A 65,493-nucleotide genomic window follows, 5' to 3' on the forward strand; every position below is an offset into this window, starting at 1 on the left:
GGAGACGTAAGAATTTGTTTATTTCAGCCAACCTGTTTGTCTTTGGAGCTCCAGCTGTGAGCGGCAGAGGCCCCAAAACTCCCCGACACAAACGCACACGTTAGGGTTTCCAGTGCAGGATCGGAGGATTAGTGTGTTATCCATGGGTGCTGCTGGAAGAAGGTGAGAGATAGAGACAGGGACGGCGAGAGCGAGAGAAACAAGGGGGGAGGGAAAGGTAGATTGGTGAAAGTGCAGTGGGAGGCAAACGGGTAAAGATCTGGTTCAGCCTGAGTGCTTCGCTCATGCTGCGGAAATGCTGAGGAGGTCAGTCACCAGCCACCCCCCCCCCACACGCACCCCCCCACCCCCACACGCACCCCCCCCCTCCCCCCCCATCGCTCTCTGTCATTCAAGCCTCCTCTCCTCTCCTCTTATCTGTGCGCCAGTATTTCCTTCCCTCCTCAACCATGTGCCATTTTGACAAACAGATTTATTGGTTACGTCATATTTCTTCCCTGTTTTAATCAAATGCCGCGGCGGCGGAGCTGACTCGTGCTCAGATTAATATCGCCATTGATCAGATTGGATGGAGGTGTCCTCGCGCCCACCGCGCACACCCTCCCATCCTCGCATCGCCCCCCCCCCCCCCCCCCCCCCCCCCACCCTCCAGCATGCACACACCTAAACACACTCGCTCACTCTTCCATTGCTGGGAAAAGGGCTTTGCACTCAGAGGATTCCAGTAATATGTCCCCCCCCCCCCCCCCCCCGAGCGGCTGTGATTTGACTCACACGTGCACTTTTTTTTTTTTCTTTTTTTTCCACATTTATGCGTGTGTTTTCCTGCGCAGTGTTTTGACATGAGTTGAAGCACTTCTGGATGCGTGCATATGTTTCACCTTTTGGGTGTTTTTTTTTTTTTTTTTTGTGAATGGTGTCAGTAGTTCTAATTTTTCATGCCACTTTTGGAAAGATTCTGTAAAACATCCCGCAAATGCGGTGCCATGTTGAGGTCTTAGCTTGGGGAATTTCTGGTCATTTTGTGTGGCTGTGAGCCACACACACACACACAGGGGCGCACACACACACACACACACACATGCGCGACAACACTCGGGACATTTGGGACATTGGGAAGGGGAGAGCAGGTGCAGTGGCAAGCTGGTGACAATGCTGCACAAGGAAGTCATTTTAACAAACACACCGTGGCGGCCAGGCCTGGTGGCAGCCATCAGCACTGCTCCTTCCCCTGCCAGCCCCCCTGTCTCACACACACACACACACACACACACACACACACACACACACACACACACACACACACACCCCACCCACCCCTCCACTGTCATCTCCTGGCCTGCCAGTCACGTAGCCGCAGCCCGCGACTCCCCCCCCTCCTGTGTCGATCATGCGTGACATGGAGGTCAGTAGCGAGCGGCGGCAAGGCGAAGAGCCTCTGCGGACCCCTCCTTCCATCGCCCCCCCGGGGTGTGACCGGCCGGCAGTCTGCCGCACGCGCTGGGAAATTACCACACATCTTTTGTTGCTAAGTGCACGGGTGAGTGATGAACAGAAGCGGCCTTTGGCAGATGCTAACTGCAGGGGTGTAGAAGGAGGTGTGTGTGTGTGTGTGTGGGGGGGGGGGTGTTCGGTGGCAGGTTTGGGGGGGGTGACAGAGGGGTGGGAGAGAAAAATGTAAAGAGAGGAAGAGAGAGAGAGAGAGAGAGAGAGAGAGCTAGGAGGGAAGTGGCGGCTGGTGGTGAAAGGATAGAGGGAGGGGGGATGGGGTGGATGGGGTGATGAGGAGGATGGAGGGAGGCGGCGGAGAAGCGTGGGGAGCCGCAGCCTTCTGATTAAGGGCGAAAGACTGCCGGCTGAGGTGGTGGGGGCGGAGGAGGAGGAGGAGAAAGAGGAGGAGGAGGAGGAGGAGGAATACAGAGAACAGAGTGAGCGAGAGAGAGAGAGGGAGAGAGAGAGAGGAAGAGGAGATAGAGGGAGAGAAAAAAAAAGGAGACGGAGAGGAAGAGGTGGGGGAGGGGCAGGAGGGACAATTTAACGAAGCTCAAAGGCTCTGCCATCTCGGAAAAGCAGGAGAGAAGACAGACATGGAGGAGATGGGCCCGGGCTCAGGCTGGTGTTAACAGCCTGTTAGTTCTGCCCTTGCTTTTCTTCCTCTCCTGCCTCTTTGTTTGTGATTTGGTGTTTAGAAAATGTGAGCCGGGATTACTCCGGGCTTTTGAAAGAAACTTTGAAATCTGTTTTCAGAATGGGAGACTCCTGGGTTTTTCTGTGAGACCAATGGAGCTGCAAAACTTGTTGATTATCCACTTTTTCCTTTCTAATCATGTTAAAAATCGTTTTATCATTGTAACTGTTAGTATTTTTTTTTCATTAATTATCCTTTTATGTATTATGAATGCTAATAACTTTATTACACCATTTTCTTGTCAACAGGTGTAATTTTTCCATATTCAGCATTATAACTTGCCTTTGTTTACATAAAATTAATTTCTAAGAAGCTGTTCACATTTAGATAGGCAATAAAATCGTACAAACATACAAGTTTTAAAACAGATCAAAATGCTTATAAGGTCCTGATGGTCATGTGATTGCACTCTCCAAACTGCATCAGTGTACGATTAAAAGTGAAGAGGAAAAAAAACTCCCAAGTTAAGCATGAGGCAGGAAAACACCCAGACCGGACCAGGATGTACCGAATAATCAAGGTGCAGCCTCTTTTTTTTTTTATAAGTGTAACAAATTCATGCTGAACTTAGAACAAGTGCCATTTAGCATTATTGAGGAGAGGATGTAAAACCCACGAACGGTGGATGAGCGAGAGTGACGGAGGGAGGGAGGGAGGGAGCGATGGAGAGCACCTGTGTCATTGTTATGCCTGTTGCCTGGTAACAGCATTCCTCGCTGTGCTGCAGACGGAAGCCATGCATGAAGAAACCCGTCTTCTCCAACGGGGAGAAGAAAAAGTGGAGAAAGAAGTCCGTATTTCACTGAGGTTTTTTTGAAGGTGGCATTTCTGTTTGGGATCTTTCATTTCTGCGTGGATTTTTCCACGCAAACATGTGTTAACAATGAAATTAAGTCAGTGGCAGCCGGGGCGCAGCGCGGCCACGGAATCTCATTTTGCAGAGCCGTCTCAAATGACTGCTTTTACCTGTTTGAGAGTACATTTAAGCACAAAATTGGCCAGTTTTTTTGATCGGTTAATTGTGTGCACTCGTGCGCCTTAAGATAAAATACAGTTTTGCAGAGTAGTTTAACGTAACATCACATCTGTGCTGCAGCAAAGTCAAAGCGGTGATTCCAGACAAGGTGGCTTGCTTTTACCCCTAAAAGCAAAACATCTCCTGTTTTGTAGCTATTGGTTTGGAAGCAACACTGTGGAAATTTGTAGTGTAGTTTCCTGATGTGATTCCAAAAAAAAAAAAAAAAAAAAAAGTTTCCACTCTGGTACAGTCTGCTTTCAACTGACACAGTGGAGCCAACACATGGAAATAAAATGCATGCAGGGTGTGTGTCATGATGTATTTTCTCCAGCATGGTCTCCTCGGTCGCGCTGTGCAGTAGGTTAAATGCAACGTAACCCTGATGGTAAAAAAAAAAAAAAAAAAAAGCATTTCCTTTTCTGTACTGGCACTTCAGTTTTTTTCTTTAGCAGGAAAGTCATGTGGGAATATGATGGTGGGCTTTTCTCCAATGACTGGTCAAAATTCTGTAAAATCTAAAAAAGGAGTCCCAATGGAATGGAGTGAAAACACCAGTTCCTGCATCGTGCACGCCTTCAGACCACATCAGGGTTCAAAAGGCAGCGTACACATCTCTACAGCGGAGCATGAGGGTGATTACATCATGTTTTTTTCTTTTTTCTAATTTCTAAAACTATTGAAAATATAATCATTAGCTTCCTCGCTAAGAGTGAAATGGGAGATCAATACCCTGAGCTCAGCATGGAGCCGGACCTGGGAGACAGTTAACGCTGGATAAACAGAAACAGCAGGAAACTTGTCCAGCTTTGTCCAAACTGCACAAGAAAAAAGCCTGCTCACACCAAATCTCTGTAATTAACGTGCTGAATCTGTATTGATTGTATTGCATAGACGCTGAAGTATAAAATATCAAGTCATTTAAATTTTGCAGATTTCTGTTAGATGTAATTTCCTAAAGCCTGGATTGTAGTGGAAGTGACACAAAATGTCGTGTGCTGTTTCAAAAAATCTTCTCCTTTTAATTGTCTCACTCATGTGGTTTATAATTTATCCAAATCAGATCATGAAATTAGTGAAATATCGCCTTGTGTTATCTTATATTCATATATTTAAACTTCAGCTTGAACACATGTCATTATATTTGGTCGACAACATGATAATTTGAGCAAAATTGTGGCTTTGACCTTCAAGATTTTTTTAAAAAAATAGGGACAACTTCAACAGATTGTGTGTTTCTCTGTCTTTTTTTTTTTTTTTGGCATGGTTAACTAATATTCACAGTATGTTAAGGGGGTAAAACAAAGCATGCTAAAACAACTGTTTCTCTAGGAAATAACCTTTGGTGCAGTTTAATGCACACCAGGCTGTGGCGACTGGTATTTTTATGCATAGGCTATATTAATGTGTTCATCGTCGGCTTTGTATTAACCAGACTAACTCTGAGAAACACTCTACACACTACACACAGCTGCACTGATGCTCATCTTGTCATCAATTCAAGAGTGAGTGTGTTCCTGAAAATCTCAATCAAAGGTCAGGCTGGCGAGGCCGCGCAGGTCTTTCAGAAACAATCCTTCATTCTGAAACTTGGATATCTCGCCAGTACGATACACACATTTCATTTTAGGATGGCTGCACATCAAAATTGGATTGGAAAGTTTTCCTCAGGCAATCATTTAAGAAAACTATCATAAAATTTATGTCTGATAATGATTTTGACTCGTCGATGTTTCACCGATAAAAGTGACAGAACGATTATATGCTTATAAAGATGATATCTGGTTATTACAAGATGTTTCTTAATGACAACTTTTCTGCTGCAACTAAATCTCTTCAAGAAAAGTTATCCTAAGAGTTTCTTTTAATGGTGTAAATGGCACAATGCATGGTTTTACTATTACAGAGAAGAAATGTTTTACAGCCGATTTGTTGTATTTCAATCCTATTAAAATAGAAATCAAACTATTGCTTCAAACATACATTATGATTTATGTTGTAAAACTTGCAGTTGTTTTGAATTGTGTGTTTCTCTGCACATGGACACACATTCTGTAACTGATCGGTGTATCCAGTCCTGACATGTTACCTGAACGTCCGTTCACTTCCTCACCACTGAAGCAACACGTGTTGGCAGGAAGGGAAAGAAGCCTGAAACAAAAGTTGGCTGTGCAGTCCAGCTCTGCAAAACATCTTCTAAAAGTGGAACAGCAGCAAAAAATGATCAAGGTCCCACCGGTATGATGTGCTTCTCGTTTATTTTATTGATTAGAGCACAGCAGAAATCAATCATAAATTCTGTCATTTAATGTTGCCGACTGTAGTGGAGCCAGAGTGGGGGCAAGAGGGCGGTCACCCCGGGGCCCACAAGGTCATAGGGCCCCGTTTCATGTGATGCGTTCACATTTACTCGTAAATAAATTCTTATAATAAAATGTGCAGTGTGTGCGAGAAGGTATACGCATCTGATTGTGGGCTCCAATTTGCCAATTCTTACATTACGACTATCCATGAATGCATCAGAGCTGTAAGCCAGCGCTGATTGGCTGTGCGGCATGAACAAGTTTTTTTTTTTGCACTTGATCTGAACTCTTTGGAGGGAAATTAAACAGTATGCTAAACACTATGCTAGCCGCTAGCAGTACTACCCAAAACCTAACATCGGAGCCACTGGTGAGTCAGAGAAACCTTCAAAAATATCTTGATCAGAATACTGTGGTCTTAAACACCTGGCTATTTGAGTGTGCCTTGTGTTGCTCTCAATTATAAAAGACCGCTGAGTCTATGCTGAGTCTATTTTTTTTCTAATATACGTGAATTCCAAAAGATATAGATAGCTGTGTTTATATCTATCTGAATATATTTTGTAATTTTAGACCAGCTGTGTTCATTTTATATTCTAGCTGTATCAAAGATGGTACAGCTTTAGCCAGTGAGTTTTTAATCTGAGTTTTCAGCACCATGGACAGCGGACGCTCTGAGATTGACCCTGTCAGGCTGCATTTGTGTGTGTGTGTGTGTGTGTGTGTGTGTGTGTGTGTGTGTGTGTGTGTGTGTGTGTAGCCGACAATACAGGTAGCCGAACCCTGTTTTCTTAATCTTACAGAATTAATTTAAACTATTTTGGTTCATTATGAACCAAGCTAAACAAATAAAAACCAGCCTTGAACCCCCATCGCACAACACTCTTCATTAGACACTATAACTGCTGTGCCATAAATGATGTGTTCACAATGTGGTCATGTCAAAATTATTTTTAGTAGATTTAAACTTTTTTTAAGGCAGTGGCATCAAAAACTATATGAAGCCTTTTGATTTCGTGCATTAATTTGATATGAAATGAATCCAGTGATTCATTAGTTTTGTGTGAAGTTTGTCTTCTATTTGTTGTTTTCTTTTATTCAAGAGTTTAATCTAATTTTGCCACAAATCAGAATCAGAATTGTCTTTATTGTCATCGCAACAAGTTACCGAAGTTACAAGTGCAACGAAATTGCATGGGTTTTTATTCAAATCACGGTTCCGAAGGGAGTCGTGATTAAATGCTGAAAATGTTGTGGTTTGCATGTTTGACCACTAGTTATTACATCAAGAGAACAGGATGCTGTAAACACCGAAACTCCTTAAAACTGTCTTTCTTTGCCGTATGCGTCCAGTCAATATATCAATGTTGCACAGAAATACTTTTTGCAGAGGTAGGAGTGTGCATGTGCAGTCATGCATTTTTAGAAATGTTTTGTTTTCTATGATTACGCAGAGACAGACATCAGCGCTTTTGGAAAATGTTGCGCTCTGGAGGCTGTTTTCAGAAACGCCCAACCTTTAACCTTTAATCTGGAAAATACACTTGATGTAATCCCAGTTAAACTGTAACAGAATCGCTGGAAAAACACAAAAGAATTCAAACTCAGTTGTGTTCGTCACAGGTGTTGCTCTTGCTCTGATCATCCAGTTATATTCAAGCTAAAGGTTGGTAAAATGTTCCAGTTTGTCAGGGACTTTACCATCCGTCCATCTTTCATCCAGTTGAGGATTGTGTGGGAGTTCAGAAGTCGGTTAGAGTCATTTACATTACTGTATTCAAAAAACACAACTTCACATTTCAACGAAGGAGTAAATTATAAACCTGCAGTGTAAAACCATTTCTGCGATCTATAATCTTGCATCGAGCTCTTCTAAATCCTGCTGTATGGCGGCTCACAGCCTTGTAATTTGGCTGTTTTTGTGGAGTGGAGGGTACATTGTGTCCATCCTCGCGGCTCGGCTCCTCGGGGGGCCTTGCAGTGTAAGCCCCGCTCGCAAACTATGAAAGCCGGCCCTTGCTGCAGCTTCCTTTGCTTCCATGAAACATCCCCATCTTTGATGGCTGTTTGTACCAGAAATCTCTCCCTAACCCCGCCATCCGCCCCTCTCCCACCAGCCCCTGTCTAAAGTAATGTGCAGCAGGGAAGAAATCTTTTCTCTCGGTCAATAGCAGAAAGACCATTTTGATTTTTTTTCCAGGATAAAGATGGGAGGGCAAAGCTCGCCCTGCTTTCCAAGTTTTTTTTTTCTTTTTTAAGATAGTTAATTTCCAATCCATTTTTCTGTGCTTTCAGCATTTTTATTCTTTAAAACAGTATTAACATATTATGCTTTATTACAATTTTTCTTTTCATTTTTTTTCAGTGCCATTGGGTTTGTGTCATGGCATAATCATTTTCATTTAATATTTGTTTAGTCTTTTGTCTTTATTGCAGGTATTTCTGATATGAAGAGATTCTTTACAATTTGTTTAACTGTTCTGAAGTCGCTCTGTTTCGTTAAGTCATATTAACTGTACAAGATGAAACGTTTTTTGGTTTGTTTTGTTACTGCTATTAAATCGCACATTCTAGTTAAGCTATTTATTTCAATCAATTAAAAAAAAAAAAAAAGTGTTTGAGAAATGCAGCAGAACATGCCGTGAAAATATTTTCTCTGCACCGCCGGTGCGGTGAAATGAAGCCTCTTCGCCTCCTGTCACCCCACCTGCTGAAAGGAATTGAATGGAACGTGCTGCAGAGGAGGTGGCGGGCGACACACACAATCCTCAGCGTGAGAGTGCTGTCTGCGGGGATCAGGGTTCACGTTACCCTCTCAGGGGTCAGCTTTTCACCAGCTGCTCGACACCGCAGTGCCGCGCCGCCGTCTAATGGTGCATGCTGAGACAAAGCCACAGGTGATGTGTTGAGGGAAATTCGGTCTGCTGTGCAGATTTTTTTTAGTTAGTAGAAAATTTCAAGAGAATGTATCTCCCCTCCATCTAAAAAGAAAAAAAAAAAAAGAAAAGAAAATGCAAGTTACTATCCGGTTATGTAACCGTGCGTTCATTGCTCTCCTGCATCGATGCTCCCCCTGGTAGAAATGAGCTGCTGGCTGTTTCCATTGGCTGGAAAACGGTGACTTAATCAAGCAATGACAGTAGAAACAAAATGATTTTCAACTAATCTTCTGGCCAATCATGAGCCAAGGTAACGGCTTGGATGCCGGCAAATGAGCCACTGTCTTGAAAGCGCTCGGGCTAATGACATGATTATTTGCTCATCAGGGTGATCCGAGTGTGTGTACGTGTGAGACTGTGAACATGTGTGGATGTGTGCGTGAAAAGTGTGCACCGTTGGCGGTTGGCGTTTGGCGGCGGCGGATGGTGGGTGGTGCTGGTCACATCTCAGCATGATAATAAAAGCCAGAGCTGTTGTCACAAAACTCAGCCCCTACGCCCCGCTTTTAAGTGCTGCCTCTATTCTCAGAGAGCGGCAGACACATTACAGCGAGGGGAGCGAGGAAAGAGGAAGAAAAGGCTCGGGGAAAGAGAGAGAGGGAGCGAGAGAGAGAGAAGCGAGGGGAGTTTCGAGGCCTGTGGCTGAAGGATTGATTTTAAATGTTCTGCAAAGGCAGTGTTTACTATCGTCTCTGGCTAGCCCCCTGACAGCGCCGGTATCAAAACAAGATTTGTCCCCCCTTCCCCCACTCAGCAAAAAGAGGGGGAGGAAGCAGGAAAGGCAACGGTTCCTTAAAATGACAATTCTTCTCACAGCTCTGCCCTAAAAACCAGCACAAGTGACATCCATGAAACTTCTTTAATTTTTTTCACATCTGATACAGCTGGAAAAACATCTAAATATTATTCTAATAAATCCCATAATCATGCATCTTCTGTGTTTCTCTGCATATATTAAGGTGACTAATTGTTCATCGTACATCCCCTTAGTTGTTTCAACCAGTCTCAGTGAGTTTCGGAGATAACCAGCATGCTGTGGTTTCCTGCAGGCCTCTGATTTGCTCTATCTTCTGAAAAAGATGCTGAGAGTTGTTATCCTGTGTTCAAACTACAGGCAGAGGTGTCCAAAATACACTTGTTTAGCACATATGTGGCCAATTTCTGTTTCCTTTTCATGACAGCACGAATCTAACATTTTCACACCACTTTCAAAGGTGCACTCTTAATTAGTAAAATATAGAATATCAGATGTTTGCCAGAGTTACATCAGTGATCATGGACTACGTACCAAAACAATGGACTTGGCTAATCCAGATTCTGTTTTATATTCAGTGATGCCAGTAATGCATTAATCAGAAAAGGTGTTACCCTAATATGACCCCTTTTAGCCCCTTGTGTCACAGCACCACCACTCTGCAGCGACTCATTGCACAAACATTTGAAAATATATGAAACTGGCTGATTTGCATGGCGTCCATGTTTACTTGTGTACACACTATGTGTGACGTTGCGCCTTCTTCTGCACATGTGGGTCACTTCAGGTCCATAAAGAATTGACACTGTCGTCTGAAGACTGCTGCGTTTAGTATACAATTTGAAAAAACATGCAAAAAAAAAAAAAAGAAAAAATCTCTGCAATAAATTGGCATTGAGCATCAATATATATTGAGCATTTTTGTCACTGTCCTATCACAACAGCATACTGTATATACGGTTTCAATGTTTTCTCACTTTAACACGCCTGAATGTAATGAATGTATCTTTATAAAGTCCTGCAGGAAATCTGACTGTGATCCGATCAGGTGTGCTGATGCGAGGACAGACCGTGCAGAAACCGTGCAGGAATGCGGAGCTCCAGAGCCAGGAGTCCTCACCGCTGCTTTATGCCGTAAAACTCATGCGGTTAACTGAAAACACTCACACCTATTGCTCCACGCCAAGTTCTACATTTTTGTTGAATTCTGGTCATACTGACCATTTTATTTTGTCTCAGTTACCTAATCAAATCGACATGCATCTTTCTCTGAAATCAGAAGTAATAAAGCACAAAGAACATAATTTATGTTTAGTATTTTGTATTTTTTATTGATCTTTTGTCTTATTTGCTTCCATTCTTCCTCCTTGTCTGTTGCATTGTGACAATAACAGCCTGACTTACTCCAAAATCAGGACCTCTTGATGTGCGACGGTTTCTTAAAATCATCAGATTCCTATATATCTGAAAAGTCAGCAGAAAAAAAAACAAAAAAAAACTGAATGTTGTGAACGCCGGCTGGAAATCAAGCACAGCACTTAACTGCAGTTGAAGGAGAAAATTCCGTTTCACACCACGCGACCGCGCTCATAATTATCTGATTGTTGCCGACCATTAGGAATTTGATTTATTGTTCTTTGGCAGCCGGGATGGAGGTTTCTCACCCCCGCCTCGGACGTGCGTGAAATGCACAAGTCTGGAGGGCTGAGGAGAATGTGGGGAAGCGAGAGCCATATGTCTGCGCTGTCAGAGAGCCACTTGTTAGAGGAAGTTTAGCCTCCCTGTGCCTCCAGCCACAGCCTTAATTATTAACAACATGTCTCCCCTCTGAAGAGCTGTGTGAGGGTGGCTCGCTGAAAAGGTGCTTTGGAGTGTGGGCTGGATGCCGACTGTCTTCTGGATACCCAGATATTCAGGTTTTTTTTTTTTTTTTTTCTTTTTAGTGGGGAGGAAGTTGCTGGTTTGTAGATGCTCGTCCTCCTCTCTCCTCACATGCTACACTTGCTAATTGAAGCTCACTTGTAAACACATAAGCGAAAACCAGAGTGAATCAAATGCGACTACATTCAATTTAAGGCAATTATCATCAAATCTGTCTGTTTGCGTGAAAGATTTGAAAGCCGGAGTTTGGCTCCATGACACTTCTCCATGTAAAAGGGCGCTACAACACCTGCGTTGATCATTTCTTGGATTCAAGGGTGACAGGAAGCTCTGATATTCGGCTCTGAACTATATGTAATTTGATCAATTCTAAATGTTGCATAAATAATTCAATTGCTCTTCTTATTACAGATTAATATCACCTCTTTAATTAAGACCAAAACAAATAAGCAGTGCCGTCAACCTGCAGTCTGATTTAAAACATATTAGGTCATATTTTAATGTAGTTTAAATGTAGTATAAACAGCTGATCCATTGATTGAATGAGACAGCACGGACCCAGAGGGTTTCCTTAACCCCGGGCTCCGACCATGTGGAACTGGCTCCCAGTTCTGCCTCACTTCTCTCCTTTCTTTCATGCAGTGTTTCATAACTACGAGTCATTGGCCATTGTTTCTCTTGTAGTCTAGGATGTACTCTCTTTCCGTCCCCTCACCCCAACCAGAATAACAGAAAGCCGCCACCTCTGAGTTCTACAAGTTTCTTATTGTCTCTTATGCCTGCTCATGTGAATCTGTTGGGTTTTCTCTGTAAAAGTGTCTAGAGATGACTGTGTTGTAAATGGCACTTTATAGATAAAGCTGAATTGAATTGAACTAAATTTAAATCACAGTGGAAAACTTACATTTCACTGGTGCTTCAAGATTTTATTTTTTTTTTAATGAAAACGTGGGTTTTTACTGTGAGATCTTCTTTCTAAGTTATCTCAGGGTGAACGACCTGACCCCACCTAGTTAGAAGCTCCCAGTACCAAAGCCATGTGCAGTTTTTCAGGAAAAGACATCTGGAGCTTTTTTCTCAAAAGCAGGCACATTTCCTCAAGAGACTGTAAAGCTCAGCTCTGAGTGAGGGCAAGACCGAGAGGCCGTCCTGGGTGGAGATTAAACCACGAGCTGTCCTACCCGTGACTCCTGTCAGCCACTTTGACAGATGTGCATCAGGAGAGGTTTGTGCTTTCACGTTTCTTTGCGGTCCTTATTCTGGACAAGATCAAACCACAAAGTTCACACTGATCCATATGCATGGAAAACATCTGTAGATCTGTTTTGGTGCTTCTAATGTCTTTAGAATTCCTATAAGGACAAAGCAGATAAACCATGCTGCGAAATGACTGATGAACCGATTGGTGACAAATACATTTGACTAAATACTATAATCTCAACATAAAGTCAATTTTAATGCTAACTTCTGGTGCAAAGTACAGTGAACTCTCAAAAATATTTTGCCCAGAGCTGTTGCTTTATGTGTGTTTTTATGATCTGTCCCTGACAGCATGGTTTTGAAGTTACTGTTGATAGAAATGAGATAGCTGCCCTTCATGGCAGAAGTTGCCTATCTAAGCCACTGCTATGTCTGCCCTCTTTGGGAGAAAAACATGTCAGGGTTTATGTAATATTTTTCAATTGTGTTTTCTTTTTATCCAATATATTAATGAGTTTGATGACAATTACTCTGCAAAATAGCACATCATGAGTTTACTTTACTATGAGCCTTTACAAAAAATGCTCATGCACATAAGATTCACTTTTGGTTGGTGTTTGTTTGTGATCATGTTACAATTATACCACGAGTGACAAGAAATGCAAACGGCACCACTGAGACCATGAGGGTCTGTTCAAATGAGGATGTTCTGGTGGAAATGCTATTTTCTTTTATTATTATTGTGAGACCGAAGACAGGGTACATCAGAGAAAACATCTTGGAATAAAGTCAGCGAATAGAAGTCATGGGAAGCCAGCTGAGGAAATGCCTCTCGCTGCAATAACCGCTGAAAAACAAAGCAAAATTGATTACATCTTGTAATTTATTTTGAGCTTTGTACAGAGGAATGTACTAACATATATTTTGCGCGGTCTTGAACGTATGTCTGATATTATATTTTCATGATGTCCAGTGTACTACATTGATGAGGATGACAACTGACACACACAAAATCAGTTTCTACAGGTGTGTGTATGCAATATGATCTTCATCAGCACAACCCTCGGTAGAGTCTTTAGTATTTATTCTAAAACAGTATAAATCCAACTTTAAACATGAAAGGTTCTTAGAAAAATTCTTCCATTATTTAAATGTCTTTATAATTGCTGGAGGATCGACTTCAGGATCGTCAGATTATCGTACGCCTCAAGATAATTTGTACTCAACTCCCTAAATTCCCCAATAAACTGTTGCGTGTGTGGCATCATGGGAAGCAATGCGTCTCCAAACAGTGTCTTGACAGCATTTAATCAATATGTGTCTGTTTTCATTTCAGCTGCATTGTAATTATCCGACAATCAGTCAACGGTAATTATCAATTACAAGATTAAAATGGCTTTATAATTAGGGAATCAGATCAGGTTTACCCCCAGCATCAAAACTGGAATTAGGTCAAGATTTGTTAGGTTATCTGCAGGAGCAATGCCCCGAGAAATCCGTATGTTTGTGTCACCTGAAGGACGATCTACATGTTTTAAACTGAATTATAGTAACTCCACCCAAGCTGTTAACAATATCTGCTTTTTTGGTAAAACTGTGGCATCTTCAGAGTGTGTATCTCCATTCATGTAGACAGATCTGAATGAGGATTTTTCATTCCGTTGACAGGTCGTCTCTCAGTTACCAGTCAGTCTCTGTCCTCCTGACGTAATCATTAAAATATAAACACAGTGCCATCTGGAATGCGTTACAGCTTGGACCTGCTGCATCTAAAACCGATTTTCCTTCTGATTCTTGCTCTTCTGTTCACAGCTTCACATTAGAGGAATGTTACTACCTGACCTTTTCACGACGCTCTTGTTATCTGTCTTTGGGCCTATAACTGGCTGCAGGCTGTCATGGCTAAAAATCACCAAACATCTTGCTTGTCAGCATCAGCGCTGACCATCCCCCATCCCTGGGATGGCAATTTAGGAAACCACAGATGCAAATATTCTGAATGCAAAATCATGAACTCAATCTTCCTGTCTCACAGGATTTCTGGCAGAACCTGATTCCTCCTCAGAGGATTGGACCAGTGGCTCTGCATGTTTAATCTACATACGGAAAACAACATTTTTAGCACATGATCTAATAGAGATCTTATTTTAACAATCCACTTGTTACAGTCTTAATGGCGATCATCAATAGCTCAACAGATTTTCAGGTCTTTTCGTCAACAAGTCCCTTTAATCAATCAATCAATCAATCAATTTATTTTTGTATAGCCCAGTATCACAACAACAGTTGCCTCAGAGGGCTTCAAGATGTTACATTTGTCGGTAAAAGTAAAAACAGTGAATAAGCATAATGGTAATATGTCAATATTTACAGTAACGAGACAGAACGAAGCAACCACCGCCTTCGACCCTCACATCCGGCAAGAAAAAACTCCAAAAACCCAGCGGGAAAAGAAGAAATCTTGGGGAGAACCACAGTATGGAGGGATCCCACTCCCAGGGACGGACAGCTTTGGCAACAGCTAGCATGAGACAATAAGAAGTAAAGCCTAGGACAATGTTGAGGACAGTCCGTTGGACGGTCCAGCACAAGAACCACGGATCCCAGCAGTAGAACCGAAGCCAGTCCACGGGCAGGACCGACAGGAGTGTCCTCCCGGTCCGGACGGAGCTTGTTCATAGGCCTTCGTAATAGTGGAGTCAGCAACTGAAACTGGAGAAGACTCCCCCTCGAAGGGGGGGACAGCAGGTGAAAAGCAATGAACAGACTAAAGGGAAGAACATTCAGACATTAGAGGACAGGGCTCAGTGCACCGTACTTCCCACAGCATTCTAGCTCCTGGGGCAGCTTTGTGGATACTTAACTGTTTAAACTAGTTGTAGGAGCTTAAATACAATTTTGGTTTATTTAACGTGGAAATTGTGATTTCATGTTTGAATGTTTATTTTTGTTTGTGATGATAAAGGACTATTTACATGGTTAAAATATTTACATGTGATTATTTACAGTTCATGATGTGGTAATTATATTTGAAAATATGTTTATAAATAAGTTAGGGTTAAAATGCCAAATGGATAAAGTTAGTTAGAAATTGTGGAGGTGTTCTTATAATTTGCATATTTAATCGCTTGTGAAAAAACTTAAGTTTCGTTTTGGAGTGTGGCTGTCTGGGATCTGACAGGCAGACAGGCTAGTGGAGTGGAGCCACACAGTTTTTTGACCTCTCTCTCTCTCTCTCTTTCTCTCATTTTCTCTTTGTTGATTTTTATTTATATCTTTGGATATTACCTTTGTTATTTGCTTGTTTTTGTGGATATTATATTTTTGTAACGTGACTTTAAAGTTCAACTAAACGTTTTAAAAGGAAACGAGGATCGTGTGGAGTTTTTTTTTTTTTTTTTTTTTTTTTTTTTTTTTCGGTTTTTCAAGTGTGGACTTAAGGAGGGAATAGGAGCGTCGGACTTAGGCTTCATGAACCAGGAAACTACATTAGTCAAAAAACTTGCTCTTCGTGGACGGACTTATTGTGGAACTGCCTGTCTGAGAACGGATTTTGTGGAGACTTTCGGAAGGAATAATTGGATAACGAGCTGCGCAGTTCTGCCCTGCATGATCGTTAATTGATGAGGATGGCGCTGCTGCTGAAGTCCGTGAGTAAAAAAAAAAATGGATCGTTGCTCTGATGAATGACGAAGTGGGAAGCTGTGATGCTTTTGATATTATTGTGGATTAAAGTGGAACTTTGACTTGTTATGGATGAACAAGAGAGTGGAAAACGGACAGTAAAAATGACTGAGAAAGCAGCAGAGGATTACAAGGCCAGACAAATGCAGACTCGCAGGTCTAAGCTGGCTCAGTTAACAAGCTTGAAGAAGCAGATTGAGCAATTAATGGAAGATGATGCAAATGTGGATGCTGTGAAAGATAAACTTCGTGTTGACTTTAGTGGTTTGCAGGAAGAATTTAAGGAGATAAATGCTGGTCTGCAGAAAATCATGGATGAGGAGGAATATGTGGAAGACCAAAAGAGCTGGTTTGGTCCGAAGCATGACCTCATGGATGGCTTCTTTTGGAGTTGTGAAAAGTGGATGAAAGAAGTTCAGAAACGTGTGGAGCAGGCTGAGAAGTTTGATGCACAGGTAGCTCCTGCAGACAGTAGATCAACCTCATCAAAGGCAACTGTGAAAAGTAAAAGCAGATCTTCATCACGTTGTGGAAGCTCAGTCTCATCATCTTCGACAGTGAGATTAAAGGCAGAAATGGAGCGAGCCTCATTAAAGGCGAAGGCTGCAGCTTTAAAGGAGAAGTTGGCAATAGAAAAGGAAGAAGCAGAGTGGCTTGCAGAGAAAAGATTCAGGGAGGTTCAACTGCAAGCTGAAGAAAAACAGCGAGAAGCAGAGTTTGAAGCTCAGCATAAGAGGGTTGAAGCTGCTTTGAAGGCAAGGAAGGAGATGCATGCAATGCAGACAGCGCTTGCTGAGTCTGATGCCAAAATGGAAATTTTGCAGAAATATGGAACCATTCAAGAGGATAGCGGCATCATTCACGCTGATCAAAAAGGCAGTAAAGCAGATATCACACCTGCTGTACAGCTACCATTCCAGGACAACTTTAAGGAATCTGGCTTTACATACAATTCTGCACCAGCACCCATTCAAATGACAACATCTGCATCAAAGACTGAAAATAAAGAGCATCGAGGGCCAGAGCTTGATGAGCTTTGTCAGGCTATCTCTCACCAAGCCAATGTCACAGAATATCTTGTGAAGAACCACAAAGCATCACTGCTGCCAGATCTCACCATACCAGTATTCAAGGGAGATCCATTGGAATACAGATCTTTTATTGGAGCCATTCAACATGGAATTGAAAGTCGCACTGATAACAATCGTGATCGGCTTCAGTTTTTGCTACAGTACACAAGTGGACAACCACATGAGTTGGTTAAGAGCTGTATCCACATGGAATCTTCAGCAGGATATACAAAAGCAAAACAGATGTTGAAGGAGTTTTTTGGTGATGACTTTAAGATTTCAGAAGCCTACATTACAGAGGCGTTGGATTGGCCTACAATTAAGCCTGAAGATGGTGTTGCTCTTCAGTCCTTTGCATTGTTCCTCACTGGCTGTGCTAACACAATGACAGATATTAGCTACATGGAAGACTTGGACAACACAGCTAATATAAAGGCATTAGCAAACAAACTGCCATACAAACTAAAGGAATCCTGGAGAAAGTCTGCCTGTGATCTGCAAGAAAGGACAAAGAAAAGAGTTAAGTTTAAGGACTTTGTTGACTTTTTGAATCAGCAAGTTAAGTATATTTTGCACCCCTTGTATGGAAACATAACAGACACCATTTTGACTAAGAAAGATCCTGCAAAATCCAAACCACAACAACAATTCATGGAGAAGTTCAAAGCGAAGAAGGTGTTCACAACAGCTGTTGTGCCCCCTAAGACAGAGAACGACAAACATTCAGCATCAAAAACACATCCCTCATCAGTGGATGCTACCGGCAAACCTTGTGTTTATTGCAGTGGAGAGAATCACAGCCTCACAGTCTGTGAAAAACTCAAGAGCAAGCTACACAAAGACAAGATTGATTTCTTGAGGAGCAAAGGTTTGTGTTTTGCATGTTTGAAACATGGTCATATGAGTAACAGCTGCAAACAAAAGCTTCAGTGTCAAGAATGCTCCAAACTACATCCCACAGTGCTACACATTACGAACAAGGACTCAAACGAAGAATCAGTAAAGAAAAGTTGTGGACAGCAATCTGTATCAAGTGCGCTTGTACAAACAGCTGGAACTTCTGGTGTCACTGGGGCCGGAAGAGAAGATTGTGTTCTTTCGATCATTCCAGTGCGTGTCAAAGCACAAAAGGGAACCAAGACAGTGATGACGTACGCGTTTTTGGATTCAGGTAGCTCGGCTTCCTTTGCTACAGAATCACTGATGAACCAGCTGAACATGAATGGACGCAATATCAACATCTCATTGCGAACCATGGGGCATGATTCAGTTGTGAACACGCGCATTGTGACAGGTCTGGAGATCAGCAGCTTGGATGGTGATCAGTTTGTGGAACTTTCAGAAGTGTATGCACAGAAAGACATTCCTGTAACTAAGAACAATATTCCCCGACAAGAGGATATTGATGGTTGGCCTCACCTACAGGAGGTGAGAATTCCCACTATCCAAGCAGAGGTCGGATTGCTCATTGGAGCAAATGTTCCCAAGGCTATGGAACCGCTGCAAGTGGTTAACAGTGTGGACAATGGACCGTACGCCGTAAGAACAATCTTGGGCTGGACAGTGAATGGACCACTAAGAGGTGGAAGCGAAATAGTGGAAACGAACACACCTTCAGGGATCACTGCAAACCGCATCTCAGTGGCTAAGCTAGAAGATCTCTGGCATCTTCAGTTCAAGCAGGACTTTCCTGATGCTGGACAAAATGAAGACCTTGAGATGTCCAAGGATGACCATCAGTTTATCGACATGGTGTCTCAATCTGCGAAACTCGAAGATGGTCATTACAGTGTTTGTCTTCCAGTAAGGAAGAAATCTTTGCACATGCCAAACAACAGAGCAGTTGCAGAGCAACGTGCATTGAACCTACGCCGAAGATTCTCAAGAGACGCCAAGTTTCACGGAGAATACGTTGCGTTCATGGATGATCTTCTCAAGAAGGGCTATGCAGTGAAGCTTGAGGGAGCTGCATGCGAACACACTGAAGGGAGAACATGGTATTTGCCTCACCACGGGGTCAGACATCCAACCAAGCAGAAATTACGAGTTGTTTTTGACTGCGGAGCAAGCTTTCAGGGAACGGCATTGAACCAACAGCTTCTTCAGGGGCCAGACCTGACAAGTTCGTTAGTGGGTGTTCTCATGAGATTCCGTCAGGAGAATGTGGCAGTCATGGCTGACGTTGAGGCCATGTTCCACCAAGTCAGAGTCAACAGTGAAGACACAGATCTCCTTAGGTTTCTTTGGTGGCCTGAAGGAAACTACGACCTGAATCTCATTGAACACAAGATGTTAGTGCATATTTTTGGTGCCACATCCTCACCAAGTGTGGCAACCTTTGCGCTTCAGAAGTGTGCAACAGATTTTGCAGAGGAGTTTGGTCAGGAGACAGCCAAAACGGTCAAGACCAACTTTTACGTGGACGACTGTCTCAAGTCAGTTTCTGATGAAGATGCAGCTATCACGCTGTGTGCTGACTTGAGAAGCATGTTGGCAAAGGGTGGATTTCGACTGACAAAATGGTCCAGCAGGAAACTACTCAGCTCAATCCCAGAGAGGGAGAGGGCTCAAGGGTTTCAAGATCTGGACTTGGATGAGGACAATCTTCCAATGGAGAGGACTTTGGGTATCCAGTGGTGTGCTGAATCAGACCAATTCAGGTTCAAGATCAGCCTCAAGGATCGGCCACACACTAGGAGAGGTTTGCTTTCCCTGGTTAGCTCCATCTTTGACCCATTGGGGTTTCTCGCTCCAGTAGTACTTCCTGCTAAAATAATTCTACAAGATTTGTGTCGGCAGAAGTATAGCTGGGATGAAGAGCTGCCAGACAGCGTGGTTAAGATCTGGAAAAAGTGGATTTCAAGTCTAGCTCAGCTTGAGAAATTTGGAGTCAACCGCTGCGTCAAGTCAAGACAATTTGGTGTGCCAGTCTACGCTCAGCTTCATCATTTCGCTGATGCGAGTGAAGATGCCTACGGAACAGCAAGCTACCTGCTGCTGCGATCTGAAACTGATGAAGCGCAGTGCAGCTTGGTCATGGCAAAGGCAAGGGTCGCACCATTGAAGTCTCCAACCATCCCAAGAATGGAATTGACAGCGGCCACAGTTGCGACTAAGATGGACAAACTTTTGAAGAAGGAGCTGGAGCTGGAACTTGATGAGTCTGTCTTTTGGACTGACAGCACGGCTGTGCTAAAATATCTCAACAGCGAAAGCACCAGATTCAAGACGTTTGTCGCTAATAGGGTCTCAGCAATCCTGGAGTACTCTAAAACATCACAGTGGAGATACATCAACACCACCTTAAATCCCGCTGATCATGTCTCCAGAGGACAAACTGTGGAAGCATTTTTGAAAAATGAGAGCTGGCTTTCAGGACCGCGTTTCTTGCTCAGCTCACAGGACCAATGGCCCAAGAATCCGGATCCTGGAAGGCTGGATATTGATGACCCAGAGGTCAAAAGAGTGACTCAAGTGCATGTCATCCAGGCACAAGAACCAAAGGATTTCATGGACCAGTGGATGAACCACTACTCTTCTTGGACAGCATTGAAACGTGCTGTAGCGTGGTTTCTGAAACTTAAGGAGTTACTGAAAGAGCTTAAAGATAAGAGGAAAGAACTAAAGGTGTCAGGAGGAGAAAGCAAGATGGTTGAGATCAAGAAAGCTTTCAAAGGAAAGAAGCTGAAGTGTGACGACTTGGTCGAAGCAGGAACAGAAATCGTGAAGTGCTGTCAAAGGCAAAATTTCAAAGGAGATTTGGCTATGCTGAAGGAACATCAAAGGGTGAGGAAAATCCTGAACATCACAGTCAAGGAGCAGCCTTTGGATGAAGATGGTCTCCACACCTTACTTTGTGAAGCAGAGGCAGTGATTAACAGCAGGCCCATCACAAAGGCATCATCCGACCTCAATGATTTAGAGGCCTTAACGCCCGATCACCTGTTGTTGATGAAGGTCAAACCTGATTTACCACCAGGAGTATATCAGAAGGAAGACCAGTATGCTAATCGCCGCTGGAGACAGGTGCAATACCTTGCGGATGTCTTCTGGAAACGCTGGTGCAAAGAATATCTCACACAGCTCCAAGAACGTCAGCGATGGTCTACACCGAGAAGAAACTTCTGTGTGGGTGATGTGGTCCTGATCGTGGACGACACTGCTCCCAGGAATTCATGGCTACTTGGAAGAATCGTGGAGACTTTTCCTGACAGAAATGGTCTTGTTCGTCAGGTTAAAGTAAAAACCAAAACCAACGAGCTTTGTCGCCCTATAACAAAGCTATGTCTTCTTCAGGAATCAGAAGATAACTGATGGACTGTTCTGAAGTCAATAGGAACAGTGGGCTGAAGAAAGGGCTCAAGAACAATGTTTTACATAATGAAAGTAATATTATTTAAGCTCCTTTGAGTTATGTTTGCTCTTTTTGAGTAATTGTTTCAAGGACGTTGATAACAATTAGGGGCCGGAAATGTAGGAGCTTAAATACAATTTTGGTTTATTTAACGTGGAAATTGTGATTTCATGTTTGAATGTTTATTTTTGTTTGTGATGATAAAGGACTATTTACATGGTTAAAATATTTACATGTGATTATTTACAGTTCATGATGTGGTAATTATATTTGAAAATATGTTTATAAATAAGTTAGGGTTAAAATGCCAAATGGATAAAGTTAGTTAGAAATTGTGGAGGTGTTCTTATAATTTGCATATTTAATCGCTTGTGAAAAAACTTAAGTTTCGTTTTGGAGTGTGGCTGTCTGGGATCTGACAGGCAGACAGGCTAGTGGAGTGGAGCCACACAGTTTTTTGACCTCTCTCTCTCTCTCTCTTTCTCTCATTTTCTCTTTGTTGATTTTTATTTATATCTTTGGATATTACCTTTGTTATTTGCTTGTTTTTGTGGATATTATATTTTTGTAACGTGACTTTAAAGTTCAACTAAACGTTTTAAAAGGAAACGAGGATCGTGTGGAGTTTTTTTTTTTTTTTTTTTTTTTTTTTTTTTTCGGTTTTTCAAGTGTGGACTTAAGGAGGGAATAGGAGCGTCGGACTTAGGCTTCATGAACCAGGAAACTACACTAGTATTTAGTTAGTATAGTTTAGTTTAGTTTAATTTAGTTTGGTTTAGTTTAATTTTGTTTAGTGTAATTTGGTTTGGTTTAGTTTAATTTAATTTAATTTAGTTTAGTTTAGTTTGGTTTACTGTAGTTTGGTTTGGTTTGGTTTAGTTTAGTTTAGTTTAGTTTAGTTTAGTTTAGTTTAGTTTAGTTTAGTTTAGTTTAGTTTAGTTTAGTTTAATTTAGTTTAGTTTGGTTTACTGTAGTTTGGTTTGGTTTGTTTTAGTTTAGTTTAACAGTTATGATTTTTCCCTTTTGATTCAGTTGCGTTCTGTGAGTTGATATTTTAACAGGAATTATTAAATAAAATCTGTAAAAACTAATAAGTTGTTCGATGACTTGGACCACTTTAATCCTATTAAGTCATTCAAACATGTTTTACAAATATTTATAATGGGAATTTTATACAGTTACTGTTATTTTGCTATAATGTTGCCGGTAATACGGGTCTATTTTTTCAATCCTAAACATACAGCCTTAAAAATAGTGAACTTGTTTGCACTGTAATACGCTGTAAAAAAGGAAGGAGGTGAGACACAGCTTAGCTTCCGCACACAGACCTCTCCTCCTCGGATGTAGTTTGCTGAAAGCTGCTTTTTCACACCGTTCAATTATTTTTTTCATGTCCAGCATCAAAGACAAAAACTGATTTCCTTCATTCATTGCAGTTGCACTTTGATCAAATGAAGGACTCGAGCTTCCCCAGTTATTTGGATCCGCCTCGCGACGAGGGCTCATCTCCTTGCCGATGTTGTCTCAATGAATCTGTTTACGACGCAATAAAGCACAATCAAAAGCAGCACGGGTTGAAACTCCGCCATGTTTACGGTTCCTAAAACCCGGATGATGGCAGCTCCTCTCGTGACTTTTTCTTATTGCTGTTCGAGCTGCCAGGAGTTCTGGCTGCAAAAAGTAATGCAGAACGAGAAACCTGGAGTTTTTTTTGTTTTTTTTTTACAGCGCAGGACTGTAAACACTGGCTATCTGTCTGATGAACTTGTTTTAATGTGGTTTTGTTTGTTCAATATAGTAATGAAATTCAGGTACAGTCCTCAAACCAAGAAATAAATGTCACAATTCCAGTACTGATGCTTCCAGAAGCCTGAAACACCTTCACAGGGTGGAACGAGTGACTCTTGAATGAAATTGTCAGTGATGAAAAGATGTACACGGGTTAATATTTTTTGTAATATTTGAAACGGTACTTTGAGATGCCTAATTAATGCAGTTTACCCTATTTATCGCGTCTGCCACTGCTGACAAAAAGGAGCTAAGGTGATAAAGTGAGAATTTATTAAACTATTTCGCCAAATCTAATTTGGTCTCTTATTCCTTATTTGTGCGAGTGTATTATATCCTCCCCTGTGTCTTGCTCTTGAGTACTTTACCAGTCATTTCTGTTGCGTGTTTGTAACAGATAAAAACGGTCTGTGAGACTCCACTGTGTGGTTCCTCTCATTTTTCCCCCCGCTCCTCGCTCACAAATAAACTCCCCTCACATCCCGCTCACGCACTCAGACACATGCCTGCCTGCATATGCAAAGACATGCACACAATCTCTCACATGCACACACACACACACACACACACACACACACACACACACACACACACACACACACACACACACACACACACACACACGAACCGAGACCAATGCTGTGGAACAGCCATCCGTCAAAGTGTGTTGGCGCTGCAGGTCCAGGGGCATTTACATAGATAGATGATGGAGAGATTATGGGGCACAGGGGTTATTAATCACACCGCTGAGAAGCAGAAGAGGGACTCCTTGGTGTCACTCTGCTCCCCAGGGATGGCTCTTTACCCTGGATATGTCTTTTGTGCCATTTCCTGTGTTGTATTGGCTGCCAGGCTGAACCACGGTGGTATTATGGGGGCCTTGGCTCTCTGGATTGCTTCGGGGTAAACGTACAGTGCAGCAAAGTCCTCCTCCAGCCTCCAGCTTTAGGGCTCCCAGTCTGACTTTCCCTGCTGAAACACAAAGGAGAACTGTAACTTCAGCTACGTCCGTCCACATACTGAATACAACCCTTTATATTAGTGCATTGCATATGCTGCGATTGATAGTGAAATGATCAATCAAAGATATTTTCTAAGCCTTTATGATGAAGGACTCTTGAAAGAGTGGGTTTTGTGCTTTACTTTACATTACGGTGAATGAAAAACCTTGTACTGCTGGAAAAAAGAATGAGTAGCTCATGGTGAAATTGTAAAACAACCTATTTAAATGCTTTGTGTCTTTATTTTCTTTGCAAAGCAGAAGGGACCAGTGGGTGAGAATGAAAGAATGAAGAGGAGAATGAAGTTGTACCTTCCAGACCAGAGCCTGGTTTTCCATACCTTAACACACAGAAAGCAGTTCACAGGTACGAAATGTCTAATTGAGAAACCATGTGTGATTTCAGTGTGCTCCTTTTCTTTTTAGATGAATATTTTTGTTTTGTACCTCTTGTTTGCGTTTCATCATTTCGAAAATCTATCTATCTATCTATCTATCTATCTATCTATCTATCTATCTATCTATCTGTCTATCTATCTATCTATCTATCTATCTATCTATCTATCTATCTATCTATCTATCTATCTATCTATCTATCTATCTATCTATCTATCTATCTATCTATCTATCTATCTATCTATCTGTCTATCTATCTATCTGTATGTCTTTGCACCACTTAAGCTGTACCATGTCTCCCTGATTAAATGTTGAGTATGAGCATAATTTCACCTTGGAGACCACATTGGTTTGATAAACTCTTTGATACAGTCGACGCCACTTGATAACTCAATATCTCTTTAACTATTTGAACCTTCTTTCATTTTAACATTTCATGGCGCCCGCCGTTCTGCGTGTTTGTATGAATTTTGAATAACGAGCGGTCAGAGACGGGAGGCCGAGCGACTGGTGGAAGTGATAATGGAGTAATCCACAGCGACAGGTGAAGTACTCTGCTCCTCTGGGCTGTTTGCTGTGGTAAATGTAGCCGCCATCCTCTGACCCCAATGGGAGCTGACATTTGGACCCTCCCTGTCATTTCTCCTCACCGCTCCATCTCCTGCTGGCCACACTCACCAGCGTGTTTGTGGCGTTCTCCCAGTTCGACGCTGCGGCGCCGAGCCGTTGGCCAAGTGGAGTTTTTTTGTCTTTCTTAAGAGGTGTTAATAGGTTCACTGGATCACTTGTTTAAACTTGGTGGGTGGATGCATGGGTGGAGCGGCGCTGCGGCTGATAGACGGATGGGTAGATGATGAATAGAGGGGTCAATGGACGGATGAAAGGAGAGGTGGATGGATTGAAAGATGAGTGATAGACTGGAGGTAAATGAATGAAAGCCTCTTCATAGATAAAGTACTTAGATAAACTCTTTTCATCCTGATGGCACGCGTCCTCATTGCTTTCTCTCATCTTTTATACATCACCTACACAACACAGCCGTGCGATGACGGTCTATTAAAGTTATGAAGAGAATGTTTATTTAATGAATTCATTTGGTCAGGGTTGGGGTGAGGGTTTACTGGAAGGGTTGGTGCAGAGGCAGGGAAATACTGCATACTTTATATGCAGTATTGCTCTTTTATGCTACTTGATATTAGGGGGGAAAAAACTCTATACAAAGAAACAGACTAAGAAAATTAACTGTATCAAGGCCTGAGGCCGGCTTCCATTTCCTGAAACACGAGTTGAGCAAATCTTACAATATTACGTGAGGTTGCTGTGAATCATGCATAGTTTGCACCAGATCTTGACATTTTATTCATGTAAATATGACATTTAGTCACACTGCCAGTTTCTTGGCTAAAACTTTGTTTTTAGATTTTTTTTTTTTTTTTTTTTTTTTCACCAACTGAGCAATTGTGCGTGAGCTTTACCATTCAAAAAAATAATGGTTCAACCTGGGGGGGCACTTTTGATCGACCACGCCACTTACTTTGCACAACATCTGATTTAAGTGCACGAGTTACACTGAAGTTGGTGCCCACTCTAACCCTTGCTGTATGTTGTGCATGGGGGTTGGCGCTGTCTGTAAAAAGTACTTTAAATGTGCCACGGAGTGTGCAGAAACGGAACTTCAGTGAGTAACTGAAGAGAAAAAGTTAGTTCAACACCATGTTTTTATCAATCGCCAGACTTTTCTTGGTGGTTCCAGTGTCTTCATGTGAGACTGACAGAAGTTTAGCTGAAGCGCCAAGGATTATCTGCTAAATAAACTGGAATGGCCGCAAAGAAAAACTGAATCAGCAGAATTACCAGCTAAATAAAGCTGATTTTGATAAAACTATTTTTCTGCGAGACAAGCTGCGAGCCATGGCCTAAGTGAAGCACGACCAAGTTTGATAAAAATTTTGCCCAATATGTAATTTCATGCAATATGCATCATGTAATGTCAGTGTTCATTACACTGTTTATTTGTAACTTGTCTCATGTTCAGGGGTGTGATTACAAACCTCGCTTTGACAGAAGCCAGTCAGAACTTAATTTGTGTTAAATCTTTTCTTCTTTGAAAGATTTATTCTCCCAAGAAACTTACTTTAGTTTACTTTACTTTACTGAGATTTTGAATGACCACAAAAATATATGAAAAGATAAACTGAAACTAAAAGTTATCATTGTGAAATTCAGAGTTTGTAATAAGAAACTCGGTTTGATGTAGATTTCCTCTTCGTTATTGTTGTTAATGCAGCTTCAGCATTTTTAAAACTGTACTCCATGGTTTCTGTATTGACAAGGGATAATACTTTACACATTATTACGTTGATATGATTATCATATTGAATTAGGTTTCATTGAATTATTAGATACAACCTGCTGACTTCATGTTCTTGTGTTATTGTTATAAACTACTGCTACTGCTTTTTTAATCATTCTTGATAGTAAAAAAAAAAGTTTGTTTACAGTCACTCCCAACAACACAATTGAATTTTAACCCTTGAGTGAAACAATTACTGATTTTATTAAACCACACAATTTCAGTTCCATAAAAACCTGAAGTGTAGCAACAGTTTAAGTTAGTATCTAAAAATCTACTGAAATCAAATTAAAAGCCCGTGACTATCATGGAAATAATCTAAACAGTTAGCCAGTACATTCAGCTCAAAATGTTGAAATTTGGCATTGGACTATAAGTGACTATTCTGCATAAAACAAAACACATCAGAGAGTTGTTGAGTAAAATGTAGTTGAAGGCCTGAGATGGGGGGGTTCTTATCCTCCCACACCGAGAACTCCTGGATTAGAAAACATGACTAACTAAGAAAAGTGTTTTTCTGCTAAATCAGCAATATTTCCCTTGAACGGCTGTGCGCTCATCCCCCTGCGCCCATGCCAGGCCGCGCTGCGGACGTATTAAAGCATTTTAAATGTGTTTTGACTCCTGCGTGGACGCCACCCTGGATCCATCCCCTCTGACTCTGATTACCTGATCCCTTGGAGATTACTCCGAGGCTCTTGCTGCCAGAGGCGTTGACATGATGTGGAGAAATGTCGCCAGCCGTCATGAAACCGACCGCCCCAATCAATCAATCAGCACTCTAGCGTTTGTGTGTGTGTGTGTGTGTGTGTGTGTGTGTGTGTGTGTGTGTGTGTGTGTGTGTGTGTGCGTGCGTGAAGTGCGGGGATTCACCCATTTGCTCTCCCGGGTCGGCATTTGAAGGAGGGAGACCTTAAACGCCCAGTCTTCCACATTCATCAATTACTGCACCCAGGATGGTGTGTGAGTGTGTGTGTGTGTGTGTGTGTGGGCGCGAGTGAGACAGTCTGAAGGTGTTTGCACGCATATGAGTAACAGAGAAAGGTGATGACAGAGACAGAGATAGAAGCGTATGAGATAGAGACGTACAGATGTGAGAGGCAGATATGTCCAGGTGTGTTCGGCGGGGGGGAGGGTGGGGGGGGGGGGGGGTGGGGGGGGAAGAGCCGGCGCGCTCGGCTGTCTCTCTGCACTTGGCGGAGGCTGCAGGATGGCTAATCAATCTATACCTGCCTGGGCGAGCGAGAGAGAGAGAGAGAGGAACAGTCAGACGAGATTAGTGGAGGGAGATCATGTCAGGCGGGCTTCCCTGCAGAAGACCCCGCTCGTCTGCATCCTGCTTTCCATACCGCATAAAACCCACCCAGTGAAATAAGCTGTCTGAACCTCCTCATGATTAAACATGAATACATTTGACTTTATTTGATTGAATTTCCTCTGGATAAAAAAAAGGGGGGGAAATAAAAGTCTGCATTTATTGTAGTTATACCCTGAGGGAGTTTCTTCATCTCACAAAATCTGGACATTAGTCACGATTGTAGAAGCCAGCACTTACTCACCACATATTTCCAAATTACTTAAATTCCTTGAGGGTGCAACAAAAGACGTGAACTGAAGTGGAAGCATTAAGCATCGTCTATAAAATGGACAGCTAATTTAGCTTGTTGAATGACCTTAATGTAGATTTTAAATAAATAAATAAATAAAAAGCATTACACCATCTTTGTAGTCATGGATTTTTTTTTTTTTTTTTTCCCTGAGATGAGCAGCAACTAAACAGCCGTAGAATACGATTTTCTCCCCTCAAACTTTCAGAACTTCGCAAATCTACTTTCCACCCAAACGTTGCTTGTGCAAATCTTGCCTCTTCCCTCAGTGGGAAGGTTTTTTTTTTTTTTTTTTTTTTCCCGTCTCCCTCCTGCTCTTAACTGTGTACCAGCGGTTCTAGCGGCTGTCATATTGCATCAGCGCTCTGCTGATTACTTCCACCTTGTCTCCCTCGTCAGGAAATGATTCTGACACGCACTCACACCCTGCTTTCTCTGCATCAATATGCGTGCGATGGAAAAACTGCAGACAGTAAATAAATAATGAAAGACAAGGTAGGAGGGAGGTGGGGGCGGGGGCGCCGCACGGCGTTCTGTCTCCGTCTCTTCCTCTGTCCTCTCTGTACCCAAGTGACTCAGTGTGTAAAGTGTTATGCGCGGTGTGTGAAAGTGTGCAAGTATGTGCGCCACGAGTGTATGCGAGAGCAGTCGTCGCTGAGGGTGCAGAGGGATTTATTTATTACACAAAAATAGGAAACTTTTTGAAAAGGTTAATGTCTGCAGTGGCGTGGATGTTTCCGGAATGACATTAACCTTTGATGTGAGTTGACGCGTTCTCATAGAATTCCAGGGTAATTAGACAAAATTACTTCTGTCCTTAATGATAGCTTAAGCAATACTTTCTTTGCATCTAAGAACAGGATTGAGTCCTCTGCTGAGTGGCAAGAAGGGTTTGCACTCAAAATCCCTAAAGGGATTATCACGGAGGACAGTGAGGGTGACGCACCTGATCGGCCCACTAACCCCATGTTCCCATGTTCCTGTATCGGCTCTCGTTTCTTTATTTGCTTGTTTGTTTTACAATATTCGGATAAAACACAACTAATCACGACTGTTCCATCGATTTCTAACTGTTCGTTAAAAGTCTTCCAAACATTCTTCCTGTAGTGACGGTTTGACTTTAGCCGCCGGGTGTAACTTTGTGTGTGCGGTTTGTGTGTTTGCGTGCAGCTGGGTTCAAACTTAGTTCAGTGATAGAAATTCCTATGTCAGCATTTATTAAAAAGGCCTTTTCTGAATATATTCCTCACGCTGGGTTATGTGATTTTTCGGGGTTAGATAAAGGTTTGTTAATATCTTAGCTAAAAATCCACACAGTTAAACGCAGAGTGTCCCACAGGCCTCTGCAAACATCCCCAACGATGTGAGAAAAGTAAATTCAGTAATGACCTTACGTTAAAAGAAACAGTTTTTTTTAATTCTATGCTTCATTTTAAAAAGAAGAGTGTGTTTTTTTGACATGTCTTCCATGCAACTGTAAAAGTGTGAGACTCATTCTGCCCAGCATAAGCTTTCCAACATAATCTTAAAACACACCAGAACCATCTATTTATTCCCACTTTTCAGTTCTTCAATGACTTTATTGTGTTTGTGGTTGGATTCAAAATCCAGACTGAAGCTGGATATTATCAAGGCCTGATTTGTCAATTAGTGTATTAAACTGCAGGTATTTGCAGGTCATCAACTAAAAAAACACACCAGGAGTGACACCATGCCAACCGAGCAAACAAATAAATGTTTTTCGTGCATTAAGCTCACTTTCCGTGTGTGTGTGCGCATGTGTGTGTGTAGTGTAAGGAGTGGCTCCTTAGAGTCAATAACTGTTTTTGTGAAATTGTATATTTCTCAACTCCTGATTTGTCAAACCACTTTGAGAGCCGTAAATGGCAGGCAGACCTTTAACAACGATCCCAGAGTTGTAATAAATTGAAATGACGGTTTTAGTCTTGTCATTTTTCCGTACCAGACATTTCTGTCTGTATTTGCTGAACATCTGAAATTTGAATTAACCCTTAAAAGCTTCTCAGGACTGTTGGGCCGGTGGTTTTCTGTGGAGACAATGCTCAGAGCTTCAGACGGTGCTGCTGGAACACGTCTCCATCATGTTTTCAGTCTCAACTCGATCATAACATCTTCATCCAGAGCATGAGCTCAAACTCAAAGAGGAATCTGCTAAATCTCTGAAACAGACATTTCCAGACAAACATTGCAGTTACAGCAACTTTAGACAAAAAAAAAAGGGAGGTGTTTGAGAAAAAAATATAGCCTGAGTCATACAAAAGTGACGCTCAAACATTTCCCAAGATTTCAAGACAGCAGTTATTCCCTGTTATTCCCTAGTTTCTGATTCATTTATTGGAGCTGCAGTGTTTCCCTGAGCAGGTCCGGCTCACTGCTGCATCTTGTGTCTTATACTGAATTGATTTAGAAAAGCAGTTTCAGTTCAGCTCTGGCCGACTGAGGCTCCGGTGGACGAACTCTTGAAAAAGAGCTTAATGTTGTTTTACCGGTTGGTTTGTAAATAAATCTCTTTACTAATCGTTCAGTCCAGGAATCTCTTTTTTGTTTTTTTCGCTGAGGGAAACAGGAAGCTGAGCGCTACAAACAAATATCCTTTGGTATTCTGGAGCATTTTTAAAAGCCAACTGTTGATTATTATTATTTTTTATTATTATTGTTATTTTCAGCATTCTTCATCAACCAACGTGACGATTAGTCCGGCTGAACCGGACTGCTCAGTGGATTTGTCATGTATTTCCTTCAGCCCTGCTAGCGTGCTGCCAGACTGATGCTACCTCCTGTGTCTCTGCCTCTCCTCCGTCAGAGCAGGAAACTGAACATTACCTCTGGGGCCCGAGGACTTTAAATCCCAGTTCCAGAGCGCAGAGTGGGAGGTGAGGCGGCGGTGGGGGGGGGGGAGGATTAGAGGAAGCTGTCTCTGATGTTATTTAATCTCACCGGCCAGGGAGCAAGCGAGGCAGCGCACTCTTGATGCACATTATCAACCTCTGATGACCAGCGAGGTGGGAGGGAGGCGGATTGGGGTCCGCGGCGCCGCCACCGCCGCCGCCGCAGCTGCAGAGCACTTGAAGCCGCCTTCCTGGCCGGCTGTAACCAGTCAGCAGCTCAATTTGGGTGATGGCAAGCGTGCTCAGTCAAGGGAGAAGTCAGTCCCGGATGATTTCCTCCTTCTCCGCTCGTTCTCCTCGGCGTTGACACCCCTCCCCACCTCAGCTATCGCCCAAATGTGCCTCTGTCCTCCCCTTCCCTCCCACCGCCCCCCCACCCCCCCTCCCTCCCCCTCCCCCAGCATCACTGCTCCCACCTCCCCTTCCCTGCAACTCAAAGACCAGGCAATCACTCAGTTGCTCAAGTTATCTCAGGAGCCTGTCTCGCTTCACCCCCCCTCCCTCCTTCTACCCCACCCGCCATCTTCCCTTTTTTTTTTTTTTTTTTTTTTTTTGCTTCCCCACATCCCTCCACCCCTGTGTGCTCCCCCCCAAGTGCATTCCAGCATGACAAACCACATGGGATTTCACTAGTCCTTTAAAGTCTGCTGCCTCTGGGAACCACTCTTCTTCATGCAACATTTTAGTATTCTAGGGAATACGTGACTGGGGAGGCAACCGGCGCTGCTATATTCCTCCCGTCCTCTCCTGGTTGTTATTTCTGTTGATGCTTTACAGCAGGAAAACAACAGGAAAGTGGTGGTTATCAGGTGATCGTGACCAATCACTGGCTTTTCTGTTTCATATATAGATATTGGTGGATTTTTTTTCCTTTTCTTTCTTAGTTATTTTTCCCCCACATCAAACATTTTCTGTCAAGATGTATTTTACTGAAGTCCTTTTTTTTTTATTTTAACACATAAAAGCATCACAACAACAATATACAAATTCTTAGTAATCTTTAAAACCAAAACACATTTACACATGCAACAATAGGGTTTAAGACAATGAGTAACTTATTGAATCATTTTGCTTTTGGAATGTATTCGCATTACTTTGCAGGAGAAAGTCCCGACTATCTCTTAGCTCCAGAACAACGTCTGATATGTCAAATGACTGGAATATTTAGCAATTAGTTCCAATTGAATTTTTCAGTATAGCCTCTGTTTCTTTTCGCTGGCACCACCCTTTAGGTTTTTGACCGTCATACAGTTTAGGGATCTGAATTGAAACGGATAAATAAAAATGTAAGGACCTGTGTTTTTTTTATTTTTTGTTTGTTTTTTTTTGTTTTTTTGGTAAAAACGTGGACTTGGATAATCTTTGTGAATATGACCTCCAGAGACTGAAAAGCATCTGGCGCTGTCACAATCAAGTGACGCCCAATTAGAGCTTAAGGAAGTGTAACTCACCACACAAGACAATGTGCCCTGTTCTGCAGCGAGTCCACTCAAACGAGGAAAACGCGTCAACAAGCCCGTCGCAGAAGCGCCGCCGCCATCGCTCACATTGTCCTTCTCGTTCGGACGCGTCACGCCGCCGGCCTCAACATCGACATGTGGGTTTTTTTTGTTTTTTTTTTCTCAAAATGAAGTCAAAGACAAAACTATAAAAAAGACCCAGTTTGATAAAGAAAATCCCAAAGTCAACAGAAACGAAGGGGTTGAAGAATAATCAACCAAATAGATTATTGCTCCAGAGTAAAGTGTTGTGTTTGTAATCTCATCAATCCTCGTGGTCGCTCCTGTTTCGACGGATTCAGTGTGATTTTATGATTGTCTGTTGGAGTCCTTTACATAGGAGAGGCTGTAAACCTACAGCCGCAACACTGAAAACACATTCATAGACACCAAAAATATACATTATGATACTGTCAAAAGGTACAATAATTACACAGAAAAGGAAATTACAGAGTTAAAACAACACCATTATGTTTTTGTTTATCTTCTTGTCTGTCCCCCTTTTTTTTCCTTTGCCGTCCTCTCCAAATGTGTCGGGAGTGCTGGGTTCAGTGAACCCGGGAGGTGCTCCTGGTAGAGAGTCCAGAGTCCCGCCTGCCGTCCTGCCGCCGGACGGCGCGGCTCGCCGCTCTAAAAGAACCACCGGAAAGCTTCGCCGTTGTTGACCGGCGTCCTCTGCGGGAGACAAAAGAGGAGAAGGACGGACTTTAATTTGCAGGTTTCAAAGTTGTTGACACGCTAAATGCATACACACGTCTGCACAGAGTTTACAGACGAATGTGTTGATCATTAACGTGACGGTGCGGTGAATAGCAGCAGTGAGAAACAGCGCGGGGCATTAAGTAAAGTAAAAACCCAGAAGGGCACTTAAAACAGCTATAAAGCACAACCACCAAACCAAGTATTTCATCAAACAGCCAGCCAAGGTGATTACATCCACGTCCCACCCACACCCAAATAATCATTACGCCGGATGAAATATTCAATACAAATTCCCAAGAAGCAACAATGAGGCATTTAATTACTGTGAGCCGGAGCCGCAGTGAGGGGGAACAGTGCATCATTTCAATTTGAGCCTGCGCCAGCAGCCGCCCCTCCTCCTCCCCCTCCCCCTCCCCCTCCCCAAAACCTCCATGCCAGAGTGACAGCCTCTCCTTTCCCAAACTCATTTGGAAGTCGGAGACATAAAATCCTGAAGTCTCCCACCAATCCCCACGACCAATTAGCACGTTTTTGATTTTTGATTTCTTTTTTTTTTTTTTTTTTTTTTTGGGGGGGGGGGGGTGTTGACAGGAGGAAATGGTGCATAATCACAACTGAAATCACTTTAGTGTCTGAGAGGAGGGCAATCTGACATTTTAATACCGAGTGTCACTGGTGGTTCCTTAAAGCTATACGGCAGGCTTATGCATGTTACACACGGAGCACATCCTTCACCAAGACGCAAACAACAATCAAAACATTGATCATGATGACCACCTGATCAGCTTTGTGTGCTACTTTTTTTTTCTCTTCTATTCACATTAAGTAACAAAGTTTAATTTATTCTCAGAATGTTCTATGAGACATGAGTCTGTAGCAGTTGGAGCTGCAGCAGCTGCTCTTGAATCAGACACACAGTCCAGCCTCCTCCTGTTCATCAGGGAGCCTCGGCCTCCCGCGACACTGCTTCACTTCTTTTCTTTCCTTGCGCCACTTTTGATCCTGTCTATCAAACTGATCAGGACTGATCGCTACAGATCATCGTCACCTGACATGAGCTGCAGTCATTTTTATGAAATGCCAAACTACCTGAAATCTTTACATTTGCCCTTTTTTCCCCTGTTTTTAACAAATCAACTTTAAGTGTTGACACACTAATATGCCTCTCAAGTGTAATTACTGAGTTATTAAGAGTGTTGACTTCACTTGTTCATTATATTAAGACTGATCGCTGTGTTTCTCGCACAGTCAGTGTGAATTATAGCTCTGATCCTGGATTTAGGACAATACCTACTTTTTTTTTCAATCTCAGTTGCATACTCGATTTGCTTTTTAAACATGATGAAAGTTTAAAATAATCCAACAAATTCAGTTTGCGCAGATCACTGGACTAGTGCTGAAAACGTCAACAGCTGTATAGTAATAAGTGTCAATCTGGCAGGACGAGTTACGTAACAGGGAAAACTTTGTTTAGTCTTTGAATCCACTTTTTCAGTCCCGTAACTGGAACAACCGAACACAAATAACAATTAATTAGCAGAACGTGAACTGAGAAGAAAAAAAGGGGGAAAAAAAAAAACTCTGCAGACGCCTCATCTGATAAGGCTATCAGACACCCGTGTTTATTAAACTGATTACCTCCAACAAAAAAAAAAACAACAACAACAACAAACCATCACTGGTCCACCAATCACACTCCTCACCAGGTTAATAACGGCAGATTTCCTCTCACTGGATTCAGCTTAATTGCTGAGCTTCTATTGAGGTTTAGGATTTGCTTCCGAGACTGTCATAATGAATAGTTTCATTGTGGGATGATTAAAGTCTTCCTCATATAAAAACACAGCCAGCTGACTCCACATAGGTGCTGTCTTATCATCTCACATGTTTTAGATGCATTTATTCCCTCTCATGTGTGTAGCAAACATTCGCCATTTGCTCACACCATATAAAGCAATTATCATTATCCCTCCCAGCGAGTAATAGACCCGGAGCAGCAGGATGCCTTCGTCGCCAATTTAAAACCATGGATGAAATGAAACACCATCGTGTCGCGATGGGTCAAGATGTTCTCCCACATCTGAGGTTTTCTGTCGGTGGAGTAGGTCTCTGTTACATCACCACAGCTTTGTTAATTATGTTTTGGAAGCAGCATGGTTTCTCTTGAATATCTTTTTATGTTTCTGCTCGCTTTAACCCATGAACGTCTGGTACAGTCGTCGCATTTACTCCAAAACGGACAGGACATGGACTCTCAGCAGTCTTCGGGCAAAGAATACTTACGATCGCCTGAAAAACAGAGTTGAAGGTGAAGGACTGATCTCTCAGCTGGAATTAGAGAAAGCAACTCATGTATTGATCTTCAATAAAGTGGACGACTGTAACGGTTTTCACTGGTCTCCCTCAAAAATCTACCAGACTGCTGCTGGAAGTCGTCACATACAGCCAGAAAAGGGGAGTTCGCAGGTCTTTGCACTGACTTCCTCTCACTCAGAATTAACTTGAAAATACGACTGATGGTCAACAAACTCTAAATGGTTTTGGGACCAGAAGACTTTCCAGTTTTCGGTTCACAGAATCAAACCTGTTTTTTTTTTGTTTTTTTTTTCAATGTTCTTTTCAAATGAGGCTGAAGCCTTTCTGTTTGCTTCTTCTGCATTTGCATGTTTTTCTTTCACTTTGACTTACTTTACTTCTGAATGGTGTACGAATGAAGCTTCACTGTTGTGCCTTTTGCATGCTTCCCTGAAACTGGCCACTGTACAGTTCTCAGGTTTGATTTAGTTGTGACGGTGATCCAGCAAATCCACTTTATAATCAGGCTTTCAAAATGATTAATTCAAATCAACCGCCTTTTCATACATAAATGTATGTTTGTTTGTTTTTTTTTGTTGTTTTTTTTACAAATTACGACACACAAAAGAAATCAACCTGATTGTGATTAAACCTGAAAACAATAATGGTGCAGTTATTATTTTCATAACTGGCCAACAAATAAGAAAAAAAAAAGCTTAAATCAAGGCACATTTTCAGATTTAGCTGTATGACAGTAAAATTAACCGTTCGTCAAAATATCCATATATTGTCTGAGACATAAAGCTTCCTTCTACACTTTTTCTGTTAGAGAATCCATTGGAGGTATGCTGAATCCCTGACGATGGCTCAGCCTACAGAACTGCAATAAACACATAAATATAAGACTCCGCTGGAAAAGTACTTTGCATGTTTTGCTCATGAAATTGAAAAAAACAAAAACGAGTAGACGTGAAATTTACAGAAACAAAATCATCATATATGAAAATCATGCCATGCAGCCTTTTACAAACAGATGTTGATCAACTTCCAAGAGGAGATCTCAGGCGCCTGTCAGAGCATTGCGCGGTGCAGAGAGCAACAGTGCATGTGTCTTTTTGCAGGGGATGTTTTGAGCACGTCTGCAGAGGATACAGCACAACCACAGGGGCGCCCGCCTGCTTCAGCTCTGCTCTCCCTGCCTGGGATGTGGAGCTGGAGGAGCCGAGGCAAAGAGGAGAAAAAGGGGAGGTGAGAATGTTTATCTTGATCCATATTCTCACATTGATCAGTCCCCGGTGGAAGTGCGGCTCGCCAGAGACAATAATGACCCTGATCTGGGCACTCGGCATGTCTCTGTTTTGTTAAGTTCCCACGTTATCGATCCAGTGGGGCTCTTGAGTGCTGCTTGGATTCACTCCCAGGCCTCTTTGCCTCGGCACACTGCAGTGACCAGGCACAAAGAAGGCTCAATTAGCACAGCTCTGCGTCGTCTGCTCTCCCACCTGCATGAGTGGCTCAAAATCACTCCATCAAACTTGCAGGCGGAATGAGGGAGAAATGACACAGAAAAGGAAGAGGGAAGACAGGCGGGGGACACGGCGGGGGTGAGGAGAAGGTAAGGGTTAACAGTGTTACGGCGGGGACAAAGGAGCAGTGCCAGGGTTTCAAGTCAAATCAAGACGCCGTGGCAGCAGCTCAGCCTCATGTCAACGCCGCTGCCTCTGCAGCAGAGCATACATAACAACCTGGCTACGGCGGCACACCGAAGGAAAGACAATTTCCCGCTCCGGCAATGAATGCACACAACAGAGTATTGAGCTGAGTGAAGGAGGAGGAAGAGATTTCTCCAGACCTCAAATTAACCCCACCACACCGCCGCAGCGGGCAGGGTATTCTGAGAGCCTGCTGGTGGCTCTGGGTGATAACAACACAGTAAAACTGACATGTGGTGGAATAATTCTCTGCTGATTCCGGAGAGGCGGTGTGAGGTCTCTGGGCAGCCGGGACACCTCCTGATCCTAACCGGACCGGGCAGGTACATTTTGATGCCGGAGCCACGTCGCCGGCTGATTGAGACGGGGTGGCGTGAAGGCGGGCGCCGGCCGGAACGCAAATGGCGAATTATAATCAAACCCAGCCTGGATAAAGCCGACTTTATGAGCCTCCTGAAAGACCGCATTCATAACATAAACCTCCGACCACAATCATGAGGATCCAGGTTAAGGCCATTCCTTCCTATCTTTTCCACTCAAATAATAAAAAAACGCATAAATAGTCCTCAACCCGCAGCCCACCCCTGCCCTGCCCCTCCCCTCCCCTCCCCCCGCAGCCTTGGCGTCACACTGAGCTGGGGCCAGAGATAAACCACTCAAGACGATGAGGATGATAATGGCAGACGCCGCAGCGCCTCAAAATTCAATCAGCGCCCGGACGTCAATGCGGATGAGTGTAAAAGTGAAATATGCTCGCCGGCGTGTGTTAAAAGACGCCACACAGGGCTCGCAGAAACAACAACAGGAGATGAAGAGGACGATGATGGGGGGAGGAAGCAGGAGCCAGAGAGAGAGAGAGAGAGAGAGAGAGAGAGAGAGAGAGAGGAAAAAAGAAGGGAAGAGAAAAAAAATGAAAATAATGTGTCTCTACTGCTCTGCTACCCAGCACAATCCCACTGGCATTCAGAGCAGCCCTACTTTAACCACAGACTGTGAATAAATTACCCTTTTGAACTCGGGGTGATTGCAAATGTGCCCCGGTTTCTCTTGAGACATGTCTGGCACTAACCCTCAGCTCTATGCTCCCAGCCAGCCTTGTCACAGAGGCCCGACTCCCTCCCCTCCCCTCCCTCCCTCCAACACACACTCAGAGCTCACACACACACACAGGCATGCAACGCTCAACATCATAAAAGTTTTAATTTGCCATAATTATGGGTGATTTTTTTTTTTTTTCCAACTCAACAGCTGCAAAACTCTCCGTCTCCCCCGTCTGGCATTTTCTCTCTAGGAATTCTCAGGATTGGGTTCATACGCGAGGAAACAAAACAAAACAAAAGTTGAAGATGAGAAAGCATCCCAGGAAACAAAAAAGCGTAGCGGCAGAAAAACCAGAGAGGAGACGGAATGGATAGAAGCAGGAGAGAGACGGAGGTGTGGGAGATGGAGGGAGAAGAGAGAGATTTCAGGGGGAGACGGCAGCACCGGGCAGGTTGAACGCTCGCCTGTGGGAGTGTGCTGATGTGTTTCCAAACGCTCATTATAGCACATGGCCCATACATTACCCTGACAATACCCATTATTTATTAAGTTACAGACCAGCAGGCCACTTTTTATGGCCACCATCTTTTGGATGCTCTGACAGGCTGCAAACAAAATACATATAAATAACCGCCGGTGTCACACGTACACACCCAAACTCTGGTTGACACGCCGCCTTAGTGGTGCGCACGTTGGCTCTCTTACAAATGTTTTTCCACATTGCATCATTACTGAGGGCTAAATTTGTGTGCACAACCGGTCAGTCAGTTTGCTTTTGCTCTGGCCACAAACGCCACGTACGGCGCAAAAAAAAAGCCCAAGTAAAGCCACAGCCTCTGAACTACAGTCAGAGGAGTTGAGTCTGTGATCGTTTCAATGAAAAAAAAGAAAAAACGACAACGTGCTTTGATTATTTGCAACCTGGCAGCGAGGCGGGCAAAACTACCAGGAGGAAAAGAAAGGGGGAGAGGAAGACGAGCCGTTTCATCGGAGTCAAGGAAGAAGGACTTTGAGAGCCGGCCAAACATCCGGGGCTGATCTCCAGGCCGGGTGGTGAAGGCGGCGGCGGTGGCAATGCGGTGGCGGCGGCGGCGGTGGGGTTTTTCAGGGGTGCAGTCAGCCTTAACTGATGTGTTATATATTGCCTGTCACTTTATTCTGCAGAAATATTGGGGCGTTGCCAAGCTCAAACCTGGAAGGTATAGCAATCCATCACCTGCACCGTTACCGGAGTTGGAGGGTGGGGGGGCTGAAATCTCATCTTGAAGCTTGTAGCCAATATTCGAGCCACCCAATGCCGTTTATAAAATGCTAGCTCTCCAAGGCCGCTATCACGGACAGACCACTCATCTCGGTATCCACACGCCACTGCCCCCAACCCTGCATCACAACACCGCAACGCAAACAGACGGCCAAAACAGTTCTACAGTATCCAAATGATAGTATTTAGCAGCATTAATGAGGGTTATGACAAAGAACTAGAATGATATATGCTTTCCAAGAAAACAAAATATTCAATAACAAGATTGCAGCCTCAAGGTTATTCGGAATAATGTGTTTGGATATTTGGTCCGTTCGTGGTTGCAGCTGCAAACTGAACAGGCTGTAACGTGCGTCGCTGTGCATTGTTGCTCATATTTGCCAACATGTTTTCAGGTCACAGTGTAGACATATCATCTTTATCGTTTGATGATCTCACGAGGATCCTTGAGACAGAAATATGTACAAATGAAGTGGTGGGAGCCAAAGCTATTTCTCTCCACTTATTCAGCCTCTAAATATTCTCCGCGCTCGGATATCCACCACACTTGAATATGTTGGCGGGGAAAATGCGCACAAACAAAGCAGGAGAAATACACCAACAGTGATAGCATTCCAGCACTGAAATACAGTTACAATCTTTTAATTCAAGGTCCAGCCTCACGCCAGGCGTCTATTGGAGCAAATCAAGCTAAGTGTATTGCGGATGTTTGTGAGTAATGAGGAATTTGGGAGTTTTTCGCTGACTGGGCACGTATGGACTCGGGGGGGCTATAGGAGGAGGGGTGGGGGGGTGTTGCATGATGGTGTGCTTAAGAGCTGTGCCTCGAAGAGGCGGGGTGGTCACAGGGGGGAGATTAGGCTGAGGGGCAGCGGAGGAAAACCAAATCCATCTCCATCTCAGAAACATCCTAAAGCAGATTACTTCCTTCAGTGGGAGAAGAGGAGAGGGAGGAGAGAAAGAGGGGCAGAGGAGCATGAGATGGATGAGGAAGCAGGGAACGGGGGTGGGGGGGTGGGGGCAATTAGCATAGATGCAATTCTGGCACAGTCCTCTGACTTGATATTTGACCTTCTGCGAGAGTCTTGCCAAATATCGCCTGAGAAGCACAGACGGACCATATGGCAAAGTGCTGCTGGAGGCTGAGTGCAGTGTGACTGCGAGCCTCCGTATGCTAATGGGGTAATGTAATTACAGCGCAGTATTCCTGTAGGACGTATATTTTACCAGCCCTCCATAGGAGTGGATTTGCTGTGAGATGGGCATAGGCTCCGTGGCTTCAGAAAAAAAAAAAAAAAAAAAAAATTATCACACAGTCAGTGAGTGGACAGTGAAATGGAGCGGGCCGGGGCGTTCCTGCGGCGCCACGTTAATACGCCTCTTTATGAGTAAGTCAGTATACGATGATGGAAATGAGAAAAACCCACAGAGAAATACTTGAAACGGGGGGGAAATACGCAATTAATCGTGTGTGCAAGAGAGCCGCCGAACTTCGGTTTGTGCCCTCTGAAAACTCCCCGGTCACTGAAGCCACTGCAGATGTTCTCCATCAGCTGCCAGCGGCACGACACGTGCCGAGTCAGTGACGTCTCTGAGAGGGTTCAAAACCACAGGCTGCACAGGCACCATGTCATGGCTTCATCTGGGGTTTGTCTTTCAAATCCAGAATATCCACTCCAAAAGAGACCAATTTAAAAACATACACAGTATAACAACAATGGAACCTGTGAATACTTGATATTTTTGTTTATTCAAAGAGATTCATTGATGGTTTTCAAATTAAAAGCGATGCTTCAGGTCTCCATAGGCAAAAGAGCAAAGCTTCTCTTGTGCTATTTGTAAAATTTTAAGTATCTACAGTAGTTTTTGTTTATCACAGGTATGATTTTAAACATTTTAATGTGGGTCAATGACAGTTACAATAATTCAGTTTGTAAAATATTCATGAAATAATCTCAAAGCAGCTGAATCAGATCAACTGACACTGACTGAATGTCTTCAAAGATATCTAATCTTAAAGTATCCAATAATAAAGGCATGCTGGGAAAAAGCCTCCCACTGACCTATAGGTCAAGGGTCCTCGATGCCCCCAGGAGACCCGACACACACTTTCTATCAAACAGGATTGAATAATTAGAAATTTGGATGGCAAATCAGAATAATCCAACAATCCAAAACAATGCTTGTTAGAATTTTTGCGTGAAGTGTGAGTGTGTGTGTGTGTGTGTGTAGACGGTTGACTTATTGCTGGCGTATTTTGCCTTTTTGATCAGTGTGAGGGCTCCGGCCCCTCCGTGACCCCAATCAAGATCAGAAGGTGGAGAAAATAGATGGATGCATGTATTCTGGGCGTGTCCTGTAAGTGCTAATTGTTATTACAAAACAGATTCTTCAAGCGTTCATTTTTTTAACTTACTTGACTTGTTTTCCCTTCAATATGTGCTCCCGTCAATCAGCAGCAGAATACCAGATGGGATGTGTTGACATTCAATATTTAACCAAAACCTCAATCTTTCTCTAGCCTTAACAAAGTAGACAGAAGTGCCTCTGCTGCTTTTAGCTGTGCTGTCTATGTAGACACGGTGTAAATCTGAAAACATATGAGGAGCAGTATGCACGCTCCAATCTCCGGTGTCAGAAATCTGATTTATATGCCCCATCGCACGTCGTGACCCCTCCCTACGGTTTCAGCGAGGATGTCACACTTCCTAGATCGCAACAAGGACGAAATAAAGGATAATTGGACGTAATCCAGACAGAAATGATGCTTCCATCAGAACATATTCAGCAAAGCAAAATGGGATTTCATATAAAAATGACTGAATTATATTTGTTAAAGAAAAAAAAATCTATATGGATAATTAAGCATGTCATTCATGCTATACATCATATATTAAGTAAAGGCAAAAAGGAGGTCTGTTCAGTAAATTAGGGTTTTTTTTTTTTTATTTTATTCAATGAACCTAAGCCATATGGGTGATGCGTGGGTTAAAATGGGAACAACTGCAGTGAAAACATTGCTCAAAAGTCATGAATCTTCCGTCTATCATGCAAGGAAAATCCCTTCCCACACAGGCGGAGGCTGCGCTGAGCCTCTCAGGAAGACACCCAGGCGTCGCCCTGGGGTCAGAGGGTGCCATCGCAAACCCGGATCACCTGCCTGCTGCTAAATACAACAATACAGGCCTCCGTTTCAATTAGCTTCATCGAGCCTTGTCCGAGTAAAGCCGTTTTTTACACAGCGCCGCTTCAGAGCTAACGCTGAGTGCAAACCCCGCATTGGAGACAAAGCTTTCCGCCGCAGCTGAGATTTTCAAAAAAAAAAAAAAAAAAAAAAAAAAACAATACAAAGAGATGCAGCAGTAAGGTCAAGTGAGCTTCAAGACAGGATATCAGCGAGGTGCGAGCGGGGAGGAGGGCGGGCGTCGCAGGATGGCGGCGGGGGAGGAGGGGGAGGATGAGCGGGACACGCGTTTGAGTGTGGAGATACCTGAGGGATCGGGTATGGAAATCCCCAATTTCTCAGCCAAGTTGCAGCCCTTTGAACAGCGGAAGACGTCAGCTAGCACGACGAGAAGCCATGTGGGTGTAACGAAGCGAGGGCTAAGCGAGGCAACATGCTGCCAGTTCTCTGAAATGTTAAATTGAAATGCAAAGTAGGAGCAGGCCTTCTTGTTTTGAGCAGATTTCTCAGCATCTGTGTGGGAGCCCTTAAACTTAGAAGGTCCATACGCAAAGCTCTGCATATTTACTGTAAATCAACATAATATTTAGGTTAGGATTTGGAAATACACACAGCTGAAGACGAATCTTCAATTTCACTCAGGTAATGTGGAGTCCAAGCAATCTGTTTAATGGGCAACAAATATTTCTCTTCAGTAAATGAGATGTGAATCTGTACCACACCATCTTCTCATGTTTGTTTCTTTTATTTAATTTTTTTGTTTTATATTAAAGAAAATGTAATGATTTATCGTAAATTGTACTATTAATGAAATATAATGCACTCGGCAGTTTCATAAATACTCTTTCATGATGTGACTCACAGAAGGAGCATCTTTATTTCCTGGACCGACATCAAACTTTCCAGGTGAAGTACTTTGTGCAAACAGTGAACAGCTGTTTTAGAAAATGTCTTTGATAAAGGATCAAGATAAATAATGTGAACAATAGAAAATATGCGGTGAGGTAAAAAAAAAAAAAACGATCTAAAATTATTTTACCTGCACACTTAACCTCTGTTAAGAACATTGACCAACTTATTCAAGAGGTTACAGGATATATTTTGATCAATTTTGTTGCCAAACTGATGCAAAAATGCAAATAAAGTAGTTACAAACAGTAATCTCTGATTTAAAGTTGCATAAAACTGAAGGAAGTTTCCCATCTTGATTGAATTAGATGAGTTTAGATGAACAAACTACAGTTCTGCACACGCAAGGCCTGATTTATTAAGAAAATATATTATGCGCTAAGACAAAATGGATCGTGCGTTCACTCTGTGCACTTTAATGGGGTGAACTAATAAAAGCAACACCACAAACAGGAGCTTTTAAATTAGGGTTGCACGTGTTTTAGATCCTGTTTGGATTTGAGGAATCTGCTTAAAATGCCTCTCATCACAAAAAGAGACAGATCCCTGGGATTGGTTGACTTGGTTTGCACCACCTTTTCAGACACAGTAATAAACAATAAGATCTTTTTCAGAAGCTGTAAATCACATTACACTTTGTAAACTAATAAGTTGGTAAAAAAAAAAAAATCCTCCCAGTACTTTTGGATGATCTAGATATTTCATATTCATTCCAGCATATGAGCTAACTTGATAGTGTGTGCTAATTTAAGCATCTGTCAGACACAATCCTCACTGCATATACCATTAATCACACATCTTGTGTTTAGACACCAGTGTGTGTGTACGGGAAATACGTACTATGAAGTCTGCAGCCATTGTTCAAACCTGCAACTCTTTAATAGATCAGACCTCGTGGTAGCGTCTTTTCTTCCATTCTTTTGTTTAGCTTTGCTTTGCAGAACATTGGAATCTTCCCCTCTCTTCACAGGACTTGAATCAACCAATCAATGGATATGATTCTGCACAAAGCATGGCTGACCACTGCTGATTTTAGTCATGCCCATCACATCTGTCGAGGGTCTTATATTTCACTCCAAGAAAACACAAACTGAAAAAGATGTAAGCCACTGTCTCAGTGCACTCGTTTATACTGCTGGACAATTAAAGGCCACTAATTTTATCACGTTTTTATTTAATTTAGCTGAGATACATACAAAACCACTGTGAGGTGAGGATTTAAAGCCTGTGGTGGAAACCTTCCTCTCCAAAAAAAAAAAAAAAAAAAAAAAAAAAAGAGAAACACTGATTAGAGTCATCTACTTACAGCCATAAGACTAATATTCCCACCTGAAGCAACCTAAAACAAGGAATTACATAAGCAGGCTTTACGACAATGAGAAACTTGACAAAGATTAAAACAGGGCCGATATCATTAGTGGGCGATGCGATACGCTAAAGGCGGTGTTTAACAGAGGGCTAATCCGAGCGGACTCCCCCTGTTTAGTCATTCCAGCTCAACACATGATCAGATGAGGAAACCGCTTACAGTGTGTCAAAACACAGCTTGCTCTCCCAACAGATTGAGATCGTTTCTCCATCCAACAGAACGCAAGCGGACAGATCTCTCAAGAACGACAACAACAAACTGTGAAGGAGCTCAACGGTTTATCGGCGGCGGAGGACAAAGGCTCCCTCCGCTCGCAAATGAAAATATCCACCTGATGTCGTCGACCGGCGCATCATAAATCCCATCCGCTTGCCTGGGGACCGCAGACCGACTTCACACCTCTGTGACACTCTCTAACCCCAGGGTTGGTGACAGAGAGAGAGAGGGAAAGAAAAAAAAAAAAAAAAAAACTTGAAATATCTTTCTGGGCATGGTGTCAGATGCTCGCCATGAAATATTCATAATGCGAGAGCAGAGCCACAATAGAGGAGGTGGCAGCATGCGAGGATTTGACTTGCAGAAACTGAGACGCTTAAACCGCGTTGACCGTTTTCCCCCATCACAGGTTGTCACTCATAAATTCACTCTCACGTCAGTTTTTCCTTGGATGAATGGCACAAAGCCATCTGTCATTTACTGACTTTCAACTAACAGACACCGTCCCTTTAATGCGTCTGCCCAGCGACAGTTCCACCAAAAGACAAGGAGTTGGTTCTTCTTAGAAAATGGATTTCGACTGATCAGCTTCTAATTGAGGCAATGATGACAAACACAAGCACAAAAGTAGCCAAATCACAACAATCCGTCACATCTCAGCGCATCCTGACAAAACTTAATAGGAGAATATCCCAGTGATCACTGGCAGACTACCGGCTCTTCATCATCTTGGTAATCAGGGTGAGATTTGCCGGGGGGGGGGGGGGGGGGGGGGGGGGGGGGGGGGGGGGGGGGGGCATAGAGGAGATCGTCTCCTCCTTTGGTTGACACATCCCCTATTCTCATGCATTATTTTTTATTACGGGAGGATGAAATCTATCCCCCTCTAACAGCCATGGGAGTTTCTTGATCAGCGGGAGGAACAAAACACATCAAATGATTGTGTTTAAAAAAATCCAAGTGAAGCAGGCTTGCCAACTCTCACGCATCCGGACTGTAATTAACACAATTAGCTGCACGATCGCGCACCACATGTGTAATCTCACGCTGAGTCGCTAATTTTGGTTAATCTCACACTCCCTAAGAGAATTTCACATTAAGAGATTTTCTTTGCAATGGCTGTTGGGATCCAGGCAATAAAGCGAATGATGGGATGGATTTTAGAAACAGGAACCTCTCCGTCTAGTCCTCAACTGTCATACCTGTTTACAATTGTTTTACTGCTGCAAAATCATGAAGCTAATTGAAAAAAATAAAGATTCTGAACACATTTAATTAGATATCAGGCAACAAATTTAACTCACTTCTGTTAAACTATATAGAATTTTTAGAGACCGTTCCTCGGTCACCTCAATTTCTTGCTACATTCCAACAGGCAGTCAAAAAGCAGCTCTCCAGCAACATTAATTTTAAAGTTTTGCTGGCAGGAGAGCTGAAACATAAAAGTGCCACCTGCAGATTTAGTGTTTGCCTTGATCTGCAAGTAGTTGTCGACAGCCGTCTGAGTCAGGGATGCATACAAGGTGATGTTATAAACTCAGAGTGTGACCAGAAACTTGCAAGTAGTGAATGTACCGATGGCCACAAACAAGGTCCGACGGTTTGAACAGCAAGAATCTGAGAAAACCCGACGGCCCTATAGCATCATGTGTCTGCACAGAAAACATCTCACAAAATGTCAACTGTGTTGTGTGTTTACTATAATCTCTGTGCATTATGGAGATTGGCCAGGAAAGAGCTGCGGGTGTTCAGCTGGGCGGGGTTTCGGGTCACTGACAGACAGATTTCAGATTTTCAAAATAAAGTGACATATTTTTTTTTTTTTTTTTTTATACATTGAATGACAAACCAGGTAAAATATTCCAAATCCTCTCTGGCTCAGAGTGTCGGTCAAAGCCTGTTGCTTTTGTGTTTGCATGATACCTGCAGCCCTCAGAATTCATGTTTCACAAACTCATTTGATGCCAATGTTGCTTTATTAACAATGAAGGAGACAGTTTTCACTGATCTGTCAAATTTGTACCACTTCTTTGTTTTTTGTGTTTGTCTTTCCTTCTTTCTGTTGAGCCCGTATAAGGTTTTGGCGAAACTATGAGTCACATTGAAATTAAATCACATGGCAGATATAGTGACTGTTTTTTTGGTTTATCTTTACATATTTTCACTTTTTTATCCATTAACATTTGAGTTGGTTTACGAAACAAATGTTGAACATTTTTTTATTCATTTATCTATTTATTTTTTAATAAAACTACCTATTCCTGGAAGTTGGGTTTGAAATCAGGACCTTATTCCTTGGGAGACAGTTTGGTGTGTTCAACAATCACAATTTAAACATCTTTATCCAAAAAAAAAACAAAAAAAAAAACAATACACAACCTACACAGATGCAGAGTGGGAACAGTAAGTTATCAAGTAAGTGTACTGCTTTATTAAGATTTACTGAAATATTGAACAGAATCAAGTTAAAGTATGAAGAACGCAGCAGATTTAGTGTTTCATGAAACCCCTCAGGAAGAATATTTGTGCAGCCCTGCATTAAAACGTGGGCCCTGTGTGAGTGTTGCTGTGTTCAGGTAAAACAAAGGCAAAGAACAGCTCTACTCTGTTGGAAGAAAGTTGCATGAAACCCTCTGAACAGGGCTTTGCCAGCTGTACTGCAGCATACATGCACTTTATTGACTCCATTGTTCAAGTACCTTTAATTTGTTAGCCTCGATTTCCTTTCTGAAAAGGTGCCACATGCAGCTCAATTGTATAGCAGCCTCCTCAAAGTTATTAATTACATGTCAAACCACAGAAATATTCCTTTGTAATTAAACATGTAATTTGAAGTATTTTCTGTCTTAGCAGGTCTCTGATGAGTTGGTATGATTCCTGTTTCAAGTACATAAACAATATTTCCCTATGAAGTCCACTCAGGTTTTAAGGACAAAAGGAAAAACAGCCTCTTATAGTTTACATCTGATGTAGCTGCAGAGGGAAACTGGTCGAGGTTAAGATGTTATTCTACTTGCGATGCCCGAGACGCTCATTCCTGTGCTCCTGTTGACTCATGGAGTAAAGTTCCTTTTTGTTTTTGAAGTCTGAATGACCTCTTAATTTTGGGAGCGAACATGAGAAAACTCACACTGAGATCTTTTTTTTTTTTTTTTCCATTCGTGTTTTCTCTGACTGTGTACTTGCTCAGGTCATGTCTTTCAGTCATGCATTGATGGAGAAATTAACAATTTCCCATCAGTCCCAGCAATAAGCCCTGTGTTGACTGATATCCTTCAAATACAAGTTGCAGGTTTAACTGTTTTCCAGTCACTTTCTTTGCATGAACAAAGTTTACCTTGACGCAGGTGTTATAAAATTACGAGTCTCCCTCAGTGCCTCAGACCTCATAATGACTTAGTCTGTTTAGAAAGAACCCGACTGTGTTAATTCTGATTGCCAGAAAGCCGGCGTGACTGAATAGATTCTTTAAGACACGCTGCAGATGAACTTAGTCCACTTTGGTAATAGCTCATTGAAGATTTAAGAATCCAGCTGCTCGGGAACAATAACTGCTGATTTCACCATAATTAATTCCCTCACTTGACACCGGCCGCTCGGTACTGTCCAAGGGCTTTTCGACTCGCCCTAAGACAGTGTAACTGTTTCATTACGGCCAAAACACGAAGCAGAGGAGCCAAAATAAGTCAGGAACTCGGCATCACAATAACACCTTGTTGCAATAGGTTACTGGGGGCTCAGAGCAATCCCCTGATGCAATTACCCGAGACTTTTCTCTCACACTTTTTCATACAGGCTCCCAGTAATGACGAGATACCTTTTAACTCCTCAGCCAGAGTCAGCATCAATAATTTATTCTCATCTGTTTAAAATTTAAAGTGCCACACATTAACGTCCTCTCGCACCTGCTCTTCCACGCTGTCCACCCTCCACTGGGCTGCCTCCTACCCCATATCTCTCCCTCTCTCTCCCTCTCTCTCTCTCTCTCTCTCTCTCTCTCTCTCTCTCTTTCCCGTCTCACGCCGTAATAAAGACAATGACAATGAGTTCTCTTTTACCGCCGAGCCAGGGATGTTAAATCAAACAGGGGCGGAGGAGGCGACAGACCACATAATGTAAGGGCACCGTCCGGACGCCTCCAATTACGCTTTGGCCTTAATTGGCGGCGGTGGCGGAGACGATGAATTCTTTAACAGTGCCGTGCAGCCGCGCCGCTCCGAGTACACAGGAAAAGGCCTAAGGAGGGCAGCTCCTCAGTGCAAATGGAAGCTGACAGAAAATCCACATGGCACGACCAATCTAGGGGAAAAAGGGCATGACAATGACTAAGGGGGCCCAAGCTCTTAAGTAGCTGAGGGGAGCTTGCAGGGAAGATGTGTATAATTAAGCGGTCTGCATTGTGGTTCAGATGGCAAAATCCCATTGTCTTGACAGGAGCTTACTGTTGCCCTTTAGGTTGAGATGCGTAGCCTCATTTTTCTTTTTTTTTTCACACTCACCCAGACCTCTGTGACCAAATTAATCTGCAGTTTTAAAGCTTGAATAAATCCAGTAAGTTAGAGATCTGCAGATCTAAAGGCCGTGTGTCCCTCGGGTTTTTCCCTTCCCAGAATTTTTTTTATTTTTTTATTTATTTTTTAATTATTTCTTTACCCCCTCTTCTGTGCCCATGGAGATTGACTGGGAGCACTCAGTGTTATCTCCAGGGAAGCAAAGGTTGGGGGATGGGGTGAAGGCCACAGATTTGTCCTTATCTATTCTCAGCACACCTAAAACAAATTAGACCTGGCTGCCGTTGCTTATTTGGCTCCCGCGCTCTCATTAAGGGGCTGAATCCGAGCTATTTTCCTCAAGGTCCTGCTTCCTACCATTTTGGGCCTTGTCTTTTATCACAATAGCAAAGGTTTCTAGGCAGCCGTGCAACCTTTTCATCTCACCCATTTCATGTAGTCATATCAACACCGCACAAAGAGCAGCGAGACACAGAAGGGGAGAGGGAACGTCTCCCCACACCGCCATGCTGCTTTTCTGCACATGACTTGATACTGGCCTTTGACATTTGGCAATCAAGAGATAAATCCTTAAAGCTGGATTTTTTGATTTGATCTTTTTCTGGTTTTATTAAATCTAAATACCAACATTTGATTTGTTGCCCATGCAAACATTTTTAAAATTTAGCTTTGTCTTTGGAATGTACAATGACTGAAAAAACACAGAGATGGTCTTTTTATACATTGAATAACTCAATAATCAGTCTCCTCAAATGATCAGGATGAAGGTTTCAGGATAACTGGCAAAGATGTTGCAGAACCGGATGAAATCCATAAAAAAAAACCAAGTGCATTTGAGGTGTAATTTTCTGTAAAATCCAGTCATATTCCTGGCCTGATTTTTCAATGGAAAATCGCAGTTTGTTGAATTAAATGAAGTGTCCGAGTTCAAAAGCCACTTACTCTTCCAATACATTACACTTTGCTGTACTATAATTGTTTTAGTGTCGACCATATTTAGTAGAATTATTCATGAGGTGGAATAAATGCGCTCTATTCATACTATACTGTATCTCCAGGTGTAAAATGGTAAAGCCAGTTCTGTTCAGTTCAATATGTACAGAAAACAATGAAAACTGTTCTATAATACACCCGTAATAACGAGAAAACATGTGATAATAATAAAATACAGGTGTATTAACAACCATAATCTACCACTGAGTCACTTGTTGAAGAATGAGAGCGACATTAAGAGAGGCACTGATTCTCAACCAGGAGGTCAGGGTTCAAAGTAATAAACCTGAGGAAAGACAAACCAGCTGTAACCAAAAACAACACAAATATTTCTTTATGAAGATTGGTTAAGTTTGTAAAAGTTCAGTGTAATTTGCTCCCAAATAATTTTCATAACAAAACTGCCTTGTGATGAAGGAAGTGGAGACGTCGCTACAATAAGGCATCATGAGCACAACTGGAAAACACTGCTTCGGAAAATGATGAGCGCATATGAACGACCTCGCAAGCAGATTGTGCTCTGACTGACGAATTTTATATGATTGAGACGGATGAAGGCTGGGGCCCTCGTCATGAGCCTCTTTGCAGAAATAAAAGTTAATGTGAGGTAAACAGGTGAGGTAAACAGAGGAGGAGACACAGCTTGCCCACATACGAGCGTTGCATTTGAAAGTTAATGAAGGACCTTTGAGCCATCTGAGCTCAAGCTATGCAAAGGTAACTGCTCGGGAAATGTTAGGTTAGACGAGATTCATCTGCCAGACTAATCCATCCTGGAGCCGGCAAGCAGCACAGAGACGAAGCAGAGCGAGCGAGAGAGACAGAGAGAGAGAGAGAGAGCGAGAGCAGAATCTGCTGCAGAACAGCACAGCAGTGACACAGGGCAATTCTCTAGGGCCTTGCATTAGCGCGCTAAATTAAAGGGGGTATTAGATTAAATTGGCTCTCCGATTTCAGGGGTGTGAGTAAAATTCTGATTTGCATTTTCCACCGCTGCTTAAGATATAATTAGTTCAGGGTGATTCCCATGTGGAAAACACTGACAGCCAAATCTAACTGGCTGCCAGTAGCTTATCATCTCTTCCAAGGCGAAAAGGTACGCTCGGCTCATGTTTGGTGTGTGCGTTTGTTTGTGACTGCGCGGAGAGATGCTGGATGTGCGTGCCACTAGATGTTTGTGTACGTCTTGTGTGTGTGTGTGTGTGTGCGTGCAAGAGAAAATGTGACAGAGTGTGCATACATGCCGCTGTTCACATGTGAATTTTTGGCAAAGGCTGTAGATTTCCCATACGGCCGCTCACGCCACCAAAACAGGTTTATTCACACTGAGAAGTTCCCAAAGCCAGTCCAAGATGTCACACCTTTCAGACACCTTTAAACTCAACCCCATTTCCGCAGCAGAAGGTGCACCTGTAATTACAGATGCAGAGTCAAAAATACCAATTACCGCGGGAGAAGTCCATACTATGAATTACTGAAGTCAGTCAAGGAGCTTTTTAAAGCAAGCGTGGATTTGTTTTGGGGGCTTCACACCCTTGGTAATTCTAACCTTCTTTTTAAATGGATGTTTTCCAAAAGCAGGTCTAACCATGGATTATGAACGTGAGTCCAGCTTCCTGGACACCTGTTAGAGACACCTGTCAGTACAAGACATATAGAATCAGCACAGAACAGAAAACTTCTAAGGTCTACTGACATCCAGTCCACAGCCAATAACCCAATGATGACCTGATAACTCACAAGACCTAATGTCCCTAATTTAAAGGTTGGAAAAGCTTGGAAAAGATGCACTACAAGGTGTGACAAGTCATGCATTTGATCCAACAGATATCCAAATTCAGTTGTAAATGATGACTTTGCAAGAAATGGAGAAAAAAAAAACCAACAAAAAACAAAAACAAAACAACTTTGCCACAGAAGTGATTATCTGCTTGTTCCAAAGGGGAGATATGTGGTTCACATACATCTATTGATTTTTAAAAGAAATATACAGTATCTCTTGAAAAGTTCACTTCTGCTTTTAACACTGTCAGTTCACAGCTGATTTCAGAAGACAGCTTAAGACTCATTTTGTGCACAAATAAGTTTCGTACAGCATGTTTAGTTTGAGTGATACAAATAATTCATGGGCTTATTTACACATAGCTGATGTTTGAGGGGTGTTGTAAGTACAGAACCAGTTACGTTTCAGGATGTAAAGTGGATAAACTTTTGCTGAAATCATCCAAATGTGAATACAATCTCAATCATGGGCATTAGGTGTGAGTGACAAGCTGTCAAACCCGGAGTGAATGATCAGAAAGCTGAAGTCATGTCACACTGACCTCATCCACAATACTTGACCAAAAAAAAAAAAAGCACCACACACTACACTGTGGATCCAAAGAACATTTCTGTAAAGTGAATGTACAAAGCACTATTGAATGAAATAATGGATAATGGAATACAATAAACAGAAAAGCTGATACTCTAAAGTAAAAGTTCACACAGAAAATCACACTGAGCATTTTTCCATTTTGCCATTAGTAGATTAGATAATAATTTAAATAATTGGGTAAGATGTTTTTCATTAACCTCATTTTCCACCTTGTGTAATCAACTAATTAATAACCAAATGATCCAAGCCTCAGGTTACCCATGTTATAAACTCATACAAACAGGCTCATGTTCAGTCAGCGTGCACGTTCAGCATCTGAAGGTAAAGACTAGCATCACATTTCTAATTCAGCATTTATATGTTGTCTCTGCCCTTGATAGCCAAATGTCAGCTGGACAATAAATCAATCAAAATGAGCCTTTTAAAACAATCCCGGCGTCTGATTGTGCCCTAATGAAGCCTCCTGCTACTCCTCAGATAAGCCCCCGCTTAAACTGCTCGCCTCTTTTCTAAGTGATGCAGACTTTCTGCCTCTGCATCCTTCTTGATATGCATCATGCTCCAGATTGATCCATAATTACCCATAATGACACAAATCTGATATAAAATGACTTTATCTCCATCCTACTGTATATGCACAATCAATTCATACAGGATCAGTGGGAAGCAATCAGTCTGGGCGCCCCTCCCCACGTGCAACTTTGGGGATGTTTTGAGAAACGCCATCAGCGGCTCCGCCATCGCTCTCGCCATCTCTTGGTGGTCGGAGGCTGAGGCTTTGTGGGATATTGATTCTCCCCATCCAGAGACGGTTTCCATAATTGGTTAAAATGACCGGGTGCAGAGAGAGATGGCTCTCTGCTGAAAACCATTTCCCAGCCCTGCTTGGAGCTGAGCCAAGCTCAGGGTTGTTCGGATGCGTTCCAGCCCCAGCCTGACTGGCAGCAATTAGGGGTGTCTGAGCCAAGCTCAGCTTGCGCTCCGCACAAACACCCCTAATTACTGCCAATTAGGCTAGGCGGGTAGGCAGATTTGAGAAACCGGGGGGATGTTCAGGCATGGGTGGGCATGGAAACAATTTTCAAGGGCTTAGAACGTGACTGGATGAAAAGGTTAATGCTTTGGAGTGCAAAGGGATAATAACAAAAGAAGGGGAAGCAGAGCCCCGGCTCTCACCTCCAGCGACGAGCCTGGCTTCTTCTTCAGCTCCTCGCATTTCCTAAATTTGCAGATCTGGTGGCCCGTTTTGCGGTTCCGACAACTGCTGCAGACACCACAGTTGATTAGCCGCCTGCAGGGTGCACAGACCCCACACCTTTTCCTTTTCTTCTTCGCTGGGTTTCCACTGGATGCTGAGGAATTATTCTGTGGGCAGTCTGCCAGATTGGCAATTTGAAACGCACTGTCTGTAACGGCTGCTGAGGCTGCGGGGGAGTGAAGGGCTGTCATGACGATGACCCCGGGAGGTAATGAGATGCCCCCTAAAGCCGGAATAGCGGAAAAAGTTCCAACGCGTTCTGGGAGATTCATTATCTCTGCTTCAGCAGCGCCGCATTTCAGCTTGTTCATGCATTCTCCTGCTAAAGGTCTGCAGTGTTCGGGGGATAAGGTAGAGAGGAAATTATTATTTGCCATTTGCAGCGTCTCTGGCGGCACGCCAGGCTTCCCCGGCCTCTGGGAGTCATTTCTATGCATGCTGGTCCTATTAGGGTTTATTGCCGCTGATTTCCTTCCCCAGAGCATGGCGTTATCACAGTTCCAAGGGGACATACCAATTCTGGCACTGGGAAAAATGGGCGTCGTGATACGGGCAATCTTAGCAGTCTGAGGAAATGCCCCATTGGTTTTATAAAAGTTTGCAAAAGACCTGTACCTTTCCATTTCAGCGTTATAATCCAAAAGCTGGCTTAATCCACCATCCTGAAGATTATCCTTTTGTAAGAGGGACACATCTGCATTCTGTCCGTTTTCAATGCAAAGCGCATTGTTTATGTTAGACATGGCGGCGGGATGGCTGTCAGTGTTCAGGAGGAGAGCGTGAGGTTACAGCGGCCTTTGTCAAACTGAAGCTGGTTACGAACAGCGTGGCACCATCCTGGTCTATCTTCTCCAGAGCTGAAAGTAAAAAAATGAAAAAAAAAAAAAAAAGGAGAAAAACAACAGTTACACATATATCATAGGGAAATATTTCATTCTGATCAGTTTTCATTTCTTTATTTTTTTGTTCTTTCTTTTTTTTTTCCTGAGCATAACAGCTGAACATGTGAGGAATTCACTGGCACATTGTTTACGCTCTGGCGTTTCATAATGGATCTATCACAAAGAGTCAGATCTGATCTTCATCTGGTGACAATACCATGATAGCTTTGACAGACCAACATTATTATAATAGGAAGAAGAATTAACATGCTTCAAAAAATGCCACACTTTCAACATTTCTTTTTTAGATCTCTTGTCAGATTTTCTCACATATTCTCAAGAAAATCCAGCCAGCTACTTCATAGAAGGAATAAAAACATCTGGATACACAAGGGAACAATGGATCAAAGCATAAAAATCTAGTATTTTATCCAAAACAGCTCTATTTTGAAAAAGTGAAAAGACAGTCTCGCCATATTTTAGAATATGACAGCAGTAGGTGCAATTGAAATGTTTACCATAGACTTTTACTGCATATTCTGAGAAATAATCTGCTTGGGATGAGTGGAGGAACCTTCTTTTTTTTCCCCAGAAATTTCTAATATCCTGAGGAAAAGTGGTAGTAAAGGCGAGCCATCCATGTAAACAAGGCTCGTCCAGCCTTTTTTTTAAGAGCACCTGGTATTCATTCATGGCCAGCTCTATTACATTTACTCAGTGACAGCCCTCGCTGATAGCCACCAGTGAATTTACAACCAGATCATGGTCCAGACCAAGTCTGGTGTCAGCTGCCTGGGGATGGGACGTGTGTGTCCGTGTGTGTGTGCGTAGGTATATGTATGTCTGTGTATGCGGGGGTGGCCAGGAAAGGGGGGGTGCTCCATTTCCTCCCTCTCTCTCTTCACCAGTCTGTCTGGATTTGGTTTCCACAGATAAAAGCCCATTAGACACATCTCCCCTACTTCCATTACCTTTTTCTGGGCTTTCTCTCTTAATTGCCAAAGCTGATCCATTGCTGGAACACTAAAGCATTTCAAATCACTTCCATGGTGCTACCCAGCAGCTGTCTTGAAAAGAATGAATTATAAATATGTGCACATGGAGCTGCAGAGATCGTGCTGGGTGGCATTATTTAGGTCCTCCATAGAGCTGACTAAAGTGCATCCTCTCATAAACATGCACTCGCAGAAAAGCTGAAAATACTGAGATGCTACAGTCTGGATGTTTTCACAATTTCTTAAGTTTTTTTTTAAAAAAGAAAAATCTTTATGTCTGAAACACACATTGTTCTTTTTATACTAACCCTAATAATGTGAAACCAAAAAGTCCTTTTCACACCATGTCTTCCAGACCTGGATGTTCAATGTCACCGTGGCATCCAAAACAAGCAGCAGCCACCCGTAAACAAAACCTCCTTGGCTTAATGATCAGCCCTCCTCAGGGTCATTATTACTTAATCAATTCACCCCTGGAGCGAAATACGCAGCCCAAAGGCAATCAAGTCACGGACATTGATTTTCAGCCTGTAAACAAAGTTTAGAGAGACAGAAATGTTCAATACTTGGAGCTGAAGAAAGACAGAGAGAGAGAGAGAGTGAGAGAGGAGGGAGATCAGAACCGGAGAGAGAGAGAGAGAGAGAGAGAGAGAGAGAGAGAGAGAGAGAGAGAGAGAGGGAGAGAGAGAGGATGGAGGAGGAAAAGTAAAAAGCCACGTCCGATGACGAACCATTGTACCGCCGCTGCACAGCGATGCCATTAATTACACTCAATGTGGTCTGTGGGAGACATTGGGATCAAAGGTCATGCATAGATAATCCGAGGAGGGGACGGTGGCGCTACAGGGCAAAATAAATCCCACAAAAATCCCTCTGACATTGGCCGGATCACTTGGCGGCGGCGGCGGCGGCGGCAGCTCGGGGCACAAATCGGGACAGAAACGCGTGCAAGTGGACACCAAAAAAAAAAAAAAATACGCACACACACACACACACATACACGCACACGCACAGGACACCCGCACGCGGTGTGAGAGGTGGGGGAAAGACAGAAAGAGAGCATCACCTACCAGGTTCCCGTTGAGAAGAGCTCCCGAGACGCTACCAGCCTGCGACCGTGCGGCGGCACATTACCGCCGAGGCGAGACGTGGGGGGGAAATAATGCAAAGACGCGAGAAGACGCACAGACAGAGGCAGCCGGAGGAGAGCGGGGCGACTGTGTGTGTGTGTGTGCGTGCATGTGTGTGTATGTGTGTGTGTGTGTGTGTGTGAGCTCAGAGCGCTCAAAACAAAAGGATCATTTTTATCGACTTTCTTGTCACGTCAAAGAAAGAAAAAAAAAGGCTGGAAAGTGCACAAATAAGCCGAGAGGAGAAAAAAAAATTAAAAAAAGAAGAAGACAAGAGGTGGGGGTGAGGAAATCGCAAAAGGTGGCGAGGTGTTTCCTGTGCTCTTGATCCGGGGGCTGTATTGTGCGTCTGCCTGCGCTCCGCTCGGTCCGCGTCTCCTGTCGCTGTGTGTGGCTGATTGGTGCTGAGGTGAGGAAGCGGGGATGTGGACACCTACTGATCATTGGCTGGAAATTACTATAGAAACACTCCGGAGGTGGGAGGGATGGATGGCTCAGGGCGTCCTACGGGGAGGGAAATATCTCCGGGAAATATCTGCGTCCCTCGCCCTTTACAGTGCCCCCCCCCCCCACCCCCCCCCCCCCTTCTCTCTCTTTGACGAGATCTGTTTTTTTTTTTTTTTTTTTAATATATTTCTCTCATGACGAGACATTTAGAGCGGAGGAAGGGGGCTGTCATTGGCCACGCGCGTCTTTTAATAAGGATTGGGGAAACTTGTCAAATTAATTTGAATGGAGCTGAGCTGTGATTAAGATAAAATGCCTCCGCCGGGTTGTTTCCCTCCTCCTCTCGCGCTCCTCCGTCCAGCGACAGCCATAATTACTGAGACCTCCGGGATTCATCACATTATAAATCCCGCCTGCTGGCCACCCATGCAGCTCCCACTGACAACAGGGGCTCGCCTGATGCCACATGTATCCCTGGAGTCTCCGCGTGTGTGTGTGTGTGTGTCTATGTGTGCGTGTGACACTCCACACACACACTCAGAAGCTCCGGGTTCAAAAGAAATCACCAGTCCAATCAGCGTTTCTCTCCACTCAGCATTTTATCTTGTGCCACAGTGTTTAGTTTAGAGGAGAGAACTCTGGGTTTTTTTGGGGGGAATCACCTCTTTTGGAGCTTCACACTGTATCTGAAGATAAACAAGGGAACGACGGATGATACGTTTTATACAGGACGCTTCCACAACACAAAAAGCAGTGAATATGACAATGAAAATTACAAATATTGTCTGATCAAGATCTTAAGACTCAAATAAAGTACCCACAGAGCTTATAACTTCACTTTCTGTCAAAGTAAAACAGGAAAACAAATGCATGAAAAAGCATTACATCAATATATAAAGAATAAAAGGGAGGGATCCAAGGAAAAGCTCCTGCTGTGTTACCAAATTAACCCGTTTCTTCCAAACTGACAGTGGTAACGTGAAGAAAACACTGAAACTGGTCCGTTTATTATCAATACATGTGTTGTTTTTGTAGTGTTTCCTATAAAAGTGTAAAATTACTTTCAGAGAAACATCTAATCTCAGTTTGAGCACCTGACTATACAGAAAACTGCAGTTTCGCCATTCAAACATACATCCAACAAGTCTAGCAAGCTATATTCAGTGTATGTTCTTTCTGAAAGTCACACACATTGTTGCTGATAATACTACTCAGTCTTGCATAAGACTTCCTAAATGGGGGCTAAAGAATATTTCATATATTAACAATTTCTTTTCAGGGAAATGTTGAAATATGTGCAATGCTGTTCAGTTTTACTCCACTTTGTAAGCATTTTAAAAACAACTTCAAAGCAAGCAACTTTCTTTCAGGGTAAACATCCTTGAAAAGCACATTAGGGTGAAAACTTTCAATTTACACACATTTAGATCATGACTGATCAAAGCTTAATATTGGCTGCATGTCAGTCCAAACTGTCAATAAAAGACTGCCTACGAGGTTTAAACCTGACAACCTGTCTGAATGTTGCTCACATTAGTACCATATATATTTGTCTTGGAAGCTTTGGCAATTCACTTCTTACTATAAACACTGACGTCAGTTTCAACATATTTGTCCAAAGACAAAGAAAAATGTTCCTTCAATGGTTTAATTTAATAATGAATCACACAGCTGGAGCTAAGCAGTAGCTATACTTTCTGTTGGGTCGCAGAATATTTTCTCAATCAGTTTGACAATAAAAAGACAATGTTTATTTCAAGCTTCCAAGACTTTGTAGAGATTTTAAATTCTTTTTTTTTTTTTTTTTGTCTGAGCAACCAACCAAAAACACAACTATAGAAAAAAGAACTGCTGTTAGGAATTTCAGAAGTAACAGCAACTAATTTTATGTGGGTCAAAACCAGAAACTCAAACCTGTAAAACGTTTATGTGCACATTAACATACAAAAAAAAAACAAAAAAACACAACCTAATATATCACCGCTGTCACTGACAACAACTTTTCTGCCCATCGATTAATCAGTAAAGCGAGTGATCATCTCAGCTGCGTCTGACATATCATTTTAAAAAGGCACAGTGTCACGGAGGAATAAGCAATCCCTGCATTGCGTCGACTTTAAGACAGGCTTATGTGTGAGTAAACAAACTGACAGCTACACTGACACATTTCTAAGTCATACCAGCCCTTCCAGGTGAGCTGTGTGACACAGGCCTATAGGCTGCTAAGGGCTACGCTTTGATGAATTTATTTAGAACTGGCAATAGACAGGACAGCAAAGAAGAAAAACACACCCATGATAAACACTGTACAATTATAAGTAAATAGGAGATATTGGAGTTATGAAAAATAATCTCTTCAGATTCTTCTGCTCTGCTTTAACATTCCTGCAACATACTTTTCCTTGAGCTGCCATGTAAGAGAAGGTCATGAGTATATCACTGTATATATTATGAAAGAAGCACATAATGCACTCTGCTGATAGGTAAGCGCAAAAAGCACACCTAATTTTTGAGCTAAAAATGTAATAGTTGATGTTTTCGGTGTCGTTGCTCCATGCAAAAGGCATGCGTGCATATCTGAAAAAACATCGGGCTTGACGAAGTTCAAAACAATCCGGTCCAATCAACACTTCCCTACCGGCTGTGACTCATTACGGCCTTTATTATGTGATGTTTTTGCTGCTCAGACCCCATTAGGATGACGTGATTTTGAGGTGTTAATTAGGCCATAAGGTGCCGTGCAGGAAAAAACCCCTGATAGACTGAATGAGCGTGGAGGTGAGGAGCAGCCCCGGGGATGTGGATCGATGCGGCGATGGCGGCGCAGGACTACTGATGAGCTCAGCATCACTGGAAGGATCCATGAGCGCCGGTCCTGATGAAAACCGGAGGTGAATGGAAAGGAGGAGGGCTTCATTGATCCGACGCTCAAATGACAGCTGACAACGGCGGAGAAAAGAAGTGCTTTAAAAATTTGACAGCGGCAAAATTACAGGCTCAGAGACAGAGGTGGAGGCAAAATCTGATTGGTGTGTCTGATGAAAAAGAGGCACAGTCACTCAGCGGATGTGGTGAATTATGAGAGGGAAATGAGACAGAAAATTTAAAAACGTTGGTAAAACAGGATAAAATACAATGTGATGGATATGTCTCTGTAGGGATAAACAAAAAAGCAAGAAGAATACAGTATAAACAGTTAAAAGAGAGTCTTCCTCACTAAACTTTTGCTGGGCTTAGTTTGTTTCAACAATACAGGGAAATATCAAAACTTTGATTGTTTCTATCAAAGGTAAAAACCTTAAAATGTATTCCTTCATCTTCAAAGTGGTCAACACTTCAGCTGGAAGTAGCAAACTGTAAATATTCACATGATGGTAATTAAGTTTAATATTTAGGCACTTGCATTTTATGAGTACTTTTCCAAGTAAGTAATTTTACTCTTGATGAAACACAATTTACTTTTTAAATCACCAATTGCCACAGAGTAATACTCAAACTTTCTGATATGGATTGTTCTTGAAGAATAAGTTGATTTTTTAAAGAGACACATTAACAATGCTTTTCTGAGGTTTTTGCTTCAAATGTAGATATTTTATAGTTGTACTGAAATAGTTTTGTTTGTGCAGCACCAATCTCTCTCAACTTCACATGACAATAAAATATATCAAAAACATAACACTGGGGTATTGAGGTATTATTGGTACAGGTGTGGATGAAAAGTCTCCTTTAACAGGACAAAACTTAGAGGCGAAGAACATCTGAATGAAACAGCTGGAGTTCGGGGATAATGAAGAGCAGAAAGGACTGGACTGAGAGCACCAATCACTCATAAACATATAACTTTAATATTTGGAAGGAATATTTTCTTGTTGGCTGTTCTTTGGAGTTTTTGTTTTGGTGTTGCTTTCAAACCGTGTCTGAGTAATTTCAGATAAAATTAATGAAAGTACCAAAAGACATCGCTATCACGTGTTTTGAAGCTCGGTAAGAAGTTTGTTTGTAGCAAAGCTTCCATGAAACATCTTTTCACCTGATAAATGAACAAAGAAAAGCATGTGAAACAAACGTAATGCTGTTTCTTCATTTAAAACTTCAACTTCAGACTTTAATGTGTACAAAATGTGTCGGTTCAGTGGAAGCTGCCATTCTTCAACATTTGTTATGTTCTCGCCTGAATTCTTCACATAAAATGAACATTTTCTAGATTTCCTCCAGTTTTTTACTGTACGGCTGGTTTTCACCCCCCCATAAGAAAAAAAAAAAGAAAAAAAAAACATTGCTGGACTCTCACACCTTCACCAACCTACAGGTTCTCTTTGACCAGATAATATATTTTTATCAACCATAGATCAGGCAAAGCTTTTGAATCTCCTTTTGAGCTCTGGTTGCTCTATTATATATAGTTGTTTTTTTTTTTAAATTTAATTCACCCAGCATTTTCCTTCATCTTGTTTGTTTTGTAGTCGTCTTTTTCCGCGACTCGAAACCACATATTGTTTTGCTTAAACAAAAAGCACATTTGAGATTTTTTTTTCTCTTTTTTTAATAGAGAAGAGTCTATGAATAAATTTGTCATGACATTCACCCAAAATAATGATCAATCAGGACTGTTGTTCTTAGACATGAGACATGATTGACAGTCACATTAGGGGGCGAAAAAAAAAGAGAACCACACTTGAGGCATTATTTTCAACGGCGCCCTTCGTATCAGGCTCTCTGCATCTGTGTGTGGAAGCGCCGCTGTCTGAAAATCATTTTATCTTCCGGGCGATAATAGCCCCCAGGGGAAATCTGCCTAGGTGGTCCTAACCCCTGTCTGCAGAGCCACGGCAGCAGTGGGAGGCATGAACCGACGTGGCAGGCTTTTGTTCCAGTCTGCGTGCTCCGGCGTGGCTCCCCGCGCGCCTTCTCCCCCTCCTCCTCCTCCTCCCCCCGCCGCTTCCTCGGCCTTTCAACCAAACTCGGAGGAGTAATTAATAAGCATGACCCGCCGATTTAAATGTAGCCCTCATTTTGTCGCTGGGAAGCGAGTCGTGGAGGAGTGCAGTCATAAGACATGGGTGTTTGAGGATTGATGGTGTGAATCCATTGATTCATCTGTGTCAATTTGATCTCAGTGCCGGGCTCACGACGGAGAGATGCAAGCCGACGCCTTTCCTCTGGTTGTGAAATGCTGAAATCCTGCAAATCTGAACCAAAGTTAACGGATTAATCGCTAGAAATAGGCACATGTTGGGTTTTCTAAATGTATATACAATATTTCTGTTCAAAGATGATGTCTCTACTTGGTAATTTAGTCTTTTAATTGAATCCGCAGGACACTGGTGGGATATTCTGAACAAAAATAAAGACAAACTCAGCAGAGTCGCAGGTGTTTTACAGGGAATTGTGGAAAAAAAAACAAAAAAAAAAAAAACATCTGACCTGCAGAAGGGAAGGAGCCGGACTGAGTCTTCTGGAGGTGTTCTCTGGTGGGCTCATGCAGACGGTTATGGTAAACAGCATTCCTCCGAGGTCTGTGAGGCATAAACAAAAACACACAGAGAAAAAGAAAGTGAGAAAGTGAGAGAGAGAGAGAAGGGAGGAAGAGAGGGAGAGCAACTTGGGAAAATAAACAGTGTGAGATGATGGGTTTGGCCATGATGCATCGCGGTTTAGCTGCAGCCTTGGCCACACATTTATTTAGAAACGAGCCTCATTTCCTCCTGCAGGCTGTAATGCATGGAGCCCTCACCTTACACGCATTAGCCTTTTACTGCGATGCGTATCACCCAGTTTTACACCGCTTTCCTCAGATACATTTGAGCGAGCCTCCCGTTGCCGCCGCCTGCTAATTGGAGTGTATAGCGCACCCTTAATTATCCTGTTAGCAGCTCCGCTAAAAGGAAGCCAACTCCTGGCACACAGTCTGCTGCTGCATGGTGGCGGCATCCACACACACACACACACACACACACACACACACACACACACACACACACATAAACAAACGCAGAAAGAAGAGGCTTCTGGTAGGATAGGTGAAGGCAAGTTTGCAGTGGAGACTTTAAGGTGTAGCTGCTTTGAAAACTTCTTCAGAAACAATGAAAGAAACTGGAGACTTTTCGGGGTTTAGTTTTTCTGGTTAGTTACACTTAAACATGGATTCCAGCAAATACAAGGTTTACAGACACTCCTGTGGATACTTCAACGGTATTTGACTTATAAGGTCTTTTTTCTTTTGAACGCATTTATTATAATCTACATAGAATCAACTTGGAGACCATTTGATGAAAAGTTTATTTTTTTTTAATTACTTGTACAAGTCATGTGTTTGAATGGAAAATTGCTTTCTACTTGGTCAGCTATCATGGCTCATTACACTCAAAATAGTCCAGTTTAAATGCTTTTGTTCAGCTATTACTGATGCAAAGAAAGATGCATTTCGCTGTTGGAATTTTCCATATTGAAGTTTGTTTATTCCTGGAAAATTCTGCATGTTTATTTATGAACAACAAGGTGAAGGTAATTCTCCTTTTCACACCGGAAGAAGGACATAATCAGAGTGCAATTCTTAAACAAAATGATCCTATTAGAAATGATGGCTTCAACTGAAATCCGGATTACCTCCAATGTGTAACAGTCCTGTCCTCTTTCATGAGTGTGAAGACGATGGCAGTAATGATCCTCTCTTGATATCAGAATGTATTAAACTGACCAGAGTCAACAAACAGGATTATGAGACGAGGAAAGACTGAGGTCTAAATGCGAAATACCTGAGCTCAGCTGGAAGTTAATTCAATATGAAATGGTGTTAAATTGTCTCTTCGTGTGGCCCCTGTGAGCGAACTCCTGCAGCCACAAATTAGTGTCAGTGAACGCGACACAGTTATTACTTAGACTTCTTGAATGCTTCCCATCCTTTTCTGGCCTTTAACCTTGTTATTAGGTTGCTGGAATTCTCAATTTTTGGCTCATTGTGTGATGAACTAAAAACATGACCGCTCATAAATGAAAGAAATAATGTTGATTAACTTCTCTGCAATATATTGGACTGGATTTGAACTGTCGGTCCTGTATTTGATGGTATGGAGGTGGGAGAACTGGTCAACGGAAGAAAAAAACAGCACTTCTTTTGACAATAGTCAAAATCACTGTAGCGTTCATGAGGTTATTGTTCAGTTCAGCTCATTACAGTTGTAGAGTTGCAAAGCTGCTGTCTCGCCGTGCAGTGTGACTGTACAGCTTCGTTATAGCAGAGGCTGCCGACTAAACTCATGTTACAGGAGGTGT

General features: G+C 42.6%; 1 protein-coding gene across 2 annotated transcripts; it reads right to left on the bottom strand.

Moving 5' to 3' along the window:
- Nucleotides 1-33,561: 33,561 nt before the first annotated feature.
- Nucleotides 33,562-58,012, bottom strand: cxxc4 (CXXC finger 4). Of its 2 annotated transcripts, XM_030095107.1 has the most exons (3): nt 57,715-58,012; nt 54,687-55,625; nt 33,562-33,615 (listed from the first exon to the last, which is right to left on the bottom strand). In XM_030095107.1, the coding sequence occupies exons 2-3, from the start codon at nt 55,509-55,511 to the stop codon at nt 33,571-33,573; spliced, it is 870 nt and encodes a 289-aa protein (XP_029950967.1). In that variant the 5' UTR covers nt 55,512-55,625; nt 57,715-58,012; the 3' UTR covers nt 33,562-33,570. The 2 variants fall into 2 exon arrangements, with proteins under 2 accessions (XP_029950967.1, XP_029950966.1); XM_030095106.1 differs by lacking the exon at nt 33,562-33,615 and having other exon boundaries at nt 54,238-55,625.
- Between the last annotated feature and the right edge of the window lie 7,481 nt (nt 58,013-65,493).

This window comes from Salarias fasciatus, chromosome 6 (assembly GCF_902148845.1).
Source record: "Salarias fasciatus chromosome 6, fSalaFa1.1, whole genome shotgun sequence".
In the NCBI taxonomy this organism is placed as follows: Eukaryota; Metazoa; Chordata; class Actinopteri; order Blenniiformes; family Blenniidae; genus Salarias; species Salarias fasciatus.

What these genes read in the sequence shown, in the direction of transcription:
- cxxc4 (XM_030095106.1), bottom strand. Translation starts at nt 55,511, where the DNA reads ATGTCTAACATAAACAATGCGCTTTGCATTGAAAACGGACAGAATGCA.